The 72,089-nt window shown below is 45.7% G+C and overlaps 1 protein-coding gene across 1 annotated transcript; it reads left to right on the forward strand.

Moving 5' to 3' along the window:
* The first annotated feature begins 23,173 nt into the window (after window positions 1-23,173).
* On the forward strand, window positions 23,174-29,029 carry LOC123426220 (small RNA 2'-O-methyltransferase). Its single transcript, XM_045110010.1, has 11 exons — window positions 23,174-23,269; window positions 23,383-23,710; window positions 24,415-24,507; window positions 25,013-25,470; window positions 25,556-25,804; window positions 26,172-27,097; window positions 27,193-27,344; window positions 27,417-27,533; window positions 27,633-27,761; window positions 28,072-28,520; window positions 28,746-29,029. The coding sequence occupies exons 2-11, from the start codon at window positions 23,450-23,452 to the stop codon at window positions 28,771-28,773; spliced, it is 2,862 nt and encodes a 953-aa protein (XP_044965945.1). The 5' UTR covers window positions 23,174-23,269; window positions 23,383-23,449; the 3' UTR covers window positions 28,774-29,029.
* Window positions 29,030-72,089: the final 43,060 nt, after the last annotated feature.

Below are 72,089 nucleotides of genomic sequence, written 5' to 3' on the forward strand. Positions count from 1 at the left end.
TGTCCCCAGTACTGGTGCAGATTGTTCGGGAGTACTCGCATACTTTGTATCATTGTGATCACGAGGGTCTGTTGTAGATGAAGGTCCGAGATTCTGGTTGTGTGTTGACGGATGTGATACAGGTAACGGGTTAGTATAGGAGTTGTGTGATATTCCTCCTTGTATCCGTGTACCGGATTGCATGACCAGATATTTCGGGAATTCATAGGTGGGGTATCAAATAGTATCTTATAGGACAATCTTCCTACAGATGCATGGTTTGAGGTTGGGATTCGATGTTCAGTGGGTATGTTTGTTCACGGTCGTCTTACAGCGGTTCTCGTTATGTCTTAAAGAGTCCTTGTAGCTCGCTACGACTCGGGGATACTTCATAAGTCATGTGCACTACCTTGCACAGGATGGCTACTGTAAATTCGAGCCCGTGCGATCTTATCCACGAAGATATCGGATGAAATCTCGATCATATGTTTGTTCCGAGCAGTTCTAGCTCATACTTGTTTGCAAAGTGGTCTTAATCAGTATTTTGTCGACAATCACTTTGAGGAAGCATTCTTACTATTTTGTTAGAGTGCAATTGCTATATTCCTATTCAGATATTCCTGTCATTTTGATTCAGCTATATCTTCAACTTATTCTGTGGGCTAATGTGTTTTCCGTCTTCAGGATGGCTCCACCAACTCGTCAGAATCCAGGGCGTGAGGATGTGCCGCCACCACCTCCTCCTCCGGAGAATCCTCCTCCGCCTCCGCCTCCTCCCGCAGAGGCTTGGCAAGCGGTGATGGCTGCTACAAATGCAAACACTCAGATGCTGCTACAGTTGTTGCAAGAGAGGGGTAATCAGCAGCAAGGCAATTTCCAGCATGGTGGCAATCAGTTTGCTAATCTGAGTCAGTTCCTCTCGAATGAACCGAAGACTTTCACTTCCTGTGACCAGCCGTTTGATGCCGAGGATTGGATCCGCAACATGAACAAGCATTTTGAGTGCAGCAATGTTCATCCTGAGGATTTCGTCAAATTTGCAACATTCCAGCTGAAGGGGCAAGCATCTATCTGGTGGCAACAGTTGAAGGATTCCAGAGGCGCTAGGGTGATCACTTGGGATGAGTTCCGCCGTGACTTCAGATCCCACTACATTCCTTCCAGCTTCTTGGAGGAGATGTGTGAGAAGTTCAGGCGCTTGAAGCAGGGTGGTAACTCCGTGTACAAGTACAACGTTGAGTTCCACGAGCTAGCCCGATACGCCTTGTAGGATATCCCTGATCAGAAGAGCAAGATTTATCAGTTCAGAGGTGGCTTGAAAGAAGATTTGCAGTTAGCTCTTGCTTTGCATGATTCTGAGGAGTTCGACAAGTTCTACAACTTAGCTCTTAGGGCAGAGGCATCCTTGCTCAGGGTGGAGAATTCTAAGAAGCGCTTCAGAGATTCCAGCTCTTCCTCTACTCAGGTGGTTCAGAAGCAACAGAAGTTTTGTGTGTCTCCTCCTCCTCTTCGGCACACACAACAGTTCAAGCATTCTGATGGCCGTGGTTCTTCCCACCCTCCCAACCCAGTCTTTCAGCAGAGATTCCAGCATCAGAAGCAAGAGCCTCCTCAGACACAGTACCGTCAGCCAGCACAGGTTACTTGTCACAAGTGTGGGCAGAAAGATCACTATGCCAACAAGTGCACTTCTCAACTCCGTCTGCCGCCTCCTCCTCCAGGCAAACCTCCTAGCAATGCTCTCGTGAAGTTCAACCCCAGGTCAGCTCGAGTCAACATGGTGAATGCAGCTGAGGCAGAAAACTCGTCAGATGTGATCATGGGTAACCTCCTCATTAATGTTATTCCTGCTAAAGTGTTATTTCATACTAGTGCATCGCATTCGTTTATCTCAACACCATTCTCATTTAAGCATGGGTTCTCTACTCGTGATTTGCCTAAGCCTCTATCAATTGTGTCTCCTGGCAAGATCATGAATTCCCACATGGTGGTTCCGATTGTTTCTGTCAAGATGGGTAGCTATTCTTTTCAGGCATCTCCTATTGTCTTGGGCAATTCCGACATTGACTTGATCCTTGGTATGCACTGGCTGGCCATGAACAAGGCATCGATTGATTGTGAAGCTAAAGAAGTGAAGCTTGCCCACTCTTCGGAAGACGTGATTATATTCGTGGCGCGCGATGATACAATCCGTCTGTTCTCATTGAATGAAAAGGGTGAGATTAATCCTATTTCACAAGTCCCAATGGTCTGCGAATATGAAGATGTGTTTCCAGAAGAGCTGACAGGCATGCCTCCGCACCGAGAAGTTGAATTTGTCATTGAGCTTGAGACAGGTATTGAGCCTGTGTGCGAACGGCCGTACAAATTGGGTCCAAAAGAGTTGAAGGAACTTAAGATACAACTCGATGAGCAGGAGCGGTTGGGTCTCATCAGACCGAGCTCGTCTCCTGGGGCTGTGGAGTTCTGTTTGTCAAGAAGAAGGATGGCACGGACCGGTTGTGTGTCAATTACCGTCCATTGAACAAGAAGACAATCAGGAACAAATATCCACTTCCGAACATAACTGAGTTGTCCGAACAGTTGAAAGGGGGCTAAGATCTTCTCCAAGCTCGATCTCAGAATGGGCTATCATCAAATTCGCATTCGCGAAGAGGATATTCCAAAGACTGCATTCAGGACTAGTTTTGGCTCGTATGAGTATACGGTCATGTCGTTTGGTATGGCAAATGCTCCTCCGACATTTTGTCAATTGATGAACTACATATTCTCTCCGTTCAAGAATGACTTCATCTTGCTCTATCTCGACGACATTCTGGTCTTTTCTGAAACTGAGGAAGAACATGAAGAACATCTCAGATTGGTGCTTGATAAGCTGAGGGAGTACAAATTGTATGCCAAGCTTTCCAAGTGTGAGTTCCGGCTGAAAGAAGTCGTCTATCTTGGGCACATTATCTCTGCCGAGGGCATCAAAGTTGATCCATCGAAGGTGCAGGCCATTGTCGAATGGGAGCCTTCGTAGAATGTGAAGCAACTTCGAAGCTTTCTCGGTCTTGCAAGCTATTGCAGAAGGTTCGTTGAGAACTTCTCCAAGATTGCTAAGCCGCTCTCAAGTCTTGTTCAGAAAGGTGTGAAGAATGCTTGGTCTCCAGAGTGTCAGTTGGCCTTCGACACACTCAAAGAGAAGCTCACCTCTACTCCAGTCTTGGTTCCTCCGGATGATTCCAAGCCTTACCAGGTGTTCTGCGACGCTTCTCTCCAGGGTCTTGGTGCAGTTCTGATGCAAGAGAAGAAAGTGGTTGCTTATACCTCCAAGCAGTTGAAGCCAGCGGAGAAGAATTATCCTGTGCATGATCTTGAGCTAGCAGTTGTGGTACACGCTCTGATGACTTGGAGACACCTCTTGTTGGAATGAAAGGTTGAAGTGTTCACCGATCACAAGAGTCTCAAGTACATCTTCACTCAACCTAACCTGAATCTCCGGCAAACTCGTTGGGTGGAAATGCTCCAAGATTTTAATCCGAGTGTTGAGTACACGCCAGGCAAAGCTAATGTTGTGGCAGATGCCTTGAGCAGGAAGGCGTACTGCAATAGTGTCATTCTGCAACCTCTCCAGCCTGAGCTTTGTGAGTCTTTCAGGAAGCTCAACCTTCAGTTAGTACCTCAGGGATTTCTTGCAAACCTTCAGATCTCTCCTACCTTGGAAGATCAGGTCCGAGCAGCACAACTTCTTGATGCAATGGTGAAGAAAGTCAAGATTGGCGTGGCAAAGAGTCTTCCCAAGTATAAGTGCTTCAGTGTTGATGCCAGAGACACGTTGTTCTTTGAGGATCTTCTTGTCATTCCGAAAGGTGATCTCAGAAAGGTAATCATAGAAGAAGTTCCTAACTCTCTGCTCTCTATTCATCCTGGTAGCTCCAAGATGTATCAGGACTTGAAACAGACCTTCTGGTGGACTCGCATGAAGCGTGAGATCGCTGAGTTCGTAAATGAATGTGATGTATGTCGAAGGGTGAAAGCAGAGCATCAACGTCCAGCAGGTCTTTTGCATCCTTTGCCCATTCCCGAGTGGAAGTTCGATCATATTGAGATGGATTTCATCACCGGGTTTCCGAAGTCCAAGAAGGGTAATGATGCCATCTTCGTCGTCATCGACAAGTTGAGTAAAGTGGTTCATTTTCTTCCAGTCAAGGAATCCATTTCGGCAGCTCAGCTTGCAGAGTTGTACACTTCCAGGATTGTGGCTTTGCACGGCGTGCCTATGATGATTTCTTCGGATCGAGGAAGTATCTTCACTTCCAAGTTCTGGAACTCTTTTCAGTCTGCGATGGGCACGAAGATACGCTTCAGCACAACTTTTCATCCTCAGACTAGTGGTCAAGTGGAGCGAGTCAATCAAGTTCTTGAGGATATGCTAAGAGTGTGTGTTATCTCTTTTGGCATGAAGTGGGAGGATTGTCTGCCTTTTGCTGAGTTCTCGTATAACAACAGTTATCAAGCTAGTTCTAGCAAGGCTCCGTTTGCTCCTCCCCCCTCGTACATTCTACAACTCCTCTTGTACATACAGCTTCATAGATGAGAATAAAGGAAAATGGCTCTGGGGGGTTTTCCCTACAGTAGCCGGTCAAAAAAAAATCTCTATGGCAGGAAGTGTCGTACCCTGCTCAACTGGTCCGAGACCGGCGAGCGTCAGATCCTTGGGAATGACCTGATAGAAGAAGCTGAGGAGATGTGTCGGGTCATTCGTGACAACCTCAGAGCAGCTCAGTACCGTCAGAAGAGCTATTAGATAGCAAGCATCGTGACATGTCTTATGAGCTTGATGACTTCGTCTATCTCAAGGTGTCGCCTATGAAGGGTACGCAGCGCTTTGGCATCAAAGGCAAGCTTGTGTCTCGTTTCATTGGTCCGTTCAGAGTGGTTGGCAAGAGAGGCGACCTTGCGTCCCAGCTTGAGCTCCCGTCAAACTTTGCAAATGTGCATGATGTGTTCCACGTGTCTCAGCTCCGGAGGTGCTTCAAGACCCCCGAGCGCACTGTTCATCTTCAAGACATCGACCTTCAGCGTGACCTATCTTATCGTGAGCATCCATTTGCAGTTCTCGAGGCGACCGAGCGCAAGGCCCGCAACAATAATGTAAAATTTCTCAAAGTGCAGTGGTCACACCATTCCGATAAAGTGGCTACTTGGGAACGCGAGGATCACCTCCGTTCTGAATTTCCGGAGTTCTTTCAGGGGTAGATCTCGGGGCGAGATCTTTTTGTAGTGTGGGAGAGTTTGTAATGCCCCAAGAGTGTATCTTTCCATTTTTGGAACCTTCTCTATGTGGGTCCACCTTGTCATTGATATGAGAGCTCAATGCATATGATTTCATGTGATGTCACCTTGTTTATTCTTCCTTTGCATGCATGCACCACCATCATTTCATCCTTGCCTTTTGTGTTTGATGCCTTGTGGCCCTATGTGTTGGAGTGATCCATGTGATGTGGTGATGTGATGTGTTAGCTTATGTGGGGTGTGCATGTGTTAGTAGGAACCATGTTGGTTTGCACTAGGGTTTTGGAAAACTCCCCCCCCCCTCTCTATTTCATCTCAAGGTCAAGTTTCACTTGATCCTTTTCTATTTTAAAAATGTCCTTGCTTTAGCTTATTTTGTGGTGGAGATGAACATGTGATTTTGCTGTTTTGAAACTTTGTAGTGAGGGTGCAAATATACACAAAACAGCCCAACATATTCAGTTTTGTAACTATTTAGTGGCTCCTAAAATACCTTTTCTATTTTTCTTAAATAGGTTGTAATATCTTATGACCAGGGGTGTGCTAGTTTTATTTTTAGCATCTATAGATTTGTCTGTGCTTTCTTTTATTCTCTGGTCACTTTTGTAAATGGAAAACCCCAGGGAATTGTTTTTCATTCTATCTAGCGCTACTAGTGGGCTCCCTCCCACTAGCAGCCCCACTCCTCCTCTCCACCGCGCGGCAGCCCATCTGTGTGTCCCTCTTTCTCCTTCCTGACGCCGTTCCTCCCTGGTGCACGCTTTCCGTCAGACAACCGAGAGAGAGCGAGTGCCGTGAGGGCTCACAAACGTCGAGGCCCCCCATAAAGCGTTGGCGTCCGTGCCCCTCCTTTCCCTAGGGTTCCGCGTCCCTCTTTGCGCCGCCGCCACCTCTCTCCATCTCCCCCATCTCTCCTTCCCCCTCAGGTGAGTTCTCTGTAGGTAGGTGTAGAGAGAGAGAGACGTAGAAGTCGCCGGCGTATACCCCTGCTCCCGTCGTCTCCGGCGCCGGCCGCCATGTCCAGGGGCTCGGGGCAGCACCCCGCACTCCATTCGCGTCGTCGCTGAGGTCAGGGAGTGACCTCACCGATGGGTAGGAGCTCGCCATCGGCGCGTTCCCGGTGGTCTTCGTCCTCTACTTCGGTTCTGCACAGTGCCTCTACCTCCCCTTGAGATCGACTCCAGGGTGCTCCTTCTTCCCGATCGGTCCCCTTCTTCTTCCCTAGGCGAGCTACCTCTTCTCTCCCTTCCCCCTCGTATAGATCGGCCTAGGTCTCATCGGAATACCTCTGTCCCGAGAGGGTTTGACAGCTGCGGTGCATGTGTCGTGTGTGGCGTGCTCGGTAGAGCAGAGCAGAGCAGAGGCTTTCCCTCGTAGTAGCAGCGCAGTAGCCGTAGTGGTTCCCCCCTCCTCCTAGCAGCTGCAGTAGAGGAGACTGCTCCGGTGATGTTCTCTGTCGCCGGCATCTCTGTGCAGACATAGCAGGGCATAGTAGCATGTTTACTTGCTTAGCTCCTCTCCTCTGTCAAGATCGGTAGCATGGCATAGTGGTGGAACGTGTGGTTGTGTTTCTGGCGCGTTGTGGGTTCGAGACCCAGCTTAGCCACCACATTTTTGTGTTTTTTTCTCTCGGCAACAGTAGCAGTAGCGTAGGGAGTGGCCTATCTTGCTGTCGACTCTGTTCCTGTCAAGCAAAGGTGAAGTAGCAGAGTGTTGTATTGGTTGCTGGAGTTACACGGGGTCTGGGGTTCGACTCCTCCCCTGTCCTTTATTTTTGTTGTTGTATCTATTCCCTGGTTTTGCATTGCTTGTTGCATACTTGCATGAGGTAGGCTTGGCACCTTGTAGTATTTATTTTCTAGCTCCCAACAGTAGGTGTTCTTAGCATTTGTTGCTAGTTTGGGATTGATGCATTTGTGGGCTTTGGAGCATATGTGCATATGTGGTTCTAAATCATATGCGAGTGTAAGTATCATGTGTAGGAGTGCATGTATAGCATTGGGTGCATGTATATTTATGTTTGCTAGATTATATGGGTAGGTGGTGTATCCATGTTGTGCTAGGGAGAAGCATGTGTGTGGGTGTTTTCCCATGTGCATGTTGTATGTGTGTGTGTCCTATCTAGTGAAGCATGTGGTGTATGTGAGTGTGTGTGTGCTTACGTGTGTATATCTCACACATGTCATGGCAAGATGTGCCATGATAAGCACATGTGCTTGTATGTGTAGGGTATAGAGGCTAGATGATGTGTGTGTAGTTAGTGGAGTATTATTTTAGCATGTGTAGGTGTTGTGGTACTTGTGCTTGTTGCATTGTGTGGGAATGGTGATGTGCTATGGCACACATGCATGAGGTCTAAACCCTCATGTCACCATTTGGCTTGTGAGAGTGTGCATATGCTTATGTGGGTGTTGTTCTAGTGAATAGCACATGTGATGATGCACTATTCACTACATATGATTCCATGTAGATTTTCTTGTCTAGTTTGTGCCCATTTGTTCTATACAAGTGCATATGTATTATATATGTTTTTGGGGTAGAATCATCGCAGGAATCCATTGGTGAAGTCAGTTTTGCCTTTGGAATACTTTTTGGAGATGACATATTTTCAGATTTGTTCTATGTTTGGAGCTTGGTACCATGAGATGTGGTGAGCCCAAGAGGTTGGTTCCTTGTTGTGGCATTAGAGGGTGACCCCCTCTAAGGCATGTTGGTTTTGTTTCATGCTTAGTAGTTCATATGTGCAAGTAGTGCTTAGTCAAAGTAGGCATGTGGCTGAAATTCCAGTTTAGTGAAAATCTGTGATTTTCACTAAATTTGAGAATCTGCTTATATTTTCTTCTCCTGTTGTTGTGCTTGTAGAGGTCAATGTGTTGTGAATCAGCCTTAGCTTTCAACTGGGAAGTTGTAGCTTTTGTGTTTGTCTAGCTCTCTGTAAATTTTCATTCCATTTGGAGTCTTGTAGACATTGTTTTGGGTGCTGTCAAAATGCTTCACAACATAAACAGCTAGTGAGAATCTGGAATTTTCACTAAGTCCCTCAAAACTGATGTTTTTGTCCATGTTAGCAGCTGTGTAACTTTCTGTGTGAAACTCCTTTGCATTATCTTTTTTCTTGTGCTTGTAGTACTTTTGAATAGCTTCTGCCACATATCTTATTTGGCATATTTTGGTGGTTGTAGGTGCTTTGCATGTACCTCTCAAAAGGCTATGATGCTATTTATGGCAGATTGTGTAGTTTTGATGTTTTGATGCTTGTGAGTGCATAGATGATGGTGTGGTCATAATCCTTGCACCACCCCATCCATGTTGGTTTGTTTTATGTCTTGGCAACCTGGAAATACCAGAGTTATGTCATTGGAGTGTGTGGTGATGTATTTGGCACGTAGCACTTCATTTCTTGTTTCATTGTTTCCCGTTGATCCGTAGCTCCGATCGTTACGTTCTTTATATGTTTCTTGCATCGTTTTCGCGTGACGCATCTGTTCATGTCATCCTCATGCATGTCAAGATAGCTTAGAGTGCAGTTCTTTCCAGGAACTTGTATTTTCTTCTCATGCTTGTGCTAGTGAGTAGAATATAGATGCCTGTTCATATTCATCTCATGCATCATGTGATTGTTGCATCTTGAGGTGTTGTTGTTCATTGGATGCTATTTTTATGTTGGGTAGCACCGGGATCGGAGAACGAGTACGTGGATCCGGAAGAGTACGTGCAGGACGAACAAGAGCAGTTCCAAGCTGAGGATATCACAGGCAAGATGATATGACCTTGATTCCATCTCTAGACTTGTTATGCTAGATTACGTTTCTTCGTCATATGCTCGCTGCCTACCACTAAAATAATTGCCTCCTGATATTGCCATGATACCCAAACACTTATCCCTTCCTAGCAAAACTTGAATGGCTAAGTAGGCTTTGCTAAGCTTCTAATGTTAGCGTTGCTAGATGCAGGTGCTTTGTCTCATGTGCTAACATGAGTTTGATATCATTATGTTAAATATGTTATTTAATTAATGAACATATATACTTGGTAAATAACAGAAGGCCTAGCCTATTGCCGCCATAGTTACCAGCTACCGTTGTTTGATTCCATAACTGATCGCTCCTAACACGTTCAGGGTTGTTATGGGGACCCCCTCGATAAATCGCGCAGTGTTAAGACTTGTCCGGCAGGACCCAACATTGGTTTTAATCTGCTAATCACTTAATAGTAATATGCATAGGGAATAGCTACCCCGAGGAATTTAATCAACAACCTGGGCCAGTGCTCCTCATGAGTGTTGGTCCACCACCTAGTAGTCGGGAATACCACCTTGAGGAGACTTGAGGTTTGGTCATTGTCCACTATGCATAGACGATGTTGTCCTGAGACTGAGATACGCGGCTCTTATCAGGGTCGCCGACACACCGGGAGGTCCTGCTAGTCTTGTCTTACCTTAGCGATATATCTTGCGTATAGGAATCCCGGTGAAGCTTTGATTCTCCCCAGAGTTGAGGTTTTCCTCTAAAGAATCTGACGAGATCACGAGATTCATGATAGAGGATTACTTTGCGGCGCGTGACCGTTTGTGATGGACTAGTTGGAGCACCCCTGCAGGGTTTAATCTTTCGGAAAGCTGTGCCCGCGGTTATGTGGCAACTTGGAATATTTGTTAACATCGGTTATTGATAACTTAAACATAACTCTAATAAAATTGCCAACTGTGTGCGTAACCGTGACTGTCCCCTTCAAAGACCTCTCTTCGATCGGGAACACGGTGGGGTTATGATTGACGTAAGTAGGTGTTCAGGATCACTTAGTAATCAGCTAATCATCGACCGCTAGTATAGACCACCTTCAATATTTGTTCTACGTAAGTTAGTCGCCAAATAAAGCTTAGGATGCTGCAACCTAAATACTCCACCTTCCTTACCTAATAACTTGACTAGTTCTGGCATCGAGGTCATAGATTGCTGAGTCCCCGTGGCTCACAGATACCTTCACAACACCAACATGTTCAGGTACCCCCGAGACAGGTGATCCCGACGGCACACAGCTGGCGTGGCAGTACAATGAGGAGAACGACCGCTTGTACGTGAACTATCCAGAAGACTGAGCCGTGGTCGTAATCATGGGCAAGCATGCAGGGTAGCATAGTCATTTCTCATGTTTTGTAGTCCGTAGCGGAACTACCTTGTTTGTATGCGTGATGTAACTGTGATATATTTATGAGATGGCAGTTGAAACCCTTGTTGTCATTCTTCTATTATCATGTATGTGCTATGTTACCGTGCTTGCGAAACGCTTAGATGTGCTTCTTTCCAATTCGGGGCCTCGTTCCCCAAATAGGAAAGGACCGCATCTTAGTCGTTACATAAGAAGAACTCTTCTTTCGAAGGTCATCATTGATTGCTTTTAAGAACTCATGATCTTGCTCCAAGTTGAGCTTCTCGAAGTGTAGTTTCTTATGGGTTCTTGAAAGCTCTCTATGATCTTCTAGAGTAGTCTCATGAGCTAAATTGAGAGTTTTTAATTCTTGAGTTAGTCGTTCAATCTCTTTCTTATCGTCATCATTCGATTTCTCTTGACTAGCATGATAATTGGCAAGTTCATTTTCAGTGCAATCACTAGTTTTATCTAGAAGCGAGTCATCTTCTCCTAACAAGTCATCCTCATCACTATTGAAATCAAGATACTCGGGGTGTGATACCTTGGGCACTTTAGCCATGAAGCAGTTTCCAACTCCCTCTTGACTATAGTCGTATGAGTTGGAGGAAACAAGTGCAATGCCGGCAACACCTTCATCTTGACTATAGTCGGAGTGGGAGTGATAGCTTCTCTCGGCGTGATGATCAAATTCAGAGACAAAAACCCATTCACCAACATGAGCTAGATGTCTTCTTCTTGAATTGCTCTTGGTGTATTTGTCCTTCTTCTCCGATTCCTTGCCTCTCCGTGAGTGTCTTCATTCATAGTGATCTTCTCTACTCCTTCTCTCTCTACGAGGTGACTTATCTCTTGAGATTCGTCTTCGAGGTGACGCTTCTCTTCTTTTGTAGGGAGCCGAGCACTCATTTGAGTAGTGTCCGGGTTTCCCACAATTGTAGCAGTTTCGGTCATGACTGAACGAACGCTTCTCATCATGTCTTGAACTTGAGCTTCTATCTTTGCCTCTACTCTTGTAGAACTTGTTGAATTTTCTGACCATGAGGCTTATCTCTTCATCAGTGACAAGATTGTCTTTCTAAGTGGCGGGAGCATCGCATGAAGCTTTATAAGCACCACTTGACTTGTTGTGCAGCTCATCTTTGTCTTTGAGTGACATCTCATGAGAAACAATCCTACCAATGACTTGAGTTGGCTTGAGATCTTTGTAATTTGGCATCATTTGGATCAATGTGCACACTGTGTCATACTTGCCATCGAGAGCTCTAAGCATCTTCTTGATGATGAATTTGTCGACCATCTCTTCGCTTCCTAAGCCGGCAATCTCATTGGTTAGTGACTCCTTCACCATCCTTCATCTTGAACTTGTCAAGTTGACTTTGAAGCACATCCAACTTGGATTCTCTGATAGAATCAGTACCTTCATGCATATCAACCAAAGTATCCCAAATCTCTTTTGCATTGTCAAGACGACTGATTTTGTTGAATTCTTCGGGGCAAAGGCAGTTGAAGATGATATCGTAGGCTTGAGCATTAAGTTGCAACATCTTCAGTTCATCAGTTGTCGCATCACGATATGGTTCATGCCCTTCTCCAAAGAAGTTACCTTGCACACCAACACGAATAACAACCCAAGCATGAGGATTAAAGCCAAGAATGTGCATCTTCATTTTATGCTTCCAACTAGCAAAATTAGTGTCATCGAAGTGAGGACCTCTACAATGATAATTTCCCTCACTAGATGCCACACTCTCCTAGGTTGCTAAACCAATGAAATGGAGACCAAAGCTCTGATACCACTTATAGGATTGAAAGTATGTCTAGAGGGGGGGGGGGGGGGTAGACTACTTGACAAGATAATTTTTTTGCCTTTTCCCAATTTTACTTGAGAGGTAGCTATGGCAGATATAACAAGTCAAGTACACCCTACAGATGCAGTTCTAATAGTATAGAAGCGGAAAGTAAAACATGCAAGTGTAAAGTAGACGAGTAAGGTGGGGAGATCAAACGCATGAGGTTGACACAGTGATTTTTGGCATGGTTCCGATAGGTGGCGCTATCGTACGTCCATGTTAGTGGAGACTTCAACCCACGGAGGGTAACGGCTGCGAGAGTCCATGGAGGGCTCCACCCACGGAGGGTCCACAAAGAAGTGACCTTGTCTATCCCACCACTACTTCCGTCCATGGAGGACTAGCCTTACTCACAGTAGATCTTCACGAAGTAGGCGATCTCCTAGACCTTACAAACATCCTGTTTTAACCCCACAACACGAAGTAGGAGGCTCCCAAGCGACACCTAACCAATCTAGGAGGCACCACCCTCCAAAAGGTAATAGATGGGGTAGATAAATGAACTCCTTGCTCTTGTGCTTCTAAAGATAGTCTCCTCAACATAAATCTCTCTCATATAATATGCATGGGTAGGAGAGGTTGATTTGGTGGAAAGCAGTTTGGGGAGGCTAGAGATCCAGATTCAAATGATAGGATAGGAATATCTTGGTCTCAACACATGATTAGATGGTTCTCTTTGAGAAAATGGATCTGGAATGCAGTGTATGTTCTGAGTGCTTCTCCCACGAATGAGAGGTGGGTGAAGGGGTATATATAGGCAGCAGCCAAAATCCAACCGTTACACACAAAAGAGCAAACTCGGTGACACCAAAGTGGACAACTCGGTGGTACCGATTAGCACTAAAGTGGTGGACTTTTGAATCTTGGTGAGACCGATATATAGAACTCGGTGGCACCGAAAAGGTAACTAACAGTCAGATGGCCAAACTCGGTGGCATCGATACTCAAACTCAGAAATTCCGATTTTGTGTATCTTGGCAACATAATGTTGGTCGCACTGAACTCGGTAGTACCGATGCAGTTTCGGTTGCACCGATTTGGTGGGAATGGCTAGGGTTCTGTATTATGTTCAAACTCGGTGGGTCCGATGTGGGAATGTTGGTTACATCGAATTTGTGTATGTGGAACTTGACAGAGTGGATATGTGGGGAAAATGACTGAGTGTTTTGGTGGCTAACTTTGAGCATTTGAGCAATCAGTTCATTTTACTACCTCACCCCTTTTAATAGTATTGGCTTTCCTATGGACTCAAAATTGATTTGTCACAAATATAAAACGAACATTCTTCTAGCTTGAAGCTTGAGCAATATTATTCCATTCTTGCATCCAGGGGCATCTCCACATAAACCTTAAGCGATAGCATCTTTTGAACTTTTCTGAAATTTACTTGGAAAACACATTATTCCAATGATGCATATGTTGTGATCAAGTACCAAAACCACCCAAGGGAGCAATTGTGCTTTCAAGAGTCTATCACACCTGATCATCACATGGTGTCTCGAAATGACGAACTTTCACAACGGTGCACACTCGGGGAGAACACAATTTTACCTTGAAATTTTAGTGTGGGATCACTGTATAATGCTACCGTCGTACTAAGCAAAACAAGGTGCATAAAAGGATCAACATCACATGCAAATCATAAGTGACATGATATGGTCATGATCTCGTGCTTTTGATCTCTATCTCCAAAGCACCGGCATGATCTCCGTCGTCACCGGCACAACACCATGATCTCCATCATCATGTTGCCATCGAGGTTGTCGCGCCAACCATGATTGTACTAATATTGCCACCGTTTAGCGATAAAGTAAAGCATTACATATCGCTTAATGATTGACACGCATGTCATACAATAATTAAACACAACCTTATGACTCCTACCGTTTGCCGTAGCATCGACATGCAAGTCGATATTAACTATTACAACATGATCATCTCATACATCAAATATATCATATCATGTCTTTGGCCATATCATATCACAACATATTGTGCAAAAACAAGTTAGACGTCCTCTAATTTGTTGTTGTATGTTTTACGTGGCTGCTATGGGTTTCTAGCAAGAGCACTTCTTACCTACGCAAAACCACAAAGGTGATATGAAAGTTACTATTTAACCTTCTAGAAGGACCGCTTATGTCGAATCAGATTCAACAATTCGGAGAGACATACACCCGCTAGTCATCTTTATGCAACAAGTTGCATGCCAATTGATGGAACCAGTCTCTCATACATGGACGAGTAAGGTTGGTCCGGGCCGCTTCATCCCACAATACCGTTGAATCAAGAAAAGACTAAGGACGGAAGCAATATGAATATCAACACCCACAGACTCCTTTGTGTTCTACTCGAGATGTCATCTACACATATACCTAGCTCTGATACCACTGTTGGGAACATTGCATGGGAAACAAAAATAATTCTACGCCCATACAAGATCTATCCATGGTGAGGACCATCTACGAGAGGAGAGATAGGATCCACATACCCTTATAGATCACTAAGCGGGAAGCTTTAAGATACGCACTTGATGTAGTCGAACGACTTCGCGATCCAAATCGCAAGCCGTCCTACGAACTTTCCGACCGAGTGCCGAACAGGCGACACCTTCGCGTTCAGCACACATGCAGCTTGATGACGTCTCTACCTCATCGATCCAGCAAGCAAGGATGGAGTGGTAGACGAGTTTCCCAGCAGCGCCACTACGTGACGGTGGTGGTGGAGTAGCTATCTCGGCAGGGCTTCGCTTAGCTATACCGAGAAAACTAGACGTGGAGATGATCTAGAGGAAGAGGGAGAGGCTGCTCTGTGGCATTGGTTATTGCAGCCCTCCCTCTCCTCACATATATATAGGAGGAGGGGTGGCGGTCGATGGCCGCTAGGGTTCCCCCTAGGGCTTGGGGCGACGACAAAGGTGGCTTGCCACCCAACGAAGGGTGGTGCCACCCTTGGGCCTACCCTCCTTCTTGCCTTTCGGGCTCATGGACCTTAATGGGAGGGCCGGCCAGCCAACCAGGGATCTGGTGCACCTCCTATCATAGACCATGGGGCCCTCTGGGGCAGGTGGACCCTCCCGATGGACCCCCGGAACACTTCCGGCACCCCCGTCACAAAACCGGTATACCTTGGAACCTTTCCGGAGCTTGACTACCAACTTCCTATATATCAATATTTACCTCCGGAGCTCCTCGTGATGTCTGAGATGTCATCCGGGACTCCAAAAAACTTTTGGTTATCACCACACATAACTCATTAATACCAAATCGTCACCTAACCTTAAGTGTGTAGACCCTGCGGGTTCGAGAATATGCAGACATGACTGAGATACTGTCCAGTAAATAACCAATAGCGGGACTTGGATATCAATATTGGCTCCTACTTATTCTACGAAGAACTTTATCGGTCGAACCACGATGTCAAGGATTCAATCAATGTTGTATATTGTTCCCTTTGTCCATCGGTATGTTACTTGCCCGAGATTCGAACGTCGGTATCTGCATACCTAGTTCAATCTCGTTACCGACAAGTCTGTTTACTCGTTATATAATACAAGATCCTGTGACTAACTCCTTAGTCACATTGCTTGCAAGTTTCTTGTGATGTTGTATTACCGAGTGGGCCCTAGAGATACATCTCCATCATACGGAGTGACAAATCCTAGTCTCGATCCACGCCAACCCAATAGACACCCTCGGAGATACCTGTACAACACCTTTATAATCACCAAGTTATGTTGTGATGTTCTATACACATAAGGCATTCCTTTGGTGTTCGGGAGTTGCATGACCTCATGGTCATAGGAACAAATATTTGACATGTACAAAACAATAGCAATAAACTGACACGATCATATGCTACGCTCATATTTTGGGTCTTTTCCATCACATCATTCTCCTAATGATGTGATCCCATTATCAAATGACAACTCATGTCTATAGCCAGGAAACCTTTACCATCTTTGATCGATGAGCTAGTCCTTTAGAGGATTCACTAGGGAAAGTGTGTTGACTATGTATCCACACATGTATTTGAGTTTCCAATCAATACAATTCTAGCATGGATAATAAACGATTATCATGAACAAGGAAATATATTAATAACCACTTTATTATTGCCTCTAGGGCATATTTCCAAGAGATACCTCATACTTAAATTCTCAAAGTCATACAAAAACATGCAAAGCAAAAAAAATTGCATACTATATAGATCATCTACCCTACTCCTCATCGGCGTTGTTGACTATCTCCGTGCTCGGCTCCGGGTACATGGGCCGCAGCTGCAGCTCATACTTCTGTGGCTCGTGGCTCCTTTGGATCCTCTCGCATCCATCTCCGCATCGAGTCCGGCAAAAAGAGTGTCGGTCCCCGCTCGCTCCTGTCGGATGAAGTGTCGGTTGGTCTCCACGTAGGTCTCCTCCTGGATGGACTCCAAGATGGCATGTTGCTCCGCCATATCCTCTGCTTGAGCAATGGAAAACTTACCTTCCGCCTACTCCATGTTGAATCCTTGCGCAGACGCCATCTCTTGCTCGGTTTGCTCTGCCTCCTTGCCCGCCTACTCCTCCTACATCGGAGCGAGTTGTTGTTCCTCTCCCTCCTCCTCCTTCGGCTCCGGTGAGTTCAAAGACAGCCCGACAACGATGCAGGCAACGCGCCTCGCCCGGATCTCCTGCTCGATCTGGTAATGACACTCTTGCGTGAGGTTATCTTTGTGCAGACCATGTCGCCGCTCGAGAGCGCGGGAAGAGCGTTGGGGCAACAGAGATGAGGTGGATAGGCTCGGGTTGGCGGCACAGAAAGGGATAAGGTGGATGGGATAGGGTTGAGGGACACCGACCAAATTAAATAGGGGGATTTGTCCTCGAGCGGCGAGTCGGCTCGGCACCACGTGACATTCTCACCCCCTCAGCAGAGGAGGTATCTGTCGGACAACCTAAGGTTCTCGGGCGATTCTACGTGGGTCCATGATGTCAGAATGATGTGGCGGATACACGTGGATGTGTTCGAGCGTCCCATATCCGACTCATGTTTAGATTCGATATGAAGGGTGTTTATCGGCCTGAATGTTTGATATCTGTTTAAGGAGTCCATCTAAGTCTTTTTTATGACTATCACTGATCAAGCGGCCACGTTTTAAGGGCCAGTTATTTTCACGCAGGATTCTACAGAATCAAGATTTTGGAAAAGAGTCTGCTTCTCCCAGAATCTGTCATAGAGTTCTTTTGAGAGATTGTAGTTTGAGATTCCGGAAAGTGTTGCAAGTTGAAATGTTCGTACTACCCTTAGACAGAAATTGTTTGATGAATTGTTAACACTTTGTTGTTTCTAACAATATGTTAGTCGAATATGAGTATGAAAGTGATTTATGAATGTCATAAAAGGTTCTAAATATTACATTTAGAATGGCTTTAAAGTTTTGTTCATTAAAAAGTCGATATACTTAAGAAATAATATGATTTACGAATGTCATCGAATGTGAGCAGCACTCACGAAAGTAACAACAATCATCTCGTGTGTTGCGTTCATGGTACCATCATCTTCTGGTGGTAGAGCGTTGGCATGTGTAAATGGCAATGGTGGTTGCACATATGCATTATTGTCAAACTTGTCAAAATGCTCATCACGTAACTTGCTATCACATATAAAATTGTGGAGACACATGCATGCAGTGACAATCATCTTTTGGGTGTCCGGTTTGTACCGATGTATACCTTCGAGAATTCGCCATTTCATCTTGAGAACATAAAATGTTCTTTCGATGACATTTCACAAAGAAGTATGTCGATGGTTGAATGTCTCATATCTCCCAACTGGTGGGTGTTGTTGGAAATATGGTACATGGTATCATTGCCCTTTGTATGGTGCTAGATAACCAATCTTGTTTGGATATCTGGAGTCAACAAGATAATATTTATCTACAGTAGGAAATCAACATAATACATTAGAAATTTACAACATATCATCTTCAATATAACAATATGGACACATGAAAGAGATTACCTATGGGGGTCTTGTGGAAAGAGGTGATAATGAACTATGGCAATTAAAACATAGATGTTCTACTTATTGTTGAACTCCCACATCCTCTTTATCCATCCAAGCATCGCAAGTGGTTGATGAGTCATGAAAGAGGAGAAAACACCATGATATTTCTTTTCCATATAATGATCTGTAGCATATAAATGCTCATCGCTTCTTGGTTTGGCACGACCCGCTTCCACCATGGCCATCATGTGTTGAATCTCTTGTCTTGTTGGATCCACACTCTCCTCTGCCCCCCCTTCTCCCTTGCCCTCTCCTCTGCATCCCTCTTCTCCCTTGCACTCTCCTTTGCATCCCTCTTCTCCCTTGCACTCTCCTTTGCATCCCTCTTGTCTCTTGTACCAAAGATCTCCACCATATGTACAAAAGCCTCATTTTTAGCATTCTCACATGTCCACTTATCATTCAGCTTTGGGCTTGGCGAATAAGGTCATGCTCTCTTCTTCCCACTCTTTCCTCGATTTTGAATAGGGGTAACTTGGCATTCCTCACTTTCACACCCCGAGTCATCCTCTAAAATGATTCGGGAGGGATCTGTTGGAGATATGCCCTAGAAACAAACATGTATGATGATATTTCCTATGTGTTTATGAATAAAGATAGTCCTTGGACATTATCAATGATGTGTATTAACAAGTACGTGACTTTTTGTGAGACTATACATTGTATGATGACTGTCCTAAATGGTCCCTAGTCGAAAGAGTTGTGTGGACGCGCAACCACCTATACTAGCATATGATACGGTGAATGGTCCGATCTCACTGGCCATGTATAATTGGATGCTAACCGGATAATATGGACTCAAAAATATCTAGTCGGATTCGACGTAGTCGGATCCGATTAGAGATAAGTTCTGAGTTGGGCAGACCCAACTATGAGACGCAACGATAGGTCATTTGTGAGTCTCTAGTACAACATATGTTCTATGTTTAAGACTCGAGCTGGCACATGTACTCGGGATGGTGACAGACTTGCTTTGGGCCGATCAAACGTTACTCCGTGACTGGGTAGTTACAAAGGTAGGTTTCGGGCTTTGTCCAGACCAATGCTGCGAGACGTGGTCGAGCAAGATGGGATTTGCCCCTCTGATCAGGAGAGATATACTCTGAGCCCTCGGTGATCTGACCTGGATAAACATGGCCATGCGATGAGGATTATGAGATAATCCAAATGTTTGTCAGATTCACCGGAATGAGAAAGAGGTCGTGCGGCAACAAGGATGACCATCTCGCCTTGAGCAGAACAACGTATATTGTGTGGCAAAGGGAACATAAGTATGAAGTACATGTTTGCCTAACCAGCTTCATCGGACACTTGGAGTTGGCACGCCTTGCTATAGTCTGCTATCGACTATCTGAGTCGGATGTGGTCTGACTCTTGACCAAGTGAACGAGAACGTAAAGGGTCGCACGCTTAAGGGAAGGAACACATGGGCTTTAGGGGCCATGCAAGGCCCAAGAGTTGAGCCCGCGTAGAATGCCTATATATAGTGGAGGTGCGCCACACTTATTCGATTGATCCATTTGGCATCGTCATTAGGGATGTGCATGTGTTGCACCTAGCCACCTCCACTCGCCGCCGCCAACTGTGTGATCCAGACCTAGCAGTCCGCCGCACGGTGTTCCTCGTGCACGTGCGGATACCATTAGAGGCGGTGCACCTGTGCCGCTTCGGCGAGCCTGTACGTGGGATCCGATGACCGGCTGTTCGAGGGAGATCGAACGAGGAGGAGATGGACCACGCGGACGTGCTGCCCCAACTCTACTTCCGTTGCCTGACACTGCGCTCTAGCGGTAAGTATCCGTGATCCATCTCCATAGCATGTTCTTGGATGTTCTGCACGTAGGAAAATTTTAATTCGTATGCGATGCACCTGCGGTAGAACCCAGGATCACCTTGATATGACAGAGTATGCACCCTCACATGCTCATTTGTGACACAACAATTATCAAAAACCTCTAACATTTTTTTCCTCATCTGCTAGTGGAGCATACCGGAACTTGACAACTTCTGGATCTGCCTGTAATCATAAGGCACCACATGTTAATATCAAACTGAAGCGACATGACTCATTATTTAAGAAATGACATGACAACAACAATACCTTTATCTCCAATGCCCACCACTCATTTGTAGTAGCAATAGTCTTTGTATGCTCATCTCTTCATAGGCCAGATGCTTCATGGATCAATGTCTTCCATGTGTTGTACTCGCTTTTACAAACACTCCACCTGTTTTTGATTTGTAGTGTTGAGTAGTTTTTTCCAGAGAAATCATTAAAAAATTTATGCAAATTATCTTGTCCTATATCCGACAAAAAATCGTCGTTGCGATTATTTGCTCAAACCTCCTCTATGCATGCACTCATAACCATTGTCTGAGCAGAACTATCCCAATTTGCTTTGGGTTCTTTGACTTTTTCCACTACCATTATAATTCAACATTAGCATTTAACAAGAGAATAATCAATGTAACAACATGTTTATACAGTAGAAAATAGCACCAATAAAACCAATAACAACCAGCATCAGCAACATAAATCAATCTGGCTATTTTGCATTACAAAATGTAGAATAAAGAGATGGGAAAGGGGTGCCTCATCGTGGGCCTGGCATGTGGTTTGATGGAGCAAATGACGACTGTGGGAGGGAGCCTGGCCGGTGATGGGAGGGCCTGGCTGACGGCGGGAGGGCCTGGCGGCGACGAGAGGACCTGGCGCTCGCAGGGAAAGGGCCTCACGGCGTGAGGGCCTGCCGGTAGAGAGAGGACCTGGCCGCGGGAGGGCCTGGCGGCGGCGGGATGGAGCTTGGCCGGCGGCGCAACAATCCTATATGGTGTCTCGGAGGATTCCCTCATGCGAACAGGGTGGAACGAGTGGAGCGGTGAGTCGTTTTCCTGGACGTAATTAAGTGATAGGATAGGGCTCTACCTCTATTTCAAAACGTTTTTCTAAAAAACTCTCCCCAATCTTCGAAAAATCAGGTTTTTGGAGCTTTTGGATTGCACTAGGATTCTAGAAAACTTTTCGGATTTTGAAAGACAAATCAAGTCCTTCTACTCAAAATATTCGAAACCAAGATTTTACGGTGTGTTGAAAAGAACTATGCCTAAGAGCATCTCCACCCGTTCGCCCCCCGGGGCATGAAATAGCGCTGTCTGGGAGTGCACCAGCGAAAAACTCGCCCTGGGGGGTGCTTGGGTTCGAAGTTGCCCCCCCCCAATGGGCGCCCGAAAGGGTTTAAAAAATGTGAATCGCCCCAAATTTGGCCAAAATTCATATGAAATTCATACAAAGTTCATAGATTGATTAAAATATGTACAAAAACTAGAAAAAAACATAATTAAACATTAAAAACTAGCTAAGGTCACCGCCGCCCGTCGCCGCCGCCTTCTACACGTCGAGGAGCTTGTAGAAGGCGGTGTAGTCGTCGTTGCCATCGTTGCCATCGTCGCCATTGCCGCCCACTGGAGCGTCGTCTTTGCTGCTCCCCTGCCCTGGGTCGCCAAGGCGAACGGGCGCCGACGCCTCCTCGTCACTCTCGTCAAGGATGACGATGCCGCCCTCCTCGCGGCCGCGACGACGGGCGAAGATCTCCTCCAGGGCACGACACTGCCGCTCCATTTCTCACCGGACATAGTCGTCCCTCACCCATTTCAGGGCGGCCTCGTCGTCGTCCGCAGCCATGGCGAGGTGCTCCTGCTTGACGGGCACGAGCCCCGGTCCCGTCTTCGGCTGCACGAGGCGGAAGGAAGAAGCAGGACTCGTTGATGACGATCCCAGCGCTGCGCGTGCACCGCCCCAGCAGCGTCTCTTGCGGCTCCGGTTTCACGGGGAGCAGCGCCGGCGATCCGAAGGAGCGGGAGCCAGACGAGGACGACGTCGTCGACTCCATCCTCCTCGGGGTTCAGGAGCTGCCGCGACGACGGGAGAAGGTCGGCGGGGGAGGGTACTCATACCAGAATGTATTGCTGTCCTTGATGTGCTCGAGGACGGGCTCGAGCGTGCGGCCGGGACCGCTCCACCATTGACGCCGCCCCTCGGAGTTGTGCCGGCCGCGGGCCTCGATACCGTTGGTGGCGGCGAGCTGGTCGGCGTGCCGGCGGTCAAAGAATGTCGTCCAGAGCGCGTTGTTGTCGGGGGTGTACCGTGGAAGATTGCGCGAGTTCTCTTGCAGGCCGGACATAATGCGCGCAATCTTCGCTCGCCGCTCAGCTCCGGTGGGCGGTGGCGGCACCGGGACGCCACCTATGCTGAGCCTCCAAGACCCTGACACCCGTATGTCCGACGACGCCGGGTACTCCGCCTAGTAGAGGAGGCGGGCCTCATCCTCGTGGAGGTGCCGACGGTCAAAGGCATTTGCGACAGCTCCATCGCCGTGGTAGCGTCCGACCATTGGGAGAAGAAGCTGAGATGGTGAAGAAGGCCGGTGGCGAATAAGAAGAGGGGAGAGCGTCGACGAGGAGAAGTGTGTGGCCACCACGGGGGTGGGTCGCCTTATATAGCCGCGGGCGGGCGAGCACACGGAGCGTCGGCGTGTGAACGCCTGCGAGGAGTCGCCGAGACGTGCGTCTTCGCGCCTTCACTGCACCGTCCGGCGGTGCATCCTTCGCATTCATTCCCACGAGAAACGAGGCGGTGAGGACGACGACTACACGACCACACGCTGACTCGGCGGGCCGAGCGGTTTTTCATGCCAAAACGTTTTTCACCTGCGCCTCCGGGCCTGGGATCGTGGGGGCCGTCCGAGCCAACGAAAAACGAACTTTTAGGGTATGACTGAACCGAGAACCGATTTCGCACCGTGGACCCTAAAAATGTCGCGGGGAGGGCTTGTTGTTGGGTGTGTGTGCGCGTGCGCGAGGAAATGCTGTAAGACGGGATGCTCTAAACCCCACCGCACGGTACGGAAGCGCCTCCTCAGTCCTCACCCAACCCCCTCGAAGGCGAGGCCTCGACTCCTCTTCACGGTTGGGGTTTAACTCCACTAATTCGTGACCCGTCCTTTGCCCTCCGATTCCATTCCCACCCCTCGGTCGCAAATTCACTCTGTTCCGCCCTGATCGATCCATCGATTCTGCAGGGCCGATTGGAGGATTTAGCCACGGTGGTCAGGCGTTGGGGGTCGATCGAAGCCGAGACGAGTCGCAATGCCGACGGCGACGGCGACGGCGACGGCGACGCCCAAGGCGGTGATCCACCAGCGGTACGGCGCCAAGGCCGTCTACAAGGTGGACGAGGTGCGGGAGGACGCTGACGGCGTCTGCCCCGGCCTCGCGCTGCCGCAGAACACCAGGTGCGTCTACCGATGCCAGCTTGACATCCCCGAAGTGCTCAGCGTCGCCACGCCGGGGACCTTCGTCAGGAAGAAGGACGCCGAGCAGGCCGCCGCGCAGATCGCCATCGAAAAGGTAAACCGATTAGGGCTGGTGGGGGCGTGCGATTCTGCTTCCTCCCTATACACGTGGGTTGCCAAAGTTTTCTACCGCTGCCGCTTTAGGATGTATTTGTAACATTATTAGGCTGTGATTCTATACTGTATAAATATATAAAATTCTCTCCCTCCTGCTGTCTTACTTGAAAAGGGGGACAAGGACTAGTTGCAATTCTCTAGATTCGGTTGTTTCTTTCTGGCATGAAGTGCCCCATTATGTTTAGGCAGCAATGTTATCTTGTATCTTAGATACAAACATTTGGCTTGTGAGGTCAATAACCCAGTTTAGAGAATCCATCCTTGGTGAATGAGCTGTATAGCCCATCTTTCGTCACCCTTTCCACTGATAATTCTCATAAACAATGGTTAGGAACTTCAGTGAGAAGATGCGCAATTACCTAGTTCCTTTGTGAAGATAGGTTAGGTAGCTTGCTATCTGGTATGTACTCCCTCTGTTCCTAAATATAAATCTTTTTAGAGTTTCTACTACAGACTACATACGGATGTATATAGACGTACTTTAGAGTGTAGATTCACTCATTTTGCTCTGTATATAGTCTCTAATGGAATCTCTAAAAAGACTTATATTTTGGAACGGAGGGAGTACAACATAGTTTCATGATGTGCAATGTTCTTCATGCTTATGGACAAGTTATGCTCTCCATTTTCCCCCTATTGTAGCTTGGTATTCAGCCCACATCAAATATTCCTAATACACCTGAAGAAGCCTGGGAGGAACTTATTGGTCGGATATCTTACTTCTTTACAGATGAGGTCCGTATTTTTGTCTGATCTTGGTATTGTATCGTCAAAGTTTAAGATTTAATTTATTTACAAATGTAAATTCATAGGAAGAAAAAGGCAGATTGGTATTTTCATGTTGTTGCCCATTTCAGGGGAACTCTATGTTCTCTCCTAGCACTGGGATCCTTGCATTTAATGGCTAGGTTGTTTTTGTAGCGCGTAATTAATAACTATTGTTAATATTTTTGTAAGTTTAATAATGAGGACCTTTATTGAAGGGATATATCTAAGTTATGGTTATCTGTCGTAAAAGACAGACTGATCGAACATAGTGTCAGTTTTTTCTTTGGGCACTTTCATGTTTGAGCACATGTTTCTATATGATTATCTAAATATAGGCCTTGAAGTCTTAGTCATTTTCCCTATGAATTTTAGATTTAATTGAAGCACATGTTTATTTGTCCATGACATCCTTCTGAGTTTTGATTATTCAATACCTATTCTAACAAGGCCATACTTCTATGCTTCATTTCAGAACTTCCCCACATCATCTCATCCTCTTGTTGGACACTTGAGTGTGACGCTCAGAAGAACTGGGGACCTCCTTGGAAAGATACTTATTTCAGCTATTGTTGCTTGTGATGTGAAGGTCCATACATTGTGTAAAATTATTGACCCTAAGGCAGAATTTGATCCTCTCTTGGTTCTTTCGATGATCTATAATGCTGCCAAACAATCTCCTGGTGTATCTGTTAGTAACAGAAACTTATGGATTCAGAGTCAAAGGCCTTATTCCCCTGAGGCTGTTGATTTGGCACTTCAGCGCTGGTCTGGTATTTCAGATCCCATAAGAGTAGAAGCAGTTCTTATTCCTTGTGCGATGGAGGATGAACCTAAGGTGGTAAGCCTTAATATGTCAGAGAATGAACATTACATGGGTGATATAGCATCGAAGCTCTCTGCAACTGACTCATCTCATGTCCTTGTCTCAAGGTCAGTACATGGTGAAGTCTTGACTTCTGAACCTTGACAGCAATTTGGTTGTGCTGACAGTTTTAAAGCATTTTTCTTACTACAGAACAGTTGGCAAAGCATCTTCTGAGATAAGGTTTTATTTCCCAGCTCCGGATGTACAATTTGTTTCTGATTTATCAAAAGAATTGGTGGATGATTGTGGAGATCGCAATATGAACTGTGTAATAAATAAGCGAGCTTCCTACATTTCTGGCCAAACAATTTATGGAGATGCTGTTTTGGCAAATGTTGGATACACAAGGAGAGATACAGAACTTCAAACTGATCATGTCAATCTATGTACCTATTACAGGTACAAGCTTGTTGACGATTCCATTTTTATGCTACTCCCTCCGTTCCAAAATAAGTGACTCAAAAATGACTCAATTTTGTACTAAACTAGTACAAAATTGAGTCATTTTTGAGTCACTTATTTTTGGACAGAGGGAGTATATATGTCTGCAGCAAAACTGCAATCTGATATGAATAAGTGATACACCAGCTAACAATCTATAGGGGGTCATCATCTGGCTGTAGATACCGGTCATTCATCAGTTTCTCTCCATTGTGTTCTATACTTATCTTCATTTTTCGAGACTACTTTTCTCTTATCTTTTAGGAACTGCTCTTTCTCGCCTTATTTTATATTTTGTTTATGTAACATGCTTTTGGATCCTCAGGATTCTTCTGAGAAAATTACCTGATGGAATTTACAAGATCTCCAAGGATTCGATTCTTGTGGCAGAGCTTCCATGTGTTTATACTCGTACAAGTTGGAGAGGCCCCTCTCCACGAGATCTCCTTTGTTCGTTCTGTCGCCTCCAGAGGCTATCAGAACCGCATTTCGCTGCCAATAGGGTAAGTACATCCTGTAATGTTCTAAGATCAGCTGTGGGCTCTGAACAGGTGGGGTCACCAAAAGATCAGTGCATAATTGATGGAAGGATTGGCAAGGAAAACCCAGACATGTTCAAGTGCTCTGTCAAAATATATTCAAAGAAGAGGGAGCTTTTACTAGAGTATTATACAGATTATAGCTGGAGCAAGGAAACTGATGCTGTTCAGAATTCTGCGTTGAGGGTCTTGATTTGGTTCAATCGTTATTTTAAGCAGCTGAACATGCCTGTGGAGAAGTTATACCTTCCTAAGAGCACTGATGGCTTCACCATATATCCGAATATTTTTTTACAAGAATTTGCAATGTGCTTATCTGTCTATGGCAAGACAAGTGGTGGTGATTCAAGAACATGCAACACAGTTGGATATTTTTCTATGGATACATCATACGAGCAGCTTGAAAGCAGTACATTTTTAACAGACATTGATGGTCAAGATTCTGGTGTTTTTCCATCCCATGGATCGATGGCTTGCATAAGCTACAGTATTCACCTGTTTATGAAGGACAGCAGAAAGAGACATCTCCTAGAAGTCAATAATGAGTTTGAGTTTGAGATAGGGGCTGGAGCTGTTAGGAATCAGCTTGAATCATGTGCAACTCAAATCTCAGTTAATCAAAGTGCATTCTTTGTAGATGAACTGTCTGATAGGGATTTGAGCCTGGCTGCAGCTAGTGAGTTGTCACCGGACCTTTCCAAGATATCTAGAGGTGAGCTACCTATATCAATAGCTCAATCTGACAGTTATCTATCATTGTTGGAATTGGGCTTCAACATCCTTCCCACATTTTGAACATTTTTGCAGACAGCTGCGTCTTGGAGTTCTCTGTAAAGTTGTTGCAAGTAACTGAACCTTTAGAAGATAGAATGGAGAAGGCCTTGTTCAATCCTCCTTTATCTAAACAGAGGGTTGAATTTGCTGTTCGGCACATCAACCAGCTGCATGCTACAACATTGGTGAATTTTACTTTCATCCTAGTTCCCTATTTTCAAGTATTGGCTTGTCACTATTAAAGCTGAATTTTTCAGGTTGATTTTGGTTGTGGATCTGGTAGTCTTCTTGACTCACTGTTAGAGCATCCAACAACCCTTGAAAAAATTGTTGGTGTTGATATTTCTCGAAAGGGTCTTACGAGAGCGGCGAAGGTAATATTCATGCTTTAATAATTGTTTACTCTTTGAACCATTTTTTTCCTTTTCAGTGATTTACATTTGGACTTGTTTCACCTCTATCTGACATTGCAGAGCCTTCATCAGAAGCTTAGCAAGAAACTCTTGTTACAAACTAGTTTTCCAGCAGCTGTGCTCTATCATGGATCAGTAACAGATTTTGATTCTCGCTTATATGGGTTTGACATTGGCACCTGTCTTGAGGTAGCTGAGTACTCCTTTTGAACTGTTTGCATCTTCTTGTTTGGTGTTGTTATATAAAATGTTATGTTTGGTTTTGTTCTAGAATTGATATGTCATGGGTTGTTAGGTCCTGATGCGGATTTGACGTAGAATTACTGTAGCAGTGACCCGCGGGAGTTAGTTCCTGATGTGTAAGACATCGTACCTGATGGACGTTTGTAGTGATTAACCTATACTACATAAAATGTACTTGGAAATGCTTGTACTCCTACATTTCTTGTATGTTGGTTTTGTTTAGGGACTTTTTTCGACTAACCGAAGTAAACTGCAGGTGATTGAGCATGTGGAGGAGGACCAAGCAAGTTTATTTGGCAACGTTGTATTGAGTTCATTCTGTCCGGCCGTGCTCATTGTCTCCACACCCAACTACGAATACAACCCTATCCTCCAGAGGTCAGCTATGCCAAACAAGGAAGAGCAGCAGGAAGAAAATGCTGGACCTTGCAAGTTCCGCAACCATGATCACAAGTTTGAGTGGACACGGTCCCAGTTCCAGCGGTGGGCTACTGGCCTCGCTGCAAGCCACAACTACAGTGTGGAGTTCAGTGGTGTTGGCGGCTCGAGCGACGAACCTGGTTATGCTTCCCAGATTGCTGTTTTCAGAAGAATGGCGACAGATCAAGGCGGATCTTCCCCGATCGAGAATGATTCGCATCAACCTTATGAAGTTCTCTGGGAATGGCCTAACGCATCTATACCTCTGACTGAGTTTGGGCGGAGGTAATATTACCTGACTCACCGTCCTCGTACCCGAGATGATGAGACTGGTTCTTACTAACTTGTCAGTTTGATAGTCCACCCAGAGTGTGTTGCTGGATATCTACCGCGTTGAACTAAATAGTTGCAGTAGCTGCTCGAAACCTATCCCTTGCGATGGCTCCAATGCCTGTAGAGAGCTGAATATTCTGTAGTAGGCAATATGACTATTTGACTATTTCTTCACAGAGTGCTTTTGCATGATGAAGAAGAGTAGCCATGGCGCCTCCTTAAACAAAAGGAGGATGCCTGGCATCGGAGGCTTCGATCGCCCCCCAGCCGTCCAGGGCAGCTGCATTATGCTAAGGATCGTAGGACTCGCTCGTCTCTTCCACACACCATGCCGTGAGAATAATAATCCTCCGTCAGTTGTTATGTTGCCTGTGATGTGTCGCAAAACTGTGGCTTGCCGCTCAGCAGAGCTTTGCACTTGCTTATTTTTGACGGTGCTCCTCCATTAATTGTTACGTTCCCATGATTTGTCACCCAGCAGCACCACCCGTGGTTGCAACATCGTGGCTTGTCGCTCTTACCAGTGCACCTCTGGCATAGCGCAAAGGCCAGTGCTCTGGCCGTGCGGACGCACCGTTAGATCTTCATGCAATATTTTTTTCCTGATGCAGCAAAATTTCGGCGCGTTAGATCTTCATGCAATATTTTTTTTCTGATGCAGCAAAATTTCGACGCGATGCAGCAATTTTCGTCAACGGTTGTAACAAAAAAAATTATAGAAAAAAAAATATCTACGTGATCGTAGCAAAAAAAGAAGCTGATGGTGCGTGGTAGCAAAAGTTAAACGCCGGTTGTAGCAAATATCTACGTGAGCGTGGATGCAACTTACTGAACGGTTGCAGCAAAAAATGATGCTGGTTGTAGTAAAAATTAACACGGTTGTAGCAAAAGTAAAAAACACCGATTGTAACGAAAAATCCGACGAACTGGAATTGCAACCAAACGTACATGCAGCTTTTTTACTGGACAAATGTAGCAAATAAAAAAAATACTTATAACAAATATGAAAGCTGGTTGCAACAAATTTAGACAAAAAAGGTTGCATGCCTAATCAGTGCGGGTCGCGTGCGGCCGGCCAAACGGTTCGGCCGGCGCACCGGCCAGAAACGTTTACCTAGCGCAAACATGGTTCTTCAACTGAAGGAGGTGCGTGGCCTGATTATGAGAATGTTTACAAGAAATTCCCCTTGCAAATTTCCAAGGGAATTAAGTTCACCCTCCGGTGGAGGAGGGGGGGGGGGCAGAATCCATCCGTGAGTTCTTGAACAGATTCATTAGAGTATGAAGCCAAATCGCTAAAGCTTCGAGCTCAAGGTCATCCCATGGGGAGTTAAACCAAAGCCCTCAACCACAACCCGCCACGCACTCCAAGCACGAGGGATCTCGAGTGTCCCTGAAGTGAATTCATCATGCGCGCCCAAGCACAATAGGCCTCTTCCTGAGGAGCGGCCTCAATAATGCGAAGGCAGAAGTCCCACTATACAATAAGCCAGAAGAAAATGAATGGTCCCAAGGTCCATACTTTAAGTGGCGTGCTTTCCACAAGGTCCAAGGACATTGGATAAGTGACCACATGGTGTTCGGGAAAGGTGCGTGAAAGGGGCATCCTTTTCGTTCCATCTGAGCACATGAAGCAAGTTGCATGATCCAAATGCCGATGCTATGGTGACGGTGGATGAAGAAACTCTAATGGTTGCAGAGCACCGCCCACCCCTTGTGCGTGCCCCCCGCTCGCCAAGCAAGGGGTTCGCGTCATGAACACCATTCTTGATAACTCGAGCAAGGGAGGAGGACCCAAGAGAAGCCCTAAGAAGTATGCACGAGAATGAACATTGTGTACGCTTTGCGCCAACCCCTCCTACCCGGTAGGTGTTTATTGCTCCGGCTAATTTTCCATGGTAGCAGTTTTTTTTGCAAAAGGTTAGTCAAGGGTTTCGAAATACTAAAGAAATTCTTAACAAAGCGCCTATAGGTACCAACATGGCCAAGAAAACTCCTTATCTTCTTTACGTCACAAGGATAAAGGAGTTTCTCCATATCATCTATCTTTGCTTCATCAACTTCTATTCCTTCACCAGATATTTTGTGCCCTAAAACAATACTTCCATTAGCCATAAAGTGGCATTTGTCTCAAGTCAGAACAATATTAGCGTCTTCACAACTCTACAAAACTTTATCAAGATTGTGAAGACAATCATCAAAAGAAGTTGTTGGGAAACTTTCACGTCCAAGATGCGACCCTATCCTCAATTTGGCACGAAGGCCTCGTCAGAGATAGAAGCGCATCTCGTCGTGTCGCAAGAATGGATATCGTTACAAGTACATGTACTGAAAAGAAGAGATATATAAATAGATTTGGCTTACACTCGCCACAAGCTACATCAGAGTCACATCAGTACATTACATAATCATCAAGAGTAAGAGCAGGGTCCGACTACAGACGAAAACAAACGAAAAAAATAAGAACGACGTCCATCCTTGCTATCCCAGGCTGCCGGCCTGGAACCCATCCTAGATCGATGATGAGAAGAAGAAGAAGCAACTCCAAATGAACAATCAACGCGCTCGCGTCAAGTAACCTTTACCTGTACCTGCAACTGGTGTTGTAGTAATCTGTGAGCAGCAATCTCATTTCCAAAGGTATCAAGACTAACAAAGCTTAATGGGTGAGGTATGGTTAAGTGGTGAGGTTGCGGTAGCGGCTAAGCATATATTTGGTGGCTAAACTTACGAGTACAAGAAATAAGAGGGGGAAGATCTACGCATGACGGACGTGAACTACTGATGATCAAATGAATGATTCTGAACACATACCTACGTCAGACATAACCCCACCGTGTCCTCGATCGGAGAAGTAACTCACGAAAGAGACAGTCACGGTTACGCACACAGTTGGCATATTTTAATTAAGTTAACTTCAAGTTATCTAGAACCAGTGTTAAACAAAGTTTCCACGTTGCCACATAACCACGGGCACGGCTTTCCGAAAGATTTAACCCTGCAGGGGTGCTCCAACTAGTCCATCACAAATTACCACAAGCCGCATAGAAATCCTCAATCACGAAGCTCGCGATCTCGTCGGATTCCCTAGTGGAAAACCTCAACTCTGAGATTACCCAAAGCATCACTGGAATCCCGATGCACAAGATATCTCGTCAAAGGTAAAACTAATCCAGCAAGGCCGCCCGACGTGTTGACGATCCCGATAGGAGCCGCGTATCTCGTTCTCAGGACACGACGGATGGAACTAGCTACGGGTGCCAAACCTCGAGTTTCCCCATGGTGACCCCGCAGGCAGACCATTTGGGACCAACACCATCAGCACTGGCCCCCCTGTTTATGTAAAATTACTCCCCGGGTTCATGACGCCCTATGCATTTCAATGTTAACAGAATTATTATGTTGGGAAAATGTTGAACCAATGTTGGGCCTTGCCGGACCAACTTTAATCTAAAACGAATTATCAAGGGGGGTCCCCATAACAACCCCGATCGTGTTAGGAGCGCTCGTTTATGGAACATAACACCGGTATCCGAAACTAAGGGGGCAAAGGTGAAACAAAACACCAGGCTAGAAAGGCCAAGCCTTCCACCTTTTACCAAGTATATAGGTGCATTAAATTAAATAGCATTTATATATGGTTATATAACGAGGAACCCATGTTTTCACATGGAAGCAACTACACCTGTAACTAGCAACGCTAACAACATGGATAAGCAAGCGGTAACACAGCCGATCAGTGGTTTGCTAGGTCGAACAGGTTGAAGGTTATCATGGCATGATTGAGAGGCTGATATTTAACATGTAGTAGGCAACGAGACATAATCGATAGAAGCGATAAAACTAGCATGGCAATGATAGTAATGATATCTGGGGAAATGGTCATCTTGCCTGAGATCCCGCTTGGAAGAAGAACAACTCCAAGAAGTTGACGAACCATCGTAGTCGAACGTGTCCTCACATTCCGACACGCTTGCGGAACTCTATCGAGACAGAGCAAACCGAAAACAAACATCAACAAAGATATTCACCACACGATGCAAGACACATATGATGCATGAACGATCTAATGCAAGGCATGGCAATCACTACAATCAAACACTACACATTAAGTGAAGCTCGATATGCAACGAGTTGCATATCGACGAAACTCCACGTTTAATTATTTAGTTCACTCCCGTTCAGGTACACGGCTATATTAAATGTTGTTAAACATGGCACGAGGGTGAAGCACAAATTAATCTACCTAGCTAGGCATTTTAAATGAGACCGGAAACGACATATAGCATCTCCGAAATGACCCCACGCGTTAAATTCTAATTCTGTCCAGATTTGTCCTAATCACATTTTATGTTTGTTAAACAGCGAAACAAAGTGGTTCACGTGATTCTACTCGTTGTTCTGGACCATTTACATATATGGCTCATCTCCAACGGAGCTACGGTTAATTAACCACGACCTAAACCGTTTTTAACACGATGACACGCAAACCGATGCAAACAACACACTAAACAGATCTAATTATGCATGAGAGTTGGTTTTTTTGTGAAACTAAAGAAAATTCTAAGCATCTTACATGTTGAAAACATTTTAATCCGGTGCACGGTCTAAAAGCTACGGGTGTTTGAAAAATGATGTTTTTTTTCTGAAATTCGCAAAAATCTTAGTGCAGCAAAGGGGAAACAAATATGGGGTAAAGCTGGGATTCGAATCCCAGACCCCTGCGTTGAATTCAGGGCACTAACCAGTTGGTCTGGCTCCTGTTGTGTGATCTAACAGGGCCTCGATATTAAGTGAACCGAGGCAGAAACTAATCCTCTGCAAAGGGTAAAATTCGTGAAAAAATAGAAATGAATCCGCGGGGACTTGAACCCACGATCTCGTGGTCGATTAAAGCAGCGCTAGCCAACTCGGCTATGCATGTGCGCGTGACATGAGTGCAGGGGAGAACAACATATACTAAAGAGGCGGCGGGACTCCTTTTGAACGAACACACACGGCCAGGCAGAAGCGTACAGGGCGGATCTGGTGAGTCCTCACCTGCGGCTTCGGTGGCTGAACCTGGCGAGTCTTGATGGGACTCCAGCGATCATCCAGGACAAGGGGGAAAGAGGGGGGATCTGAGCATGGGAATCCATTCCCGGCGTCAGGAGCTCGATTCGGTGGAGGGGACGCCGGTTCACAAGCTGCAAGCTCCATGGCACAGCTTCCCTTGACAGAGGCGTAGATGCTCCCGTGGACAGAGAGAGAGACGAGGTGAGAGAGGGAAGAAGGAAGGGAGAAGGACAGGGGCGACCTGGGTGCCTGCCCGTCGGTGAAGCTCGCCGGTGGCTCACGGCGCGGCCCCCTGGGAGGCACGGGGCAGGGAGCTCAGGGACGAGGCCATGCCCGCTCGTGCGCTCCATTGACTGGTTGGGGACGACCTCCTCGTGCGGCATGCCGGCGACGTACATGGGGAGCTGCGGGCGACGGATGCGTCCGGCGACTCGGCTCGTGCGGAAGACGAGGTCGAGGCGCAGGGAGCTCTGGATCGAGCTGCTTACGAGGTTGGCTGCAGACTGAATCTGGGGATCCCGAGGGGAATTTTTTTGAGTGGGTGGCGGCGGCTATTGGACAGGGAGAGGATTTCTAAGGATTGGTCTAGGGTTAGACTAGGTGGTCTATATATATAATAGGTGGGTTAGATTAGGGGTTATTTGGACCCTCCGATTGAAATCGGACGGTCGAAAATATTAGGTTAGAGAGTCCAATGAACAAACCGATGACGGTTTGTGGTAAAACGGGGTTGATCCGGATCCAATGGTCATGACCGCTGGGCTCGGGTTCCGGGAGGTTTTCAGACTGGGTTGCACGGTGGTTCGGTGCAGTGTGCAGAGAGACTAGGTGGGGATGAGAGGGAAAACGGGCAGCCCGGCATCGGGGTTTCAAACACCGAAAGACGTCCGATGATAGACCGAATACGGTGCCGCTACGGTCGACCGTTCCGGTACCAGACGGACTTTGATTGCGACAAAACTCGACAGGCGGTCCACCTATATTAAAATAAGACCGCACGTCAAATCTCATCCCAAACAGAGAAAGTTTTACGCACAACTTTTTAAAACAAGATTTAAACGATGCCGCGGGCGCGTGCGAGTGCGGTCGGGCTCAGAACGGACAACGACGAGAACCGGCAACTAACAACGGATGCAAGTTTTTGAAAACTGGCGGCAACGGGATGCCGATGCAATGCGGATGATGCGCATGATGCGATGATGATGTGACAAATAAAAATAAACACATAACGGAAACAGAATAGAAGGGGAATCTTCTGGAACGTCGACATCGGGCTGTCACAACTCTCCTAGACTACAAGAGGATCTCGCCCCGAGATCGAAGAATGAAAGGGGGAGAGGATGAGAAAGAACAAGAGGTAAAAACTTTGTCGCTTCTTTGGCAAACGAGTGAAACCAAGATCTTTGAAGGTTGCAAGGAGATGAGGAATGATATGAGAAAGAAGCAAGAATTCACGGAAAATTTCGGCAGCACTTCGGTAGGAAAATGGGACATTTTTTTTGAAAAGGTAGGAGAATTAGACAATATTCATAACAAACAACTAAATAGAACAAGGGAACACCATGATCTTGATAGAACAACATAATAGACCCAAAAGAGCAACATCATAAAGCCCCCGGAACAATAGAATAGGAACTAGCTCATAGGGAAGAAGAAAACGAAGAAAAGAATGACAACTATCATCACAATAGAATTGAAGAGCCTCCGGACAGAGAATTGACGTAGTGGTTGGAAAACCAACAACGAAAAGAACAAGATAGTAGTGGGCTTATGAAAATCATCTCAACAAATATGAGGTGACAACCAACCACTAAAAGAAACAAGGATAGCTTGGGAGCAACAAGAAATGAACACTTCTTACACCAAAAGGATACCTTGAGAACTAGGATTAATGACAAGCACCATAATAGCAACAATCCATAGGAAAAGGTTTAGGTGAAATCCAAACCAAGATAGCTCAATGAAGAAATCATGGGTTGCAAATATCTCATGATCATAGAATTGGTGGGTTTAATTATCTCATTCTTGAAATAAAATCTCTTCGAGACTCCTACACTAACAAGAAGGCTATAATACCACCTCAAAGGATAAAGGAAGAACAATTGCACATAAATGCAAGAGAAAGGATACTTGAGGTTCTCCAACAAGAATCTTGGAGAACACTTCAGAAAGAATGAAATCTTGACGAACCACCATGAAGGACCTCCGTATACAACTGAATGATGCAACAAATATGAAGGTAGAAAAGAATAATATTATGACCTTGCCAAAATTTAGATGAAGCCTCACAAAGAGATACTTAAAAGAACTTGGAACTCCGGAAAAGAAAGATAGGCACTTGAGAAAAGAATTGATATCATGAGCCCTCCGGAAGAAGAATTGAAATCACTATGAACAAGAATAAGAATTATGTTATGCTTATCCTTCACCAAATTAAATTGACGACAACCAACGGATTTAGCATAGCACTTATTCCTCTTGAAAAGATTAAAGAGAGATAGATAAAGTACAAACTAGAATAAATCTTGAAAGAGGCACCGGTAAGAATTCACAATTGAATGGGAACACCAAGAATTAATGGAGATACATGAGAATGAAGAGATCATGATCCACCTGAAAGAAAACTTGAACAAGGCGTCGGAATAAACGAGAGACGAACGAAGAGACAACAATTAAGAAGAATTGAGGATGAAGCCGAAAGCTGAGAACGAAGAATCTTCTAAAATGATGGCCTTCGGAGGAACGAGAAATAAAAACAACTCAGAGAAGCACCGGATAGCACGAAAGGGATTACTCATGATTGACAACAAATGAGAGGATACACGAAGCTGAGATGATAGTCTTCACAAGAATGGAACAAGACTGAGAGAAACACTCCTTCGAATTTGCAAGCTGAGAATGATGACGAGGAACAACACCAAGAATAACTGAGACACTCCGGAATAAGAACAAGGAAAAATTTAGCCAATGACGACAAATAAATTTGAAGCGATCTTGAAGAAGGAATATGACTGATGAAATTCATACTTACGTCATAGTTGAAAAGAATTAAAGATCTCCGAAAAGATTAGAAGAGACATATAAGATCCTGGGAAAAACCTGTGGGTTATGGGCCCACTCGAAGAAACCACCGTTGAAAGGATTGAAAGACAGATTGAATGCACCGGTACAAATGAAAACTACATGAGGTTAGCACCTCGAAATAACTAAAGGATTGAAAACCAAAACTTCTGAAATATCTTTAACACTCCAGATAGAAAGAGAGAAATGAATAACAACATAGGCTGGTAAGAATTCCCAACATAGGAAAGAATTTACAAGGATGAAAAGGATAAGATGAACACGGACAACTGAATTAAATTCACCGGGAAGGAACAAAATCTAGAAATGATGATCTCGACTCCTGAGAATGTTCACAATGAATCACCGGCTACAAAAAGGAAGAAGAGATAGCGGAAGCATCACTGAATAGGAAGGCACCTGGATGAAATCCAAACAGTGAAGAAAAGGGCGGGAGGGCAGGGAAAACAAAGACAACTTGGGACAGATGAGATGAACTCCGGAATAACATGAGAGAATGATCTTGGAAAATTGGAAAGGATTGAATTCCCTTGAAGAGAAGCACACCGGTTGGAAAAGAACTAACATGACGACTCCGGTTGATAAGAAATAACTAGAGAATTGATTTTAGCAAAAGAATTAGCATTCACATAAAAATATGAGAACACAGATTAGGAAAGATCTGAAATCACCACTTGACATCGAAGCAACACGAATTACCACATTCAACAACACAAAGGGTGTGGCTTGCAGTTAGCCAGAACAAACTCATGAGAAAGATTTCGTCTGATATTTTTGTGGACAGGAATCCACTAGATGTCGAACCCCAACCTAACATCATGCATTTGTTGGAAGAATGTCCTATAATTAACTACTTGAATTCCTACCTAAGAATTCCCGAAATATCTGGTCATGCAATCTGGTACACGGATACAAGGAGTAATATCACACAACTCCTATACTAACCCGTCACTTGTATCACATCCGTCAACACACGACCGGAATCTCGGACCTTCATCTACAACAGACCCTCGTGATCACAACGATACCAAGTATGGCAGTACTCCCGAACAATCTGCACCAGTACCAGGGACATCGGGGTTATCTCGCCACTACTAGCATTGAAGCAATTACGAACATCCTCCGTTCTGAGATACTAAGAAACCTGAATGATAACGATGTGCTCAAGAATCCCCTGGAGCTCAACTCCGCTGAAACTTAAAGCAGATAGGAGGTACCAAGACAGAACTCCGTCACATCGGCATCATATAGATCTCTAAAATATCCGCGTGATCCTAAATTTTTTTTGAGTGAGAAGAGGAGTAAAATTAAATTATTACGTCAAGATTCCTCACCAGAGCATAGAAGAGGAGAAAAAAGAATCCTACTCTCCGATATATAACTAGACTCAAAACAGTTTTTCACTAGACTCGACTCGGCCAAGTTCGATCAATCAAGGGGGTTCCTAGGTCGGAACCTGGCTCTGATACCAACTTGTGACGCCCAAGATGCGACCCTATCCTCAATTTGGCACGAAGGCCTCGTCAGAGATAGAAGCGCATCTCGTCGTGTCGCAAGAATGGATATCCTTACAAGTACATGTACTGAAAAGAAGAGATATATAAATAGATTTGGCTTACACTCGCCACAAGCTACATTAGAGTCACATCAGTACATTACATAATCATCAAGAGTAAGAGCAGGGTCCGACTACGGACGAAAACAAACGAAAAAAATAAGAACGACGTCCATCCTTGCTATCCCAGGCTACCGGCCTGGAACCCATCCTAGATCAATGAAGAAGAAGAAGAAGAAGCAACTCCAAATGAACAATCAACGCGCTCGCATCAAGTAACCTTTACCTGTACCTGCAACTGGTGTTGTAGTAATCTGTAAGCCACAGGGGACTCAGCAATCTCATTTCCAAAGGTATCAAGACTAGCAAAGCTTAATGGGTGAGGTATGGTTAAGTGGTGAGGTTGCGGCAGCGGCTAAGCATATATTTGGTGGCTAAACTTACGAGTACAAGAAATAAGAGGGGGAAGATCTACGCATAACGGACGTGAACTACTGATGATCAAATGAATGATCCTGAACACATACCTACGTCAGACATAACCCCACCGTGTCCTCGATCGGAGAAGTAACTCACGAAAGAGACAGTCACGGTTACGCACACAGTTGGCATATTTTAATTAAGTTAACTTCAAGTTATCTAGAACCAGTGTTAAAAAAAGTTTCCACGTTGCCACATAACCTAGGGCACGTCTTTCCGAAAGATTTAATCCTGCAGGGGTGCTCCAACTAGTCCATCAGAAATTACCACAAGCCGCATAGAAATCCTCAATCACGAAGCTCGCGATCTCGTCGGATTCCCTATTGGAAAACCTCAACTCTGAGATTACCCAAAGCATCACCGGAATCCCGATGCACAATATATCTCGTCAAAGGTAAAACTAATCCAGCAAGGCCGCCCGACGTGTTGACGATCCCGATAGGAGCCGCGTATCTCGTTCTCAGGACACGACGGATGAAACTAGCTACGGGTGCCAAACCTCGAGTTTCCCCGTGGTGACCCTGCAAGCAGACTGTTTGGGACCAACACCATCAGCACTGGCCCCCGTGTTTATGTAAAATTACTCCTCGGGTTCATGATGCCCTATGCATTTCAGTGTTAACAAAATTATTATGTTGGGCAAATGTAGAACCAATGTTGGGCCTTGCCGGACCAGCTTTAATCTAAAACGAATTATCAAGGGGGTCCCCATAACAACCCCGATCGTGTTAGGAGCGCTCGTTTATGGAACATAACACCGGTAGCCGAAACTAAGGGGGCAAAGGTGGAACAAAACACCAGGTTAGAAAGGCCAAGCCTTCCACCTTTTACCAAGTATATATGTGCATTGAATTAAATAGCATTTATATATGGTGATATAACGAGGAACCCATGTTTTCACATGGAAGCAACTACACCTGTAACTAGCAACGCTAACAACATGGATAAGCAAGCGGTAACATAGTCAATCAGTGGTTTGCTAGGTCGAACAGGTTGAAGGTTATCATGGCATGATTGAGAGGCTGATATTTAACATGTGGTAGGCAACGAGACATAATCGATAGAAGCTATAAAACTAGCATGGCAATGATAGTAATGATATCTGGGGAAATGGTCATCTTGCCTGAGATCCCGCTTGGAAGAAGAACAACTCCGAGAAGTTGACGAACCATCATAGTCGAACGGGTCCTCATGTTCCGACACGCTTGCGGAACTCTATCGAGACAGAGCAAACCGAAAACAAACTGTTGGGGCATAGTTTATGCCTAAGTAATTTTGGTGATTGATGACAGTACAGTAAAGGACTAACCGTGTGTATTAAGGTTTCAGATAACACACGTCAACGGCACAAGACGACTCGCCTCCTCATTCATGGAACGGAAGCACGAAGCTCTCTACGATTCTCTTTAATTGAGTCATAGGAAAGCCGTACTATTAAGAGGGGAACCGTAGTGGAAAGGTTTGGGTGAAATCTATCTTTGCACGCGCACACTTCACATATTTTCCCTTACCTTCATCTTTGGAGCGGCCCCCGCCACTGTGTTTCTTTCCTCCTTGCAAAATGGTCCCCAGCGGTAGTACCGCTGGCCCTAGCGGTAGTACCGCTGGAATGCTAGCGGTAGTACCGTTGCAGCTAGCGGTAGTACCGCTGGCTGGCGGTAGTACCGCCCTTGGTCAGCGGTAGTACCGCTCCAGGAGCTTAGTACCGCCTGCCTAGCGGTTGTTCGTGGACAGACCTTTTTGCAAAGACTTTCTTGGCGGTGGTAGTGCTTTTGCACTACCAGGGGCCAGCGGTAGTACCGCTGGAGTGCCAACGGTAGTACCGCTGCAACCAGCGGTAGTACCGCTAGTCGGCGGTAGTACCGCCCATGGTCAGCGGTAGTACCGCTGGAGTGCCAGCGGTAGTACCGCTGTAGCCAGGGGTAGTACCGCTGGAGCTCGGGCAGAGAGTGGGAAAACGGTTGGATTCCCCCCCACTATATAAAGGGTTGTTCTAGCTGTGGAACCTCATCTCTTACCTCCCCAAGCTCCATTGTTGCTCCCTAAGCTCAAAAGTGCCCGATCTCTCTCCCTAACCAATCAAACTTGTTGATTCTTTAGGGATTGGTTGAGAAGGCCTAGATCCACACTTCCACCAAGAGAAAAGTTGATTCCCCCACCAATCCCTTGCGGATCTTGTTACTCTTGGGTGTTTGAGCATCCTAGATGGTTGAGGTCACCTCGAAGCCATATTCCATTGTGGTGAAGCTTCGTGGTCTAGTTGGGAGCCTCCAAGCTTTGTGTGGTCCGGTTGCCGCCTTCAAGGGCACCTATAGTGGAATCACGGTACCTTGCATCGTGCGAGGGCGTGAGGAGAATACGGTGGCCTTAGTGGCTTATTGGGGAGCATCGTGCCTCCACACTGCTATAACGGAGACGTACTTCCTGTCAAAGGGAAGGAACTTCGGTAACACATCCTCGTCTCCATCGGTTCCACTTGTGGTTATCTCTATCCTTTACTTTGTGTATGCTTATGTTGCGGACTATATCTTACTTGTCTTAATAACTCTCGTTTTTAGCTTCATTAGGGTTCACCTCATTGTCGTAATATTTGTGAACCCATATGTTGTTTACCTTAACTTGCTAAGATTAATTAAATAGTGGTTGTTGTCTATTCACCCCCCTCTAGTCAACCATATCGATCCTTTCAATTGGTATCAGAGCCACGTCTCTTTATTAAGGGTTTCACCACCCGAAGAGTATGGAAGGTGAAGAGGGAATTAACCATGGGTAACCCGAGGCCATGGACTTGACTTCGGTCACAAGGGACGACTTGAATACGGCTATGGCCGCTCTCAAGACGTCCTTGACGAACGAGGTCAAGACCATGCTTAAAGAGTTAATTGAGGGATTTAAAGGTTCACCCAAACCGGCTATGGTGGTTAAACCCACCGTCACCGATTCTGAGGCCAACTCCTCTAAGGAAGCGGCTAAAGGTATGCGACCTCCCTCATCTCACGAAAAGGATGGGACTGGAACATATGCCTCAGTTCGACCCCCCCATGGTCTATGGAGGATCCGTTCCCGCACCACGTCTTAATCCTGTTGGTCGTCCTCCTAAGCTTGTGAATGGTGACTTTGCTAACTGGGTATTTTCTATTAAGTCTCATTTGAATCACAGCTCAACAAACTTGTGGAGAATCATCGAGCAAGGATATTATCCCCATGATCCAAGCAACCTCACTCCAAGAGAAGATGCAGACAATCAATACAATCACTCTGCTTTGTTTATCCTCCAGTCTGCAGTGCCACCTGAATATCTTCCTCACTTGCGTTCCTTCACTTTGGCCAAGGATTGTTGGGAGCATATTATGGTGTTGTACAAGGGAAGCTCAAGCATTCAACGATCCAACTATGAAGTGATACTCGATAAGGCCGATGAGTTTGTGATGAAGGAAGACGAGGACCCTCGTGATCTCTATCGGAGGGTGACTGCTATTGCTGTGGCACTCAAGGATCATGGGAGCAAGGATGTGGATGATACATGGGTCATGCGCAAGTTCCTTAAAGCCATCATGCCTTTCAACAAAGCCATGTCATCTGTCATTCGTCAGCGGCCAGACTTCCACTCCTTGTCTTCAAGTGAGGTGTTGGATGAATTCATTGCAATGTCAATCATGAACGAAACAGCCGACAATGCACTTGCTCGTGTTCGATCAAAGACAACTTCACCCAACCTTGCGTTGAAAGCAAAAGCAATGCTTGAAGAAGAAGAAGAAGATGAGGAAGAGGAGGGCTGCCCTGAAGAAACAAAGTATGCCTATCATGAGCACATGGCTCTTGCATCAAGGCCATTCTGGGGCAACAAGAGGAACTCAAGACCCTCCTTCACCAAGAACAACTCGAGTGGATTCAAACCCAAACAACGAGTAAGGACATGTTATAACTGTGGTAACGTGAGTCACTTCGTGGCCGAATGTCCCTATGAGAAAAGGGAAGACAACGGAGGCAAGCTCATTCGCAAAGACAAAACCAAATCATTTCCAATCAAGGACAACTTTGTGAAGAAACCTCACCCAAAAGGGATGGTGGCCCTTGAAGAGTACCCTTCTGATGATGATGATGATACAGTGGCAACGGCAACTGTTGCTATTGCCACTACACCTCCCCAGAAGGTGTCTCTCTTCAACGCCCCCAACGAGAACCACATCACCAAGTGCCTCATGGCAAAAGGTATCAATCAGGTAACTCCCATCATTAAGATCAACATTACTTCCACCCCTTCATTGTTAAATTGTGTTGAAGATAGTGATGTTGGGGAACTTAATGAGCATGATCTTGACAAGTTTCTGTGCACTATTAAGGGAGAACCCAAGAAGCACTTTGTTGCTCTCTTGGAACAACTGGGTGAGGCCACTGACCTCATTGAGTCTCAAGAGGAGACCATCTCCGAGCTTCAGGTACACAGTTGTGACTATGCCGATGAAATTGCCGAATTATCTAATGCTCTAGAAAAGGAGCGCACTCTTCGTTTGGCTCTTGAGGAGTCATATAACGATGACTGCGCTAAAATGCAAAAGAAACTAGATCATGATGTTGTTCTTACTCGTATGCTTAAGTCTGAAAAGTATGCTCTTGAGGTTGGTCATGACAGACTCAAAGAGGAGTTTGACACACTTGACAAGGCCCACAAGGTCTTGAAAGGTGCTCATTTCTCTCTAAAAGAGTCTCATGATCAACTCCAAGCAAAGCTTACCAAGGAGATCTCTACTTTCCCTCCCTTTGTGTTAATTGATAATGCTTGTGCAACTAACCCCTGTCGTGAGCATGTACATCTTGTGGAGGAAAATGCCAAGTTAAAGGAGAAACTTGAGAAGGGGCTTGTGGCATGCATACAAGGTGAGAAGAGTCTAAACGACCTCTTGAGCACTCAAAAGGGTGTTGTAGGAAAGGAGGGACTTGGACTTACCTCCAAGTCAAAAGGTAAAAGGAGGAACAGGAACAAACGATCTCCCACCCTCATGGACATCTTTGTCAAAGAGGGTGAGGGGACTCAGAAGGCGAACATGAACAAGGTGGACTATGGAAACCTCAAGAAGGGCAAAACCATTCCTACTAACACAGCCGGCAAAGTCAATTCTTCTTATGTCTTATATTGTGCTAGTGATGGGCATGTTTATGCCAGATTTGTTGGTTCCTACGATGAGGATATTGAATGGGCTATCTGGGTTCCTAAGACCCTTGTCTCTAACATGAAAGGACCCATTAAAAATGGGTACCTAAAACCAAGCCTTGATCTATTGCAGGAGTTTGCTTCCGGTGGGGTGTCATGGTTGCTCGACAGTGGAGCAACAAATCATATGACCGGAAGCAAGGACATAGTGGTGGATGTGCATCCTTCTCCATCTATGCCCACCCATGTCCAATTCGCCGATGCATCCTCTTCAAAGGTATTGGGATTTGGTAAGGTGGTCGTCTCTCAAGACTTATCTATTGAGAAGGTCATGCTTGTTGAATCACTTGCCTACAATTTACTTTTGGTTCGTCAACTCGCAATTATGGGTTTTCCACTTTCTTTAATCTTGATACTGTGGTCCTCCTCAGGAGCAAGACTCTTAAAGTAGCCTATGTTGGATATGTCGAAAATGGTCTTTATGTGGTGAACTTCTCAAAGCGACCCACTAAGACTGCGGCATGTTTAATGGCTAAAGTTGATGTGGGCTGGCTTTGGCATCGCCGTTTAGCTCATGTCAATATGAGATCTTTGCAAAGCCTTCTGACAGGGGACCATATTCGTGGACTAACAAATGTGAGTTTTGCTAAAGATCGTGTTTGCAGTGCCTGCATTGAAGGAAAGATTCATGAAACTGCTCATCGTCCAACGACTCTTATCTACACTAAGAGGCCATTGGAACTTCTCCATATGGATCTGTTTGGTCCTCCATCATTTGATAGTCTTGGAGGCAGAAAGTATTGCTTAGTGATTGTTGACGACTACTCAAGATATACCTGGGTATATTTCTTTAAAAATAAGAGTGAGACTCAACAAACGGTCATCAACTTTGCTAATGAAGCGCAACGTCAACATGAAGCAAAGATCTTGATGATTAGAAGTGACAACGACACCGAGTTCAAGAACTACACCTTGGATGAGTTTCTAGGTGATGAGGGAATAAAACACCAATACTCTGCACCATATACCCCTCAACAAAACGGCGTGGCAGAAAGGAAGAACCGGACCTTGATCGACGCTGCAAGGACAATGATGGCAGAATTCAAATCTCCATATAACTTCTGGGCAGAGGCCATCAACACAGCATGTCATGCATCCAATCGGCTCTATATCCGCAAAGTCTTGAACAAGACTCCGTATGAGATTCTAACTGGAAACAAACCCAATCTCAAGTACTTCCGGGTATTCGGTTGTAAGTGTTTCATTCTCAAGAAAGGCGCACGGTTAGCTAAATTTGATTCTAGAGCACATGAGGGTATCTTTGTTGGTTATGCTACAAACTCTCATGCTTACCGTGTCCTCAACAAGTCCACTGGACTAATTGAGGAGACGTGTAACGTAGAGTTTGATGAAAATAATGGCTCCCAAGTGGAGCAAAGTGGTCTGTGTGATGTAGGTGATGAAATTCCTCCCCAAGCCATAAGAAGAATGGGGATTGGTCAAATACTCCCCATTGAGGAACCCCTTGTGGCCGAAGGAGAAGGACAATGCTCTACTAAAGTGGAGCCATCACCTCCACAAGCCCCACATGCTTCCGATGAACAAAGAGAAGACTCTCAACAAAATAAACAAGCTCAAGGTCAAGATAAATTGCCCAACAATGATGATGTGTCTCAGGATATTCAAGCACTGCCCCAAGACTCCGAACCTTCTCACGATCAAGATCAAGTGCAACCCTGAGATCCAGACCAAGTAGAAGCACAAGATCAAGATCAAGAGCAACCACAAATACAAGAACAAACTAGTGAACCTGCTCACGTTGAAGGACAAGATGATCAGGAGACTGTCTCACAATTCCGTTCTAGAGCACCAACAGCCGGCTCAAGACGCAAGGGCAAGCAAAGTAAACAAGTCGATGCTCCCCCGTTATCTAATGAAGACCTCTTGGAGCGTCGAGCAACCAAGATTGCAAACAAGCTGAGAGTCAAGTCACATCTTATGAAGAATGTACTTGGCAGTTTAAAAAGGGGAGTATCCACCGGTCAACAGATTTGGAATTATTGTGAGCATCACGCGTTTGTTTCGTATTGTGAACCTCAACAGGTACAGGAAGCGCTCGATGATGAGGATTTGCTTATGGCCATGCACGAAGAACTTAACAACTTCGAGCGCAACCAAGTCTGGGATTTAGTGCCTAGGCCAACGGAGGAACATAATGTCATCGGGACCAAATGGATATTCAATAACAAGCAAGATGCCAATGGGATTGTGATTAGAAACAAGGCAAGATTGGTGGCTCAAGGCTACTCCCAAGTCGAGGGTATCGACTACGGTGAAACCTTTGCCCCTGTTGCTTGTCTAGAATCTATTCGCATGTTGCTTGCATTTGCTTCTCATCATAACTTCAAATTACAACAAATGGATGTGAAAAGTGCCTTTCTTAATGGTCCTTTAAATGAGTTGGTCTATGTCAAACAACCCCCGGGATTCGAACATCCCAAGCTCCCCAATCATGTGTACAAACTTAATAAGGCACTCTATGGCCTTAAACAAGCCCCACGCGCGTGGTATGAGTATCTTACTGAGTTGTTACAAGATCGTGGGTTTGAAATTGGGAAGATAGATCCCACTCTTTTTACTAAGAGGGTTAAAGGGGATTTGTTCATATGCCAACTATATGTTGATGATATTATCTTTGGCTCTCCTAACATTTCCTTCAATGAAGAATTTGCTGCACTAATGACTGAGAAGTTTGAGATGTCCATGATGGGAGAGTTGAAGTTCTTCCTCGGGTTCGAGATTAAACAAGGTCTAGAAGGGACATTCATCAAACAAGCCAAGTACACTCAAGACATGCTCAAACGGTTCGATCTCGAAGATGTCAAACCGGTCAAGTTCCCCATGCCAACAAGATGCAAGCTTGATAGTGATCCCAATGGTAAAGCAGTGGATCAAAAGGTATATCGCTCCATGATTGGATCCCTCCTTTACCTTTGTGCATCTAGACCAGATGTTATGTTGAGTGTAGGGATATGTGCACGGTTTCAATCCGCACCAAAATAAAGTCACTACATGGCTGTTAAGCGAATCTTTCAATATTTGGTTCATACCCCAAACTTTGGCCTTTGGTATCCCAAAGGAGCGAACTTCAATCTAGTTGGCTATTCTGACTCAGATTGGGCAGGAGATTGTGTGGAGAGGAAGTCAACATCTGGAGGATGCCAATTCCTTGGTCGCTCATTGGTAAGTTGGTCGTCAAAGAAGCAGAATTGCGTCTCCTTATCATCCACCGAAGCTGAGTATGTGGCAGCTGAAGTTGTTGTGCACAATTGCTGTGGATGCGGCAAACTTTAAAGGATTATGGTGTCACTTGTGACAAAGTGCCTCTTCTATGTGACAATCAAAATGCTATCAAGATTTCCCTCAACCCAGTGCAACATAGCAAAACCAAACATGTTGATATTCGCCATCACTTCATTCGTGAACATATCAAGCTAGGTGATATTGAGGTTCACTTCATCCACACTGAAGAGCAACTTGCAAATATTTTCACTAAGCCTCTAGATGAAGCAAGGTTCCGGGAGTTAAGGCATGAGCTAAACATCATTGATTCAAGTAATGTGGATTAAAACTAGGCATGTTGCACCTCACTTTGCATTCCATCTTGGTCTAGATGTAGGCATGGACATAGGGGGAGTGTTGTTCTCTCAATGAACTTTCCCTCCCCCCATTATGCATAAATCAATCTAGTCTTTCACTTTAGCCATTGTCAAATGGCACTTGTGCTTCAAAGACGATCATTGGTCATGAACCCAAGGATAATTCTTAGCGGTGTCATACCATTATCTCAAACATAGGTGGCCTCGGTCACCGCCCCTCCCACCTTTCTTTCGTATAGAAGAAATGATATACAATGACAAGTCAGTACATATTTCTAGGATGCTATCTTTTTTTACTTACTTGTCATTTGCCCAAGTTCTTCTCTTATCCTAGGCCGCGTTGTGTCATTTGCAGCGGTACTACCGCCAGGGGTAGCGGTACTACCGCCAGGACCCCAGCGGTACTACCGCTCGGGATAGCGGTACTACCGCCAGGATTCCCATCTAACACGACCTGCTAGGAATTTTTTAGGGCTGTCTCAAGGGGGAGCGGTACTACCGCCAGGGGGAGCGGTACTACCGCCAGGACCCCAGCGGTACTACCGCCAGGTAGCGGTACTACCTCCAGGTCCACAGCGGTACTACCGCTGGCCCGTACTCCTTGGGCTATATAAAGGAGGGGGAGCCCGTTTTTCCCAGGCTCTTTCTTCTTCCTCGCGGCTCCTCCCTCCCCTAGCCCGAAATCCCCCTGTTTTGATCTCTATTCGTGGAGCTCCTTCTCTCCGTTGGATTGAAGGGGTTGCTCCACTTCTCCTTCCTCCTCCAAGGGCCATGAATCCCGGTAAAGCTCCTCCCCTTCTTCTATTGGTTGATGTTCTTGTTCTAGGGTTAGGAGCATTGGTGGTTTGGATTCATGTCTTTAATCTTGTGCCCTGTTCTTGGATGGAATGAAGGAGATATTTGAGGGGAGGGTAGGTCCTATGAATCTTTGCTGTTTAGTTTTGCCATGCCCTAGGATTCACATGTTTTAGATCAAGTACTTGAACTATTTGGATTAGATCTAAAACTTGCTCTCTCTTGCCTAGGCATGCACTTATTTTCGGTGGTACTAGTGATTCTCATGTGTGTAGGGCTGTGGTGGAGTTCTTAGTGTTCATCCACAACCCATGCCCCTCGTACAAATTCGTGTAGCCATATCCGTGAGGTCTATTTTATCTGTCAGATCTGAAAATCAAACCCTAGCGGTACTACCGCCAGGGGTAGCGGTACTACCGCTAGGACCCCCGAGCGGTACTACCGCCAGGGGTAGCGGTACTACCGCCAGGAGGATTCACTGTGCATTCTTTTCATGTGCGTGGCAATGAGTGTTTATTGTTCTGCCCTTTCCAGTTCTTTGCCTTGACTCTTTTTGTCGCTTCTTTTCGCTGTGTGTTTTGTGTCACATGTAGTTCTCGCCGTTCGAACCCCCCACGGGACACGCAGTCAAAGCATTATCGCAACCCAGAGGCTCCAGAGGGTTCCGCCACTTCAGGTCTGCAACCCAAAAAGAAGTCCTTCAAGAAGACCGCGAACAAGGACAAGGCGATCAATGTCCGCACAATGCCCCCCAAGGACTTACTGCGGTTCCGCACTCAGAACCATTATCTCCAAGAGAAGGCTGAGATCAAGAATGTTGACCATGTTTGGGCAAAGTATCACTACAGGATCTACCGTGATATTGTCATGCATTTCAAGAAGAACTATGTCCCCGTTCAGTGGATTGACCTAACTCATCTTCAGCGGAACCTGGACTATTTTGGTGATGTCCTCTCTCTGATTGACAAACTGGGCATCAAGGACATCATCACTTTCAAGATAGATTTTGACCCCACTATTGTTGCCCAGTTCTATGTCACGGTCCACTTCTCTCCTGATGAAGAGCGCTCTATGGTATGGATGAGTGGGACTCAGAAGATGACCGGTACCTGGCGTGAATTCATGGCATTCCTCAAGGTTGAGTGCCAGGGAGCTGACACTCCACTTGGGTCGCGTCCTCATGCTGCAGCCCCCAGTGATAGGCCCCCAGCCAAGGACATACTGCATCAACTCTATGTGAGGAAGGGGGTGCTCCCCAAGCATTTGTACATCATGCATCGGATCTTCCGCAACACCCTCTTCCCTCGCATTGGTAACTTCGACGAGGTTCATGGCTCTTTGGCTGAGATGCTGCTGCTCTGTGAGGAGGCTATGACTAAGGAGTCCGCCCCTCTTGATATTTCTGATGTGATGTTCACGGAGCTCTGGAACTGCATCATGATGCGTAAGGTTCCCATCTACGGGCCCTATCTGTTCGCTTATATTCGTCAGAAGTGGCAGGATACTTATCCGCAGGAGGAGCTCTACATTCAGTCTGACTACATTGTGCACGACCCTGTCAAGCTTCACGTCAAGGATAAATGGGCCAACCCATAACCTTCCTCTCAGCACATGGATACTGACACAGAGACTGCTGCTGACAGAGGAACCGCCTCTCAGTCCCGCTCTTCTGCCATGCCATCTTGGGCCATCAAACTGCAGGATAAGATGAAGACTCTATTCTGTATGCAGGCTAAGGGTCAGTACCAGACGCACGTGGCTCAGAAGGAGAGCCGCCAGAGGCACAAGCGTGTTCTAAGGACTCTTGATGTTGACATCTCCAGCGGATCAGAGGACGACATCACTCCAGAGGCTACTTGGATGCAGGCTCAAGGGTACCAGTGGTCTCGCGATGAGGCGGAAGAGGAGGAGCAGGACGATCCGGAGGGTACCGACGAGTCTGCCGATGCTGAGGATGAGGAGTAACTACCTGCGGCGTTAGGTTTGCCCCTTTTTGGTGTCTTGTGCCAAAGGGGGAGAGAGTCTAGGAGCTGGATTTGCTTTCAGAGTCGAACTTTGCTTTGCTTTGTGCTTTGCTTTGCTTTCTTTTGTGGTTTGGTTCTAGTTTGCTATCGTTTGTGAGACATGAACTTATGAGAGATTTATTTCCATCATATGTTGTGAGTCATATGCCCCGTACTGTCATATATCTCTATCTTTTTGTTCTCATATTTCTTACTGTGCAAATTCGGTATTGTCATCAATCCACCAAAAAGGGGGAGATTGTTGGGGCATAGTTTATGCCTAAGTAATTTTGGTGATTGATGACAGTACCGTAAAGGACTAACCGTGTGTGTTAAGGTTTCAGATAACACACGTCAACGGCACAAGACGACTCGCCTCCTCATTCATGGAACGGAAGCACATCGCTCTATACGATTCTCTTTAATTGAGTCATAGGAAAGCCGTACTATTAAGAGGGGAACCGTAGTGGAAAGGTTTGGGTGGAATCTATCTTTGCACGCGCACACTTCACATATTTTCCCTTACCTTCATCTTTGGAGCGGCCCCCGCCACTGTGTTTCTTTCCTCCTTGCAAAATGGTCCCCAACGGTAGTACCGCTGGCCCTAGCGGTAGTACCGCTGGAATGCTAGCGGTAGTACCGCTGCAGCCAGCGGTAGTACCGCTGGTTGGCGGTAGTACCGCCCCTGGTCAGCGGTAGTACCGCTCCAGGAGCTTAGTACCGCCTGCCTAGCGGATGTTCGTGGACGGACCTTTTTGCGAAGACTTTCTTGGTGGTGGTAGTGCTTTTGCACTACCAGGGCCCCAGCGGTAGTACCGCTGCAACCAGCGGTAGTACCGCTTGGGCCAGCGGTAGTACCGCTGCAACCAGCGGTAGTACCGCTAGTCGGCGGTAGTACCGCCCCTGGTCAGCGGTAGTACCGCTGGAGTGCCAACGGTAGTACCGCTGCAGCCAGCGGTAGTACCGCTGGAGCTCGGGCAGAGAGTGGGAAAATGGTTGGATTTCCCCCCCACTATATAAAGGGTTCTTCTAGCTGTGGAACCTCATCTCTTACCTCCCCAAGCTCCATTGTTGCTCCCTAAGCTCAAAAGTGCCCGATCTCTCTCCCTAACCAATCAAACTTGTTGATTCTTTAGGGATTGGTTGAGAAGGCCTAGATCCACACTTCCACCAAGAGAAAAGTTGATTCCCCCACCAATCCCTTGTTGGAATTATGCCCTAGAGGCAATAATAAATATAGTTATTATTATAATTCCTGTATCAAGATAATCGTTTATTATCCATGCTATAATTGTATTGAATAAAGACTTGTATACATGTGTGGATACATAGACAAAACACTGTCCCTAGCAAGCCTCTAGTTGGCTAGCCAGTTGATCAAAGATGGTTAGGGTCTTCTGATTATGAACAAGGTGTTGTTGCTTGATAACTGGATCACGTCATTAGGAGAATCACGTGATGGGCTAGACCCAAACTAATAGACGTAGCATGTTGATCGTGTCATTTTGTTGCTACTGTTTTCTGCGTGTCAAGTATTTGTTCCTATGACCATGAGCATATAACTCACTGACACCGGAGGAATGCTTTGTGTGTATGAAACGTCGCAACGTAACTGGGTGACTATAAAGATGCTCTACAGGTATCTCCGAAGGTGTTCGTTGAGTTAGTATGGATCGAGACTGGGATTTGTCACTCCGTGTGACGGAGAGCTATCTCGGGGCCCACTTGGTAATACAACATCACACACAAGCCTTGCAAGCAATGTGACTTAGTGTAAGTTGCGGGATCTTGTATTACGGAACGAGTAAAGAGACTTGTCGGTAAACGAGATTGAAATAGGTATGCGGATACTGACGATCGAATCTCGGGCAAGTAACATACCGAAGGACAAAGGGAATGACATACGGGATTATATGAGTCCTTGGCACTGAGGTTCAAACGATAAGATCTTCGTAGAATATGTAGGATCCAATATGGGCATCCAGGTCCCGCTATTGGATATTGACCGAGGAGTCTCTCGGGTCATGTCTACATAGTTCTCGAACCCGTAGGGTCTGCACACTTAAGGTTCGACGTTGTTTTATGCGTATTTGAGTTATATGGTTGGTTACCGAATGTTGTTCGGAGTCCTGGATGAGATCACGGACGTCACGAGGGTTTCCCGAATGGTCCGGAAACGAAGATTGATATATAGGATGACCTCATTTGATTACCAGAAGGTTTTCGGAGTTACCGGGAATGACGAATGGGTTCCGGGTGTTCACCGGGGGGGGGGGGGCAACCCACCCCGGGGAAGCCCATAGGCCTTGGGGGTGGCACACCAGCCCTTAGTGGGCTTGTGGGACAGCCCAAGAAGTCCCTATGCGCCATAGGAAGAAAATCAAAGAGAAAAAAAAGAGGAGGTGGGAAAAGGGGGAAGGACTCCTCCTTCCAAACCTAGTTGGACTCGGTTTGGAAGGGGAGGGTTGCCCCCCTTGGCTCGGCCGAACCCCTTGGGGGTCGTTGGACCCCAAGGCAAGGCTCCCCCTCTTCCCCCTATATATACAGAGGTTTTAGGGCTGATTTGAGACAACTTTGCCACGGCAGCCCGACCACATATCTCCACGGTTTTACCTCTAGATCGCGTTTCTGCGGAGCTCGGGCGGAGCCCTGCTGAGATTAGATCACCACCAACCTCCGGAGCTCCGTCACGCTACCGGAGAACTCATCTACCTCTCCGTCTCTCTTGCTGGATCAAGAAGGCCGAGATCATCGTCGAGCTGTACGTGTGCTGAACGCGGAGGTGCCGTCCGTTCGGCACTAGATCGTGGGACTGATCGCGGGACGGTTCGCGGGGCGGATCGAGGGACGTGAGGACGTTCCACTACATCAACCGCGTTCACTAACGCTTCTGCTGTGCGGTCTACAAGGGTATGTAGATCGAATACCCCCTCTCGTAGATGGACATCACCATGACAGGTCTTCGTGCGCGTAGGAAATTTTTTGTTTCCCATGCGACGTTCCCCAACATCCCTTGCGGATCTTGTTACTCTTGGGTGTTTGAGCATCCTAGACGGTTGAGGTCACCTCGAAGCCATATTCCATTGTGGTGAAGCTTCGTGGTCTAGTTGGGAGCCTCCAAGCTTTGTGTGGAGTTTTCGCCAACCTTGTTTGTAAAGGTCCGGTTGCCGCCTTCAAGGGCACCTATAGTGGAATCATGGTACCTTGCATCGTGCGAGGGCGTGAGGAGAATACGGTGGCCTTAGTAGCTTATTGGGGAGCATTGTGCCTCCACACCGCTCCAACGGAGACGTACTTCCTGTCAAAGGGAAGGAACTTCGGTAACACATCCTCGTCTCCATCGGTTCCACTTGTGGTTATCTCTATCCTTTACTTTGTGTATGCTTATGTTGCGGACTATATCTTACTTGTCTTAATAACTCTCGTTGTTAGCTTCATTAGGGTTCACCTCATTGTCGTAATATTTGTGAACCCATATGTTGTTTACCTTAACTTGCTAAGACTAATTAAAAAGTGGTCGTTGTCTATTCACCCGCCCTCTAGTCAACCATATCGATCCTTTCACAAACATCAACAAAGATATTCACCACACGATGCAAGACACATATGATGCATGAACGATCTAATGCAAGGCATGGCAATCACAACAATCAAACACTACACATTAAGTGAAGCTCGATATGCAACGAGTTGCATATCGACGAAACTCCACGTTTAATTATTTAGTTCACTCCCGTTCAGGTACACAGCTATATTAAATGTTGTTAAACATGGCATGAGGGTGAAGCACAAATTAATCTACCTAGCTAGGCATTTTAAATGACACCGGAAACGACATATAGCATCTCCGAAATGACCCCACGCGTTAAATTCTAATTCTGTCCAGATTTGTCCTAATCACATTTTATGTTTGTTAAACAGCAAAACAAAGTGGTTCACGTGATTCTACTCGTCGTTCTGGACCATTTACATCTATGGTTCATCTCCAACGGAGCTACGGTTAATTAACCACGACCTAAACCGTTTTTAACACGATGACACGCAAACCGATGCAAACAGCACACTAAACAGATCTAATTATGCATGAGAGTTGGTTTTTTTGTGAAACTACAGAAAATTCTAAGCATCTTACATGTTGAAAACATTTTAATCCGGTGCACGGTCTAAAAGCTACGGGTGTTTGAAAAATGATGTTTTTTTTTCTGAAATTCGCAAAAATCTTAGTGCAGCAAAGGGGAAACAAATATGGGGTAAAGCTGGGATTCGAATCCCAGACCCCTGCGTTGAATTCAGGGCACTAACTAGTTGGTCTGGCTCCTGTTGTGTGAACTAACAGGGCCTCAATATTAAGTGAACCGAGGCAGAAACTAATCCTATGCAAAGGGTAAAATTCGTGAAAAAATAGAAATGAATCTGCGGGGACTTGAACCCACGATCTCCTGGTCGATTAGAGCAGCGCTAGCCAACTCGGCTATGCATGTGCGCGTGACATGAGTGCAGGGGAGAACAACATATACTAAAGAGGCGGCGGGACTCCTTCTACACGAACACACACGGCCAGGCAGAAGCGTACATGGCGGATCTGGTGAGTCCTCACCTGCGGCTTCGGTGGTTGAACCTGGCGAGTCTTGATGGGAATCCAGCGAGCATCCAGGACAAGGGGGAAAGGGGTGGGGATCTGAGCATGGGAATACATTCCCGGCGTCAGGAGCTCGATTTGGTGGAGGGGACGCCGGTTCACAAGCTGCAAGCTCCATGGCACAACTTCCCTTGACAGAGGCGTAGATGCTCGTGTGGACACACAGAGAGAGACGAGGTGAGAGAGGGAAGAAGGAAGGGAGAAGGAGCAGGGGCAACCTGGGTGCCTGCCCGTCGGTGAAGCTCGCCAGTGGCTCACGGCGCGGCCCCCTGGGAGGCACGGGGCAGGGAGCTCAGGGACGAGGCCATGCCAGCTCGTGCGCTCCATTGACTGGTTGGGGACGACCTCCTCATGCGCCATGCGGGCGATGTACAGGGGGAGCTACGGGCGACGGATGCGTCCGGCGACTCGGCTCGCGTGGAAGACGAGGTCGAGGCGCAGGGAGCTCTGGATCGAGCTGCTTACGGGGTTGGCTGCAGACTGAATCTGGGGATCCCGAGGGGAATTTTTTTCAGTGGGTGGCGGCGGCTATTGGACAAGGAGAGGATTTCTAAGGATTGGTCTAGGGTTAGAATAGGTGGTCTATATATATAATAGGTGGGTTAGATTAGGGGTTATTTGGACCCTCCGATTGAAATCGGACGGTCGAAAATATTAGGTTAGATGGTCCAATGAACAAACCGATGACGGTTTGTGATAAAACGGGGTTGATCCGGATCCAATGGTCATGACCGCCGGGCTCGGGTTCCGGGAGGTTTTCGGACTGGGTTGCACGGTGGTTCGGTGCACTGTACAGAGAGGCTAGGTGGGGATGAGAGGGAAAATGGGCAGCCCGGCATCGGGTTTTCAAACACCGAAAGACGTCCGACGATAGACCGAATACGGTGCCGCTACGGTCGACCGTTCGGGTACGAGATGGACTTTGATTGCGACAAAACTCGACATGCGGTCCACCTATATTAAAATAAGACCGCACGGCAAATATCAACCCAAATAGAGAAAGTTTTACGCACAAATTTTTAAAACAAGATTTAAACGATTCCGCGGGCGCGTGCGAGTGCGGTCGGGCTCAGAACGGACAACGACGAGAACCGACAACTAACAACGGATGCAAGTTTTTGAAAACTGGCGACAACGGGATGCCAATGCAATGCGGATGATGCGCATGATGCGATGATGATGTGACAAATAAAAATAAACACACAACGGAAACAAAATAGAAGGGGAATCTTCTGGAACGTCGACATCGGGCTGTCACAGGAACGTTGCATGGGAAACAAAAGTTTTCCTACGCGCATGCAATACCTATCCATGGTGATGATCATCTACAAGAAGGGAGAGTGAATCTACATACCCTTGTAGATCGCTAAGCGGAAGCGTATAAAACACGGTTGATGTAGTGGAACATATTCGCGATCCAAATCGCAGCCCGTCCCGCGATATCATCACGATCCATCCCGCGATCCCATCACGATCCATACCGATCTAGTGCCGAACGGATGGCACCTCCGTGTTCAGCACACGTACAACTCGATGACGATCCCCACCTTCTTGATCCAGCAAGAGGGGAGGAGAGGTAGATGAGTTCTCCAACACGGCGGCGCGGTGGTGGTGGTGGTGAACTAATCGAGCAGGGCTTCGCCTAAGCACCGCCGAACTAGACTAGAGGAGAAACAGATCTAGAGAGAAGTAGAGGGAGCACGTGGCAATTAGGGTTAGGGCTGCCTCTAATTCCTCTAGGGGAGGAGGAAGCCTCAAACCCTCAAGGTTTGGCCGAAATTGGAGGTGGAGGAGTCCTACTCCAATCCTACTAGGAGTAGGATTTCTCCTCTCCACTTGGAAACCCTTTCCTCCTCTTTCACCTTTGGGTTTTTTCCTTCTCAAACCTCATGGGCCTTAGTGGGGGCTTAGGCCAGCCCACTAGGGGCTGGTTTGTCTCCTCCCACAACCCATGAGGCCCCTCGGGGCGTGACACCCCTCCCGATGGTCCCCGGTACCCTCCCGACACTCCCGGTATACTACCGAAATACCCAAAACTTTTCCGGTGACCAAAACAGGACTTCATAAATATCAATCTTTACCTCCGAACCATTCTGGAGCTCCTCGTGACGTCCCGGATCTCATCCGGGACTCCAAACAACTTTCGATTACCAACACACATGACTCAGTAATACCGAAACGTCATCGAACCTTAAGTGTGCAGACCATGCGGGTTCGAGAACTATGTAGACATGACCTGAGACATTCTCCGGTAAATAACCAATAGCGGGATCTGGATGCCCATAGTGGCTCCTACATATTCTATGAATATATTTATCAGTTGAACCTCTATGTGAAGGATTCAGTTAATCCCATATGTTGTTCCCCTTGTCCTTCGGTATGTTATTTGCTCGAGATTCGATCGTTGATATCTCTATACCTAGTTCAATCTCGTTACTGGCAAGTCTCTTTACTCGTTCCGTAATACAAGATCGTATGACTAACTCCTTAGTCATATTGCTTGCAAGGCTTATTGTGATGTTGTATTACCGAGTGGGCCCCGAGATACCTCTTCGTCAAACGAAGTGACAAATCGCAGTCTTGATCCATACCAACCCAACAGACACCTTCAGAGACACCTTTAGAGCACCTTTTATAGTCACCCAATTACGTTGCGACGTTTGATACACACAAGGTATTCGTCCGGTGTTCGGGAGTTGCATGATCTCATGGTCATAGGAACAGATACATTGACATGCAGAAAACAATAGCAATAAACTGACACGGTCATATGCTACGTTCATTGGTTGGGTCTTCTCCATCACATCATTCCCCTAATGATGTGATCCCATTATCAAGTGACAACACTTGTCTATGGCCAGGAAACCTTGACCATCTTTGATCAACGAGCTAGTCAACTAGACGCTCACTAGGGACAATGCGTTGTCTATCTATCCACACATGTATTTGAGTTTCCAATCAATACAATTCTTGCATGGATAATAAACGATTATCATGAACAAGAAAATATAATAAGAACTAATTTATTATTGCCTCTAGGGCATATTTCCAACAGTCTCCCACTTGCACTAGAGTCAATAATCTAGTTCACATCACTATGTGATTGTAATGAATCTAACACCCATACAGTTCTGGGGTTTGATCATGTCTTGCTTGTGAGAGAGGTTTCTAGTCAACGGGTCTGAATCCTTCAGATCCATGTGTGCTTTACAAATCTCTATGTCATCGTGTAGATGCTGCTACCTCATGCCATTTGGACCTATTCCAAATGATTGCTCCACTATACGAATCCGGTTTACTACTCACAATCATCCGGATTAGTGTCAAAGCTTGCATCGACGTAACCCTTTACGACGAACTCTTTTATCACCTCCATAATCGAGAAAAAAAAATCCTTAGTCCACTAGTTACTAAGGATAACTTTGACCGCTGTCCAGTGATCCATTCCTGGATCACTCTTGTACCCCTTGACAAACTCATGGCAAGGCACTCATCAGGTGCGGTACACATCATGGCATACTTTAGAGCCCACGGCTACGACATAGGGTATGACCTTCGTACTTTCTCTTTCTTCTGCCATGGTCAGGCTTTGAGTCTTACTCAAATTCACACCTTACAAGACAACCAAGAACTCCTTCTTTGCCGATCTATTTTGAACTCCTTCAAAAATTTGTCAAGGCATGCATTTCGTTGAAAGTTCTATTAAGCGCTTTGAACTATCTCCATAGATCTTGATGCTCAATGTTTAAGTAGCTTAATCCAGGTTTTCCTTTGAAAAACCCCTTTGAAACAACCCTTTATGCTTTCCAGAAATTCTACATTATTTCCGATCAACAATATGTCAACCACATATACTCATTAGAAATTCTATAGTGCTCCCACTCACTTCTTTGGAAATACAAGTTTCTCACAAACCTTGTATAAACCCAAAAACTTTGATCATCTCATCAAAGCGTATATTCCAACTCCGAGATGCTTGCTCCAGTCCATAGAAGGATCACTGGAGTTTGTATACTTGTTAGCATCCTTAGGATTGACAAAACCTTCTGGTTGTATCACATACAACCTTTCCTCAAGGAAACTGTCAAGGAAACAATGTTTTGACATCCTATCTGCAAGATTTCATAAATAATGCAGCAACTGCTAACATAATTCCAACAAACTCTTAGCATCGCTACGTGTGAGAAAGTCTCATCATAGTCAACTCTTTGAACTTGTCGGAAACATCTTTGTGACAAGTCGAGCTTTTTAATGGTGACTTTTCACCATCATCGTCTGCCTTCCTTTTAACGATCCATCTGTACTTAACAGTCTTACGACCATCAAGTAGTTCTTCAAAGTCCACACTTTGTTTTCATACATGGATCCTCTGTCAGATTTCATGGCCTCCAACCATGTGACGCCCTCGGCTTAATCGTACGCTAATCATACACGCAAATGCATACGATCAAACCCAAGGACTCACGGGGAGATATCACAACACAACTCTAGACACAAATAAAATAACATCAGCTTCATATTACATGCCAGGGGCCTCGAGGGCTAGAATACGAAAGCTCGATAAACACACGAGTCAGCGGAAGCAACAAATATCTGAGTACAGACATAAAACATGGGGTGCCTTAGAGAAGGCTAGCTCAAAAGATACAACGATCGAACGAGGCGAGGCCTCCTGCCTGGGAACCTCCTAACTACTCCTGATCATCAGCGGCCTCCACGTAGTAGTAGGCACCGTCGGGATAGCAGTCGTCGGTGGCGGGGACCTCCATCTCCTGGGCTTCATCATCTGGTCGCAGCAAACGGATCAAGGGAACAAGGGGGGAGCAAAGCAGCGGTGAGTACTCATCCAAAGTACTCGCAAGTCTTACATCAGCACTAGTCTAATTATGCATTAGTATCAAAGAAGGGGGTTATATGTGGACTGACTGCAGCAATGCGAGAATAGAGAGAGAAGGCCTAGTCCTATCGAAGACTAGCATCTTCAGGGTCTTGCAGCAATAGACGAGAGTAGAACACGGGTAAAACATTAATAGTCATATTGTTGCAGCAATATTAAAGTGAGGTCACGCCTAAGGATCCTCCCTCGACTCCCTGCGAGGAAGCAATCCCGAGGCAAACTAATTCCAGTTAAGTAACAATTGTAGTTGTAAGAGATCGGGGCACAACTCCAAGTCGTCCTGTAACCGTGGACACGGCTATCCGAATAGTTAATTTTCATCCCTGCAGGGGTGCACCACATGTCCCGTCACGCTCGATAACACTCTGGCCGGACATACTTTTCTGGGTCCTGCCCGGCCTCGGAATATCGACACGTCGCAGCCCCACCTAAGACTAATCAGAGAGGCCAGCCCGCCGGTCTAAATCCTAAGCACAAAGGGTTCATGGGCCCAGTTCCCCTTCACGCTCCTGCACGTGGCGTGGGCGGCCGACGTCAGTCCTAGCATCCCTTAATCACAAGCGCGATGCATCTCGGGACCACTCGGGCGCGCGCCGCTACACTGCTGGCATCTGAAAAGCTTCGGCTGATACCGCGACGTCGAGTACCCATAATTCTTCCCGCGTAGCCGGTTAGTGCGAAAAGGTCTCCGACCAACCCAGATCAAATACCCAAATCCATTAGCATTTTAATTAGGCGAGCAACACAGTCTCACGGGAATCCACCCGGCTTACAACTAATCACCAATGATCCCAGTAACATGGTCGAGTAACTGTGTGGTTGTATCATCGGGGGAATCCGAGGTATCACCCTCGTTGGATTCCGAACGATGTACCCGTCAAGGTGGGCTTAGAGGAATCACCCTCGGGGGTCCCACACTCGCGGGGTGGCACGACAGAGACGTCATCGGGAATGGTGAAAGAGGAATCACCCTCGATAACCACGACCGACTAGCTATACTACAGAGATATCATCAGGAGTACTTAGCGAGGTGTCACCCTCGGTACCCGACAGTATCCCTGTAGCGTCGTACAACGAAGGGGGGGGGGGGGGGGTGAACGTGCTGTGTCGGGTCTGGCTCGTCGATCAGAGATCGAGATTTGAAAACAAGCGGGGCAACTGATCTACGGGGTCAGAGGGGATGACTGCTCCACCTATACTAAGCAGATTAAAGGTACAGGACTGAAAGTAGCAGTTCATCAAAAACAGGCTATGCATCAGATATAGGAGCTAACTACAACAGTAGCAAAATACTAATGCAAGCAGTAGGAAGAAAGACATAGGCGATATAGGAATGATCAAGGGGAGTTTGCTTGCCTTGCTGCTCTGCGGCAAAGGACTGATCGGCAGGGTCGTAGATGTACCCGGCAGCAGCGTCAGTCTCGGGGTCTACCGGTAAGAAGAGGGGGAAGAAACAATAAATAATAGCACCGATGCAACACAAAGCATGACATGGAAATATGCAGGCTAGACATGAGCTAACGCAGCAACATCCGTCATAGACGGGTCGGAAGAATATCTGACGATATTTTCCCGGTCTCGGGCTACTACCGGTTACACTGGATACGATGGAAAAGTTCCATGTTTGCTATGCTAGGGACGCGTGACAGACGAACGGACCGTGTATCCGGGTTCGTCTCGCTCTGCTGATCAACTTTCATGTTGAAATTATTTTGATCTGACTTACGGATTATTTAATATTAATTTTCAAAGTTTTATTAATTATTTAGGAATTAAAAACAGATTTAAAAGATTTAGTAAAATCCTATTATGACATCATCGCGATGTCATGCCGACATCACATTTGACTGGTCAACTGACCAGCGGGTCCCGAACGTCATAGGCACAAGTTTTTATTTAAGATTAAATATTAATTAATCAGATTAATTTAGTGGGGGACCCGCGTGTCATACTCTAATTATGTTAACTAATTATTTTAACTAATATATCTAATTATTTATTTATTTAAGAAAAACATTATTTTTATAATTTGTATTAACTAACGCGTGGGGCCTCCCTGTCATAGACCCGGGTGCATTGGCCCCACCGGTAAGTGGCCTAAGGCTATTTTCTCATTTATTTTTATTAGATACCTAACCGTGCAAATACCGTATTTCTCTAAATATCCAAATACACAAATACATACATCACATCTCATACATACATACGGAATACAACCTTTGTTTTTATTTCTTTTTTCTCAAAAACTCTCATCTCTCATCTCTCTGTTAACAGAGACAGGGAAGTTCTTTTGCTACTCCACCTATAAGAACACAAACTTCGAATCTTTCTAGCGGAGTCCACCGTCGACGGATCGAGGCCCCGTTTGCCGGAACGGAACCGTGACGTCGAGGGGAACGACAAGGTGGGAGGAGCCCGAGGAGGGGCTCACCGACGGTGACGTGACGGCCCGGTGAAGCCGGAGTTCGCACGTAGTTGACGGTGGAGACGGGCGTGGAGGCGGTGACGGTGCCGATGGTGGTGATGTGCCGGCGAGGAGGAGCCGGTGAGGAGGGCCCCCCGGAGATGGAGCCGCCGATGATGAGGGGCTCGGCCGGCGGGGCTCCCGGGGTCGGCCGACGGGATGGGGAGGGCCCCGGCCGCCGGACCTGGAGGGGGGGGGCCGAGGTGGCCGGCGTGGTGGTGCTGCCCGGCGTGGTGAAGGTGGCGCGCCGGCCGGGGAGGGGGGGGCTCGCCGTGAGGTGGGGGGGCCGCCGGGGAAGGGATAGGCCGGTGGAGGAGGTGGCCGTGAGAGGGGGGGAGTGTCGGTGGGGTGGGGAGGGTCACGAGAGGGAGTGGGGGAGGTGGCGCGTGGGGGTGGGGCCCCCCACGAGGGGGGGGGGGGCTGGCGGCGGCGCCCAGGGGGGGGAGGGAGTTGGCGTGGGGGTGGCTTGACCGCCAGGGGGGCTAGGGTTTGGCCGGTTGGGCCCTTTTCGGCCCAGCTGGGCCGGCTGGGGGGGGGCTTTCTCTTTTTTTTTGATTTGTTTTATTTTGTTTTCTCTTTTCCCTTTTCTTTTTATTATTTCTTTCTTTCAGTTTTCTTTCTTTCTTTTATCATTATTATTTCTTTAATACTTTCCTCTTTTTTACATATATATTCTTTTAATATTTGCAATGAACTCATAACGTACTCTACTTTTGTTTTCAAATTTGAAATCCGGACAAACTCGAATCAACGCGGGTCTGAGATGGAAATCCGATGACGTGGCATCATTAACGGTTGATCACTGTAGCTTAATTACAATTACTACTGTAGCAAAAGTCGAGGATGTCACAAACCATTTGTCGGAATCTGGGCCCGCCATCGCTTCTCCATAGCTCGTAGGTTCATTGTTGTCCAGCAACATGACCTCCAAGACACGATTACCGTACTACTCTGGAGAAGTACGTTTCGTTGTCAACCTATGAGGTTTGGTAGTAACTTGATCCGAAGCTTCATGATCACCATCATCAGCTATCCACTTCAACTAGTGTAGGCGCCACAGGAACATCTTCTTGCGCCGTGCTACTCATTGGTTGAAGTGACGATTCAATAACCTCATCAAGTTTCCACTATCCTCCCACTCAATTCTTTCGAGAGAAACTTTTCCTCAAGAAAGGACTCGTTTCTAGAAACAAACACTTTGCTTCCGGATCTGAGATAGAAGGTATACCCAACTATTTTGCGTGTCCTATGAAGATGCATTTATCCGTTTTGGGTTCGAGCTTATCAGGTTGAAACTTTTTCACGTAAGCGTCGCAGCCCCAAAATTTTAAGAAACGACAGCTTAGGTTTCTCCAAACCATAGTTCATACGGTGTCATCTCAATGGAATTACGTGGTGCCCTATTTAAAGTGAATGCGGTTGCCTCTAATGCCTAACCCAAAAGCGATAGTGATAAATCTATAAGAGACATCATAGTATGCACCATATCCAATAGGGCGCGACTATGATGTTCGGACACACCATCACACCATGGTGTTCGAGGTGGCATTAGTTGTGAAACAATTTCCACATTGTCTTAACCGTGTACCAAGCTCGCAACTCAGATATTCATCTCTATGATCATATTGTAGACATTTTATCCTCTTGCCACGACGATCTTCACTCTGAAATAGCTTGAACTTTTCAATATTTCAGACTTGTGATTCATCAAGCAAATACTCCTATATCTACTCAAATCGGCAGTGAAATAAGAACATAACGATATCCACTGCGTGCCTCACCACTCATTGGACTACACACATCAAAATGTATTAATTCCAACAAGTTACTTTCTTGTTCCATCTCACTGGAAAACGAGGCCTTCAATCATCTTGCCCATGTGGTATGATTTGCATGTCTCAAGTGATTCAAAATCAAGTGAGTCCAAACGATCCATCTGCATGGATTTTCTTCATGCGTTTATACCAATAGGCATGGTTCACATGTCTCAAACGTTTCAAAAACGAGTGAGTCCAAATATCCATCAACATGGAGCTTATTCATGCGTTTTATACCAATAGACATGGTTCGCATGTCTCAAACGATTCAAAAACGAGCGAGTCCAAAGATCCATCAGCATGGAGCTTCTTCATGCGTTTTATACCAATATGACTCAAGCGGCAGTTCCAAAAGTAAGTGGTACTATCATTACTACTTTGTATCTTTTGGCATCAATATTATGAACATGTGTATCACTATGACAGAGATTCAATAAACCATTCATTTTAGGTGCAAGACCATTGAAGGTATTATTCAAATAAATAGAGTAACCATTATTCTCTTTAAATGAATAACCATATTGTGGTCAACACAATCTAATCATGTCTATGCTCAACGCAAACACCAAATAACAATTATTTAGGTTTAACACTAATCCCGATGGTAGAGGGAGCGTAAGATGTTGATCACATCCACCTTGGAATTACTTCCAACACACATCGTCATCTCACCTTTGCTAGTATCCGTTTAATCCGTAGCTATAATTTCAAGTTACTAACACTTAGCAACTGAACCGGTCTCTAATACCCTGGTGCTACTAGGAGTACTAGTAAGGTACTAGTAAGGTACACATCAATATCATGTATATCCAATATATACTTTTGTCGACTTTGCCAGCCTTCTCATCTACCAAGTATCTAGGGTAGTTCCACTACAGTGACCGTTCCCCTCATAACAGAAGCACTTAGTCTTGGGTTTTGTTTTAACCTTGGGTTTCTTCACTAGAGCAGCAACTGGTTTGCCGTTTCATGAAGTATCCCTTCTTGCCCTTGCCCTTCTTGAAACTAGTGGTTTTACTAACCATCAACAATTGATGCTCCTACTTGATTTCTACTTTCGCGGTGTCAAACATTGCGAATATCTCAAGGATCATAATATCTATCCTTGATATGTTATAGTTCATCACGAAGCTCTAGTAGTTTGGTGGTAGTGACTTTGGAGAACCATCACTATCTCATCTGGAAGATCAACTCCCACTCGATTCAAGCGATTGTAGCACTCAGACAATCTGAGCACATGCTCAACGATTGAGCTTTTCTCCCTTACTTTGTAGACAAAGAATCTTAACAGAGGTTTCATATCTCTTGACGTGGGCATGAGCCTGAAATTCCAATTTCAGCTCTTGGAACATCTCATATGTTCTGTGACGTTCAAAATGTCTTCAGCACCTCAATTCTAAGCCATTGAGTATTACACACTGAACTATCATGTAGTCATCAAAAACGTGGATGTCAGATGTTCGCAACATCCACAGACGACATTTTGGGTTCAGCACATCGAGCGGTGCATTAAGGAGATAAACCTTCTGTGTAGAAATGGGGACAATCCTCAGTTTACGGACCCAGTCCACATAATTGCTACTATCATCTTTCAACTAAGTTTTCTCTAGGAACATATCAAAAATAGTAGAGCTACAGCACAAGCTACAACATAACTTGCAAAGACCTTTTGTCTATGTTCATGATAATGAGTTCAATTAATCATATTACTTAAGAACTCCCACTCAAATTGACATCCCTCTAGTCATTCGAGTGTCGCATGATCCAAATTCACTAACTCAAGTCCGATCATCACGTGAGTTGAGTTTAGTTTCAATGGTGAACATCTCCATGTTGATTATATCAACTATATGATTCATGCTCGACCTTTCGGTCTCTTGTGTTTCGAGGCCATGTCTGTACTTGCTAGGCTCGTCAAGTTTAACCCGTGTGTTCCGTGTGAGCAACTGTTTTGCACCAGTTGTATGTGAACATTGAGTCTATCACACCCGATCATCACGTGGTGTCTCGAAATGATGAACTGTTGCAATGGTACACAGTCGGGGAGAACACAATTTTTATCTTGAAATTTTAATGAGGGATCACCTTATAATGCTACCATCGTCCTAAGAAAAATAAGGTGCATAAAAGGATTAACATCACATGCAAATCACAAGTGACATCATATGGCCATGAACTTGTGCTTCTTGATCTCCATCACCAAAGCACCGACATGATCTCCATCGTCACCGGTGCTACACCATGATCTCCATCATCATGATCTCCATCATTGTGCTGCCATCGAGGTTGTCGCTCTAACTATGCTTTTACTACCAAAGCTACTACCAGCGATAAAGCAAAGCATCACCAAGCACAAAAACAATTAAAGACAACCCTATGGCTCCTGCCGGTTGCCATAACATCGACGTGCAAGTCGATATTTAACTATTACAACATGATCATCTCATACATCCAATATATCATATCATGTCTTTGGCCATATCACATCACATGCATACCCTGCAAAAACAAGTTAGACGTCGTCTAATTTGTTGTTGCATGTTTTACATGGCTGCTATGGGTATCTAGTATGGTCGCATCTTACTTACGTAAAACCACAACGGTGATATGCAAGTTGCTATTTAACCTTCTCCAAGGACCGCGTAGGTCAAATCCGATTCAACTAAAGTTGAAGAAACAGACACTCACCAGTCATATTTATGCAGCAAGTTGCATGTAAGTCGATAAAACCGGTCTCTCGTAAGCGTACGAGTAATGTTGGTCCGGGCCGCTTCAGTCCAACAATACCGCCGAATCAAGAAAAGACTAAGGAGGGAAGAAAGTTGAACATCAACTCCCACAAACTCTTTTGTGATCTACTCGAGATATTATCTATGCATGAACCTAGATCATGATGCCACTATTGGGGAACGTTGCATGGGAAACATAATTTTCCTACGCGCACGAAGTACCTATCCATGGTGATGATCATCTACGAGAGGGGAGAGTGAATCTACATACCCTTGTAGATCGCTAAGCGGAAGCGTATATAACGCGGTTGATGTAGTGGAACATCTTCGCGATCCAAATCGCAGCCCGTCCCGCGATCTCATCACGATCCATCCCGTGATCCCATCACGATCCATCCCGATCTAGTGCTGAACGGACGACACCTCCGTGTTCAGCACACGTACAACTCGATGATGATACCCTCCTTCTTGATGCAACAAGAGGGGCAGAGAGGTAGAAGAGTTCTCTAGCACAACGTCGTGGTGGTGGTGGTGGTGGTGAACTAATCCAGCAGGGCTTCGCCTAAGCACCGCCAAACTAGACTAGAGGAGAAATAGATCTAGAGAGAAGTAGAGGGAGCACATGGCAAATAGGGTTAGGGCTGCCTCTAATTCCTCTAGTATATATAAGAGGGAGGGAAGGAGGCAACCTCAAATCCTCAAGGTTTGCATGAAATTGGAGGTGGAGGAGTCCTACCCCAATCCTACTAGGAGTAGGATTCCTCCTCTCCATTGGGAAACCCTTTCCTCCTCTTCCACCTTCGGGTTTTTCCTTCTCAAACCTCATGGGACTTAGTGGGGGCTTAGGCCAGAGCACTAGGGGATGGTTTGTCTCCTCCCACAGCCCATGAGGCCCCTAGGGGCATGACACCCCTCCCGATGGTCCCCGGTACCCTCCTTGCGATCCCGATATACTACCAAAGTACCCGAAACTTTTCGGGTGATCAAAACATGACTTCCTATATATCAATCTTTACCTCCGGACCATTCTGGAGCTCCTCATGACGTCCGGGATCTCATCCGGGACTCCGAAAAACTTTCGGTTACCAACACAAATAACTCAATAATACCGAAACGTCATCGAACCTTAATTGTGCACACCTTGCGAGTTCGAGAACTATGTAGACATGACCTGAGACATTCTCCGGTCAATCACCAATACCGGGACCTGAATGCTCATATCTCCTACATATTCTATGAAGATATTTATCGGTTGAACCTCTGTGTCAAGGATTCAGTTAATCCCATATGTTGTTCCCTTTGTCCTTCAGTATGTTACCTGACCGAGATTCGATCATCGATATCTCTATACCTAGTTCAATCTCGTTACCGGCAAGTCTCTTTACTCGTTCCGTAATACAAGATCCCGTGACTAAGTCTATACTCACATTGGTTGCAAGTCTTATTGCGATGTTGTATTACTGAGTGGGCCCCGAGATACCTCTCCGTCACACGGAGTGACAAATCCTAGTCTTGATCCATGCCAACCCAACAGACACCTTCAGAGATACCTTTAGAGCACCTTTATAGTCACCTAGTTACGTAGCGACGTTTGATACACACAAGGTATTCCTCTGGTGTGCTGGAGTTGCATGATCTCATGGTCAGAGGAACAGATACATTGACATGCAGAAAAAATAGCAATAAACTGACACGATCATATGCTACGTTCATAGTTTGGGTCTTGTCCATCACATCATTCCCCTAATGATGTGATCCCATTATCAAGTGACAACACTTGTCTATGGCCAGGAAACCTTGACCATCTTTGATCAACGACCTCGTCAACTAGAGGCTCACTAGGGACATTGTGTTGTCTACGTATACACACATGTATTTGAGTTTCCAATCAATACAATTCTAGCATGGATAATAATATTATCATGAACAAGGAAATATAATAATAACTAATTTATTATTGCCTCTAGGGCATATTTCCAAGAGAAGTTCCATAGACGGAAAAGTCATCCATAAAGACTTCCATGATTTCTTCAACAAAATCAGTAAAAAAAGCATACATGCATCTTTGAAATGTGGCTGGTGCATTTCATAAGCCAAAAGGCATACACCAATAAGAGTACATACCGAAAAGACAGGTGAATGTCGTCTTCTCTTGGTCCTCTGCATGTACCGCAATTTGTGAGAACCCTGAATATCCATCTAGGTAACAAAAACAGGTAAGCCTTGCCAACCTCTTGAGCATTTGATTAATAAATGACAAGGGGTAATGATTTTTGCGGGTCTTCTTATTCAGCTTCTTGAAATCAATGCACAATCTTATACCCAACCATTGTTCTAGTAGGTATTAGTTTATTTAGTGTGTTAGGTACTAGTATAATCCTCCTTTTTTGGGTACACAATGAACATGACCTATCCATTTACTTTAAAAGACAAAATATATAATACATGCAGCTAGTAGACGGACAATTTGTTTTCTTACCATTTCCTTCATTTCGCCATTCAACTTTCTTTGCCACTCACTAACTGGTTCAACTCTTTCTTCCATGAATATACGATGAGTACAAATAGAGGGACTAATGCCCTTTAAATCATCCATTAAATACCCCAAATGGTTTTTTATGTTTCTTGAAGGCATTCATGAATCTCTCTTTCTCTTCATCTAAAAATTAGCACTAATAATAACAAGGTATTTACCTATTTCATCTACAAATCCATACCTCAACTCCTTTGGGAGTGATTTTAGATGAGCCCATGTTCATGTCCGACGTTTGGTTAGCATCTTGGATATGTTATATGCACATGTTTTGAATCATGATTTTGGCCAAAAATTGGGTTGCCCGGCTCCTGTGCTTACCTCTTAAGTCCCGCTTTGTTCGGCTAAGAGTGTAAAGGGAGAACCACTATGATTGTACTTCTAGCCTGGATGGTTAAGCGCCCCACTGGATAAAGCCGAAAATTGACTGTTGATACTCATGATTTGCGTTGGGTTTTCAGTGAAGAGGAATGGGTTATCGCATCACAAAGTGGGTAAGTATTTCCCTCAGTTATGAAACCAAGGTTTATCGAACCAATAGGAATATCAACCAAAACCGTCTTCAGTGGCTGCACGCAAAAGAACAAACAACTTGCACCCAATGCGGGTAACAGGGTTGTCAATTCTCTTGTCTTATTATTTGCAAGAAAGTGAAGTGTGTAGATAATTGTAGATAGCATGATAAAATAAAAACAAGTAAATGGCAGCAAGGTAATTAAGGTTTTATCAATATGTTGTGAATAGACATGGGGGCCATAGCTTTGCCTAATGGCATATCTCATGGCAAAATAGCATACGGTGGGTAAACACATGGGGGCCATAGCTTTGCCTAATGGCATCTCTCATGGAAAAATAGCATACGATGGGCAAACAAATTACTGTGGGGCAATTGACAGAAAAGCGGATAGTTATGCGATATTCATGAAAATGATCATGTGTATATAGACATCACATCCATAAACAAATAGGCCGACTCCTACCTGCACCAATTACTATTACTTGACTTCAAGAGCGCTTCTATGCTTGCCTCTCTACGTATTAAGTTCATGACAAACGAAGTAATGCATGGAGTAAGATGACATGAAGTAGAAAAAGTAAACTCAAGCAATATGAATAAACCCCATTGTTTTATCCTTAGTAGCAGCAAGACGAAGACACATCTTGTCCCCCTGGGATATCAAAATTCGCCAGGTTGAACCTACCACAACACACCTCTCTCGCTGTGGACATCATCCATGACCGCGACGCAGGCGAGGCTAGCGGCCACGGGGGAGCTCTAGGGTGTGTCTACGGTCTCCCAGGATGCGATCCACGTCAAGCCAAGGAGAGAGGGGAAGCGGGGCATGGCCAGATGCGCGCACATGTGATCTCGGCCATTGGCGATGGTGGGCGGATGAGGGCACACTCAGTATGGGTAGGAGAGAGAGAGAGGAAGGAGGGGGCTGACCGCGTGGCGTGCTGTGGACGTCGAGGCAGCCTCGGGGGGCATGAGGGGGAGGCCCTAGGTGGACGGGACCAATGGCTATAGTGCGGCTGGGCACTGTAGCGTGCTCTAGAGCGGCCAAATGGATGGCATGGCCATGCCCCTACACGCTCTGGACCGCCTAACCTTGTCCACTAGCTCCAAGGGCCTTCTAGAGATGCTTTGGGGTAGCTTAGAGTGCAAGGAAGGGGTAGTAGTGAGAGGGGAGAGGTGGAATTAGTTTGTCATGGTGAAAACAGAGAATAAGATGGGTTTTTACCCCATCCAATAAGTGAGTAGAGTGCATACAAGGTCTCCTCGAGGTGTAAGGTAACTACAAGAGCCTGTGGTAAAAATTGGGGGTCAAGGGGAATAGTAGAAGTGGTCAAAATCTGTTTTTTACCAAGCCACCAGAAGGTGTTTGATGAGGTTTTGGGAAAGAAAATGGAGGCTAATTGCCATGAGATTTAATAGGATCAATTCTTAGGTGAAAATGAGGTTGATCACCAAATTTGGGATTTGGTGGTGAAAGTTTGCAATGTAAACTCTATAAACCCCAGAAATGGGAAGAAATGGTTTTCTGTAAATAAATCCATGAAAATTAATTCCCACTTATGCACCACTTGGTGTGGTGGTATTATTTGAGTATTAGAGCATGCCCAAAATGTTTGGGATCAATTTGAGAAACTTCACAATGTAAAATCTCCCAATTCTAGAAATTAGCACAAGAGGTTTTGAGGTGTTTTGGACAAGTTCATCTGTTCTGCTTGATGCACCACTTTGTGTGGATGCATCATTAGAGTATTAGAGCATGTCCACAAAATTTGAACACAAAAGAGAAACTTGGCAATGTAGAGTTGCGTAAATTTGGTTCTGGACATAGAGGGTTTTGGAATATTTTGGTGAATCAAATCAACTTGGATTGAGATGAAACTTGGCAAGACAATCACATATATCATGTGTGACATTCTAGAATTTTACTGGAATTATTTGGGAATATTTCTTATAGAAATTATTCAAAAGCTTGGAATAGAAACAAAGGGTTTTTGAGGGTTTTGTCCATTATTTTGAATATGACCATGTGTTGAAACTCTTGTATATGGAAAATATATGTCTAGTGAGTTTCCCTAAAGTTTCTCAAATATTTTGGAAGCAAGAAAATAATTTTTGTTCATAAAAGACCATTTCTGGCCTTAGAAA

Source organism: Hordeum vulgare, chromosome 2H (assembly GCF_904849725.1).
Source record: "Hordeum vulgare subsp. vulgare chromosome 2H, MorexV3_pseudomolecules_assembly, whole genome shotgun sequence".
Taxonomy (NCBI): Eukaryota; Viridiplantae; Streptophyta; class Magnoliopsida; order Poales; family Poaceae; genus Hordeum; species Hordeum vulgare.

Coding starts and splice junctions, on each gene's coding strand:
- LOC123426220 (XM_045110010.1), top strand. CDS start 23,450: ATGCCGACGGCGACGGCGACGGCGACGGCGACGCCCAAGGCGGTGATC. Junction 23,711..24,414: donor CGCAGATCGCCATCGAAAAG/GTAAACCGATTA, acceptor CCCCTATTGTAG/CTTGGTATTCAGCCCACATC. Junction 25,471..25,555: donor TCTCATGTCCTTGTCTCAAG/GTCAGTACATGG, acceptor TTCTTACTACAG/AACAGTTGGCAAAGCATCTT.